The sequence below is a fragment of the Platalea leucorodia genome (assembly GCF_965183815.1).
Source record: "Platalea leucorodia genome assembly, chromosome: 2".
NCBI classification, from domain to species: Eukaryota; Metazoa; Chordata; class Aves; order Pelecaniformes; family Threskiornithidae; genus Platalea; species Platalea leucorodia.
Window position 1 is genome coordinate 94,510,547 of NC_138824.1, and position 72,089 is coordinate 94,582,635.

The window sequence follows — 72,089 nt, forward strand, 5'->3', positions numbered from 1 at the left end:
GATACTGAAGCTATGTGAGTCCCACAGGTTGGCTCTACCCTAAATCAGTCACAATAAAGAAAAACTTCCAGTCCTGTATCATTCTTGAAGCTCTCAGATTCTCCCACGTTCACCTACTTCCATTATATTGTCTCACACAACTGATTCAACAGCAGTTTCATCAGTGCCAAATATAAAATTTAATATAAAATCCCTACATTTATTCTGATTATACATCTAAGGACCACACTAATTCTATCAGGTTCTTTCCTCTTCCTTGTTTACTACTCCTTTAGTTTCCTGTCATCTGCACAGTTTGAAGATAAAGGTGTTCTTTCATTCCAGACTGAAAAAACAACTCAAAAGTCTAAGGACAGGGACCAGTCCCTGCAGAACCTCATTAGAAACACCTCCACTTGACCATAGTCTTCTGTTTACAGAATTGAAAAAAATATTTTGGAACTTGCATGCAAAACAAGGCCAAAAAAAGAATAGGTCTTGGAAACTCATGGGTGGATAATCACAGCAGAAAGACCTGTAGGAAAAAGCCTGCAGGCATAAGGAAAAGGAGTGATCAACAAAGAAAACTACATCTCAATGATCATGAAGTATCAGGACAGCCAAACAGCAGCTGGAATTATGAAAACCAATTAAGGGAAAAACAAATGGGGCCATTTTCCCAGGAAGATGTTACAGTCCTACACCTAAGCGAATACTTCATCTTTCAGAAAGAAAATGGTTTCCATTTGAGTAAGTCAGGGCACAAATGCTGGTTAGTGGAATGAGTGTAAGGAAATGCAACTTACAGTTCCCAAGGTGGAATTAAAACTCATGGAGGTCAATGCAGCTGGATCAGATGGCCTGGACAGTATTCATCCTATACACTGAATGAACTAGCATTGAAATTCCAAAATTTTTAAATGGAACTAGCAAATTGAGAGCTCGTGCCATATGAGTAGCAAATAGTAAATGTACTGTCTACACTACCAGAAGAGGAAAAAGTGACATAAGCAACAACAGGCCCCTTAGTTTGAATTCAGTGGCATACAAGATTAGGGAACAAATTTTAAAAGAAAGAATACTGAAATACATGAAGATAAACTGATAAAATGCAACTTGGTTTCACCAAAAATAATTTGGGTCTGACTTACCTCGTGTTTTTCTTTGATGAAATAACTGATTCTTTAGACAAGAAAAAAGTAGATCTTACCTATCTGGATTTTTTTTTATATGGTACCACACAAGAAGTTATTAGTTATGCTGAAGGAGATGTACAATGCTTGTAAGGGGATAAGGCACTGATTGGAAGATAAACAACAGTCTTGTAATGAAAGAGGAATCATACAGATTGAATGGGATTATTAGTGCATTCTTCAAAGGCTGCTCTTGTGACTGATAGTAAATTTTTTCACTAATGATAGCCAGAATAATTAATCCCATATCCCTTGCATTTTGATGCAGTATTATAGTCCCAGTGGGAATTTGTCTTAGGTGATTAAATAAATTCTTGCAAAATTTTGGGCTGGGGGGAGGTCAGTCCTCAAGGACTGTTTTGGAAAGCAATGTTCAATGTCTTTTATAGATTACCTTGGCACAAAAAAAATGAATGTTTGTTAAGGAAATCAGGAGGTTTTGTCAATGCAGAGATAGATAAGGATATTTTATAGAAGAATAAGGCAACCTTGAAGACTAGAATGATGGAAACACAGTAAAATGTAATAATACACAATGAAAAGCCATGACTTTAGGGATTCATATACAGTCTGCTTTCTGTACATAGGAGTCTCATCAGTAGGAAACAGATGATGAGGAGAAAAACCCAGGTGACAACCTCAAAATAAAGCTTATTGACTATGTATGACCCAGACTGATTTGAGAAAAAAAAAAAATCTAAGTGTTTAACCCGAGTTGGCTGTTTTATCAGATTATCATCTTAGGTCAACTCCTTTGAATTACAGCCTACCCTTTCACAGAGACATTAATCTCTTACCTTACTGAGATCCTTCCACTCTGACCTGAGGTTCTGTCATGACAAGGTCAGCAAACCAGCTGCTCTGAGTTGGAGGGAAGATCCCACACCTGACAACCCTGTAGCAGAAGATTGCAGTATATGCCACTGTGGATTACTCAAAGGAGTGATAAACTGCCATCAAATTATAAAACACAGGAGACTGCCAAAACAGCATCTCTGAGGAGTTTACTCAGACAGCAGGAAACTGTGCTGGAGGCAAAAAGAAAAATATGAGTATCCAGGAAATATTAGTAAAAATCCCAGGTGCACAGCATGCCTCCGAATGTTCAGAGTATTGGCAAATATTGACTCCGGGTCTAGCTGCTTATTATGACTGCTTTGCCAAGTCATAATGATGGAAGGTGATTATTTGCTTTTCCTTTTTTTTTTTTTTCTTTTTTTTTAACATCTATCCTTGCTACAGATGGTTAATTTTACTGTGGAAAAAATAGCTCTAGAAATACGGCTCAACTATTCAGTGGGCTACAGAGAGCAAAGAATAATCTGAGGGTACATTCTTTCTAGCAAGACTCCAACAAAGGACCCATCGGTTAGAAATGAGCAATATATCATACTTTTCAGACTATTCACAGGATTAAACCAGCTGTGCATACAGTAAGCTCTCTTTACAGATCTGAGAGCAGCACAGGCACCAAGACCCATTTGTTTTGGATGGTTTTCAAGACACAGCTATTGTTTATGTTGTGCAGTGGCCCAGGGCTGCGGAAGAGGAAACTGTAAGTAGTAACAAGCGAGCCGGAGTGTGCACAGCGCTGTGCTCTAGGAAACATCAGCTCTCCAGCTGGAGATGGAGGTGCTGGGAATAACTGCAACAACAGGGATGTTGATGTTGGAAGCAGGCTTTTATGTTATAAGGAAAAGACCCAAAAAAGAAAGAAAACACTTCAAGGTGATATGGTCAGCTAAGCCTGGTGCTGACTCTACTTCCAGGTCTGTTGACAATAGCGGTGAAAACCTTGTGAAAACAAGATAATCAGAAGCAGATTTTGGCAGTACAGTATCTAAGTATCTTTTTTTTTCTTTTTAAGGGCTGAATTTTTATTCAGAAAATTACACTCTGGGGGCTTGGTAAAATTCAGTGTGTTGCAGGATCAATATGTAAGTATTAGGCAGGCCTGTTCAGAGACTGTCTGCTGGCTATGGGCAGGTTGTTGGGGACAGAACCATGAGATTACAAAAGCTGTGACAAACACTTGCTCTTGTACCCTGCCAGCTAAATGCAGGACGAGCGTATTGGTTGCTTCCCACTTGAGTATCTTAACTCTCTCTTGCATCGAGGTAGCCTAATTATCAAGTGGGGAGCAGGATAGAGGAGAGGGTTGAGGGAAATAGTACTTCTCCTCTGCAACACTTGAGAAAGGTCAGTAGTGAGAAGGAGTGACTGTTGGAGACGGTCTGACGTGTGGCTGGTGTTAGCAGAAGGCAGCTGTTCAGCCTCAGCTTAAAAAAAACCATGATAAATCTGAAAGTGGAGTTACAAAGTGGAGAAACACGATATATGGCCAGAGAAGTAAAATCCTTAGATGTGTAGTACACTAAGCAAAAGAAGGCAGTGAATAAAACACATGTCCCGCATCAGCTGTGGCCTGGCACGATGGCAAAGTCGGAGGCAGAGGCGAAGGCTGGCAGGGCAGGCTGAGCCCCTGCCGCAGCCGCAGCCCCAGCCCCTTCCCCAAGGCGAGCACAGAGGGTGGGTGCCGGCTGGCTCAGTCCCTAGCCCTCTGCCCTGGCCTCCCAAAACCCCAGCTCTCCCCTCTGCAGGTGCTACCACTCTGTCAAAATGTGCCAAGCAGTGGGATGGTTTCCTACTAGGAACCATTTTAAACAGAAGCTGGTTGTAGGACACTACAATGAGATAGTTGAGTTCTATTTTAATCATATTTGTGTCCTTGCTTGCAGGCAGAGTTGTGCTAAATCTCCGCTCCTCCCAGTCCCTGTTGAACAGGACTCATATCTGAACATTGCTGTGCAATACTTCCAACAGGAAAAAGTACAAAGAAACCTAAAGAAGGAAACCAGTAGGGAAGTGAGTGTCACAAGCAGTCGCTTAGCTGAGGTGCCTGGGAATAGAGAAGGTTTAGAGACTGTCACCTGACATTGCTAACTCTACCAAAACCCAGAAGGTTCAGTCATTTTGGTTTAGAGGATTCAGAAAGTGGAAACAGAAAAATTAAAATAAAGCAATACGAAGGAGGAATGACGCAACTGGACCCGGACAGGCAGCTGGAGGGATGCCCAGTCTCTCTGCAGCAGAATTTAAGTGGAGAGATTTCAGGTCTGCCTGAATACTGCTCCTTTCCACATGCCAAACATCACTGGTTTTAGTGAGCTTAGAAGATGGGCTTAGCAGAATCGTGTTTCATCTGGCTGTTTGGAAAGACATTTAACAGCACTTCTGACCAAGCTCAAATGAAAGGTAACGGGGCTGTCCTTACTGTGGGGAATAAGACTACGTATTCCCCTGCAAGAAATTAGTGTTCAGGAAATCAAGTGGTGTGAATCAGCGCATCTTTGTGGGCTGTAATGGAAAAACCTCCGTTCACACGACTGATGTATCTGGCCTCTTACCCTCTGAGACTTGGAAGGCAGGGATGTTTATACCTAAGTACTGACCTTCACCTCTGCTTATGTTCTCAGTCACCTCTAAAGAAAATGAATGTACGTACTCGAGTGATTGGTTATTGCACAGGTCTAGCAGGTTTTGAGCATGGGAGCTGCTCTTTTGTGCTCCTATTTCATGCTCTGCTGCCGTTTCCATGCTCTGAGATCCCACGTCCCCCCCAGGCCCTTTCTCTGGGTCTTCTCCTATATGGAGATGCCGCCCCTTTGTGCCCTCAACCCACGTGGACCATCACCTCCGCCACGCAGCTTGGTGCGGGAACTGCATGTGCTGGGAGTTGGAGCAGCCTGAATGGCTCTCATATGCATTTTCCTAATAGCAAACATGGAGCGTATTATTACCGAATTCACAAATAAACTGCTAGTAAACACCCACACTCATCTCCTTGAAGAAAAGACATTGTAAATTGTTTCATCGTTTTCACTGTTGTCAGGGAGTGTTATCTATTTATGGGGAGCAACTCAGGTTGGCACAGTGAAGGCACCAGTCTGAAGGCTGATTACAATAAGCACACTGAAATTATTGTCATATCAAAACAGGACTGCTTGAACATCTTCATTTTATAAAATTTTCTGACTGTAAATAGTTGGGGTTTTTTTTTTGACAAAACTAGTCTTCTTGCTAAGAGCATTCCTTTGTGGAGAATTAAGAGAAAAATATGCTTGGAAACTCATATTTCAAAATGGTAATTTTTACCTGAAAGCAGAAACCAAATTGCTGTAATGACTTTGGGAATTATAGGGTGCTCATTGTACCCTCGAAGCTGTGCCGCCATGGCCAGTTTGTCTCTCATCATGTCGTTCTACAATTAGTAATTCTCAATTCACTCTGTCTCATCTCCAAAAAGCTGGGATCTGGTACATTCAGGGAAACCCAGCCCAGCCCAAGACCCTGACCCACAGAGGTGAATGAGGGCAAAGTCCTGGCTGTACAGCTCCTATGAGACATTGTGGCAACACTTCTCATCTCAGGTTTGGACTGCTTAAAAAGAAATATTTGGATTTTTATTTGATGATTTTTGAAACGCCTCTAAAATTTCCATTAAAAATCAATAGGATTTTGTAATCTTCAATTACTTCTGAGTTACTTACGAAAATCCATGGTTTTTGTTAGAGCAGAAATCGTCTTGGTTTTGAGCTAGCTCCATAGTACATTTATAGGTCAAATCTGCAGCTCTTTTTAAGAAAAGGCAACTTCAAGTCTGTAGCTTTTGCTGTTTCCTGTACAGCAGAGATTCTGCAGTTTCACTTTTCAGCACTCAGCTGTGCCAGAAGTAATGTATGCCTATGAAAACAGAGGTTTTTTCCTAAACAATAACTTTGAGTTAGAAACACTGTAGAGAATAAGATTAAGGGTTAGGGGCTAAAATTCTTGAATGCTGCTGGGAGAGCCTCCTGTGTGGCTCTGTGCTGGCAGTCACTGAGACTTTTCATTAGATTGATTGGGAATTTTCCATTAAATGTTTGTCCTTTTGCTGTCAGAAAAAAGGTTTCCCAGAAACGTGAAAGTATCCAAAGGGAATTTTCTACTTAGACCAAAACATTTCCTTTTTCCTTAAGCCATCAAAGTGAGATATTGCATCTCTGTTCAAACCAAAACACAGTGTTTCACTTTTTTAAATAAAAAGGGAGCCATTTTGTTTTGTGCTCAGCACTGAAGTGCAGGTGCCTCAAAGGACGTGTAATTCATGTTCCTAGCATTCCTTATGGGTGTAATACAACTTCCCTGAGACCCCTGGCTCTCTCCTAATATTACACTGCCTAATATTTCCCAGAAACTGAATGATTCAGCTGAGCTTTCTGAAATTGTGTTAGAATTTAGAAGCATTTTTGTCCCACAGAAAGTTCTGTTAATTAACCCCTCCTTTGATCTGAGATTAAAATAAAAAAAAGGAATTTCCCAAAGGACAGAAATTATGATTTTTTGCTCAGCTCAGTGGCCTCTCTGGCTAGTGCTCAGTCAGTGAAAAGGGAAGAGAAATTGGTCCAAAAAGAAGTGCTTTATTGTGGTCACTGCTTCAATTTGAATTCCATTGCACTTAGAATAAGCCTGAGAGAGAGTTTGGCAGATACATAATGCGTTAAATGACAAAAATGTAATTATTAAGATATGGCATGCATTAACTGAGAATTTCTGATGTAGGTAAAAAGAGCAGCAGTCCTTAGAAATGGATATTCCCAAAGAATAAATGGTAGGCAAGTGCCAGGAAAGTGAGACATATCTTTTAAATTTCTTTTAATGGTTAACTTTGGCTCTAAAAATAAAAATGCTGATTAATTACCTTTTTAAAGCACTTTAATAATGCCTCTATTTAACCTTTAGAGCAACCTGGTGGAGCAGCTGAGTTTTAGTACTGCCAATTTAGAGATAATTAAGGAGCAGATCTGTTAAAACATCTTCATTTATTTTTGATGTCTTCTATGTTTTTAATGCCCACCTCGAGACACCCAGCGGCTGAAGAGCCTCTGCACCTTCTGTTGGGCTCGGGTCAATTTGTGGCACCTCAAAACATTTTGCCCCCCAGGCCCACTGTGAGAATCTGCGTCCGTGGGCATCCACAGTGATAAAATGCTCCTGAAAACGCACTCTTGTGATTGTGTTGGTCCACACAGAGTCAGGCGGACAGTTGTCAGATCATTGAACAGATGCAGAGTACAGGCATTTATCCTAGCTTTCCATCCCAAGTGTTGTTCAAGTGTTTCCAGAGGCATGTTAAAATTAGTCCCATAGAAAGACAGCTTGAGAGTTAAGGTTTGATTTTTGGAGCAAGAATCATTTTGATATGCACCTGCGGAAGAGCAGAGAAGGTCAAAGATTTGCACCCAGCCCCAGCTGCCTTTGGCAAGTGTCACAGAGGGGTTTGCATGCCCTCGAGCATTGCATAACACTTGGCCTCAGGTAGCACCCCTGTGGTCCTAAATTGTAATTGTTAGGATGCATTTTATCAGCTTGAGATGTCTGAAATAACATCAGGGCTGTCTTATAACCCACTGAATTGGGGAGAGGGTTTTTGCAGGCACCTAGAGGCACGTGTTGCATGTACTGGAGTGTGGCACAAGGGTTTCTGAGATTGAAAACCTTCTGGGATACTGCTGGACAACTGTATAGGGTGGAGATGGTCAGCTGCATCTGCGTTGCGTTCCAGGAGCTGCTCCTGCAGTGACCACAGCCAGGTCGCTCCCTGCCAGGCACTGAGAAATCAGCAGTGAGAGTTGGAGGTCCAGTGCTCATGGTCACTCCCTGACTACCTCCTATTCAGTGGGGTGGGTGCATCCAGCAAAGCCGGCCCATTTGGTTGCCCCAGGCACAATCACAACCATACCTCTTAGGACAGATGAGAAAAGTTTCATTACCTGTGGTGGTTGACACTCCTAGAAATACTATAGTGTATGCTTTACTCCTGCAGCCTTCTGACTGCTTTTCCATAGCCTAAGGGTTTGTTTGCCAGAAGGGAGGTCTGAGGTCTTGCTTAGACTTGTCCTGGTGTTTTCACAGCACAGATAGACTTTTCTGAGGACAATGAAGACTGAGGTCTTGTGTTAGGACATATTCCTCAGCTTGCTTTCAAGGGGTGCAAACATTACGGCTATCATCAGTAGGAACCTGTGTTCTTCCCTCCTGCAGGTTTTGGGCAGTTGCTGGTTCCAAAGTAGCAAAAAAGAGAGGGAGGGGAGCAAAAAGGGCCAAAGAGGATACTAGTGTTTAAAAATGCTTTATCAGGGCTTCTGTTCTTACAGAAAAGCCAGCAGGGATGGAGTAAGCGTGAAAGCATACGGACAAAGGAGCAAGCATGGGAAAATATGTGCACTTCCCTGCCACAGATTAATAAGAGAAGGAACATATTTTAAGTCAATGGATAAAGCACTTGCTTGTCTGAATGGCAGAAGTTTAGCTCTGGAAGGAAACCAACCATTTGTCAAATCTGCATATTTCTTTGGTTAATTAATAAATAAAGTGAACTATTGGAACAGGAACACAGAAACTTTCCTGTTTAAGGTCTATGTAATCTGGTTGCCTGCCTCTGACAATGACCAGCACCAACTGCCTCAAAGAAAACTGCAAGAAGCAGCTTAGTACTGGGTTATGAAATAAATTGCAAGGCCAGTTTCTTCCTAAACGTCACCAGGCAGAAGTTGGCTTATGTTTTGATGTAAAAGGTTTGTTCCCTACTTCTAGTGTTTCCATCCGTCATGGTATATGTCATCCCTGAAGCCCTGATCGTGCACTTCTGTTATTAAACCTCAACTTTCTTTAAAACAATTGAACAAATAAACAAAACAAAAAGAAGAAAAAAGAAGAAAAAGAAGGAAACTGACAGCATCCCCATTTGTGGGGGATAACTTGACAAGAGATTTCAAAGGCTGACATGGGTTCAAGGCAAAACAGGACAAATACATAAGAAATAAATGCGCTGTGTGTTACTAATTACACAGAAAACACTTCTAGCACAGCAACTGTCTCTACCTGAAAACAGTTGGAGACTGAAAGATTATGGGAGGAGAGTATCACATGTTCTTGTCCTGCTCTTACTCTTCCCTTGGGAAGAGCAGCTATTGGAGATAGGACTAACTGGACTTGTGGTTGGATGCAGAATGGCCTTTCATACAGTAGATTTCATTTACATTTTGAAAAATCCTACCCAAATTCATAAGGCTAAAGCAAGAATCTCAAATTATTTATGTTTCATCCACAAGCTAGTTTTGGTATATTATTTGGAAAAGCTGTGATTTTTCCACCAATGTTTAGGATTGAGCACATCTTACATTTTACAGTTTCCAGGTATTATAATAGTCAGTGTTGAAATGCTAGATATTGTAGTTTTAGAATGGTAGCATATTATATTATTTATTTTATTTAATAATAGTAAGAATGTGCTGCACTTTCATAGAAAGTACCAGTGAGAATTCTTTTTAAAAATAAGAACTTATGAGGACAGTTTTATTTTAGCAGCAATTCAAAATAACCATTTTTTTTTTTCTAAATAGGGGAAAAAAACCCCAGCTATTGTCAGGCAGTGATTGCTTTTACTGCAAGACCGACACCACAGCACAAAGTTACATTCTCCCCCAGGAAACTACTTTCCACATGGCTTCGCTGGAACAAGGACTTGCTGGAGTTGAGTGGGTGCTCAGTGCCCTGCCGCAACAAGGTCCTGGCTAAGGAGAACCACGGTGTGGTAAGTAGGCAGCACCGAGCAAGAGCCCCTGGGCTCCTGCAGCGATGTAAATTTGGAGGGAGGTGAAAACTGTGAGAGAGGAAATGAGCCCGTTGGCTACTCAGGATACAAAAAGACATGCAGAATTTCTGCACGCCAGCATAAATAGTGTTTTTAAGGGCATAGATAACATCTTCGGGGATGTTTTATTTTTAGCTTGAAAACTTCAATACGGCTAATTAACTTCAATTGGGATGTACAGCATAAACAGGCAGAAGCCTGCTGGTGAAATTAATTATTCACCCTAGGAAGGGACAAGGTGTATATGAGGATGCTCAAAATGGGAAGGGGAATTTTCTGTCTGGAAATGGCTAAAAGCAAGGCATAACCTGAGTTCTGCGTGGAGTGCGAGAGATTTATATTTGTGAGATGATTACGTGGCACTAAAGTTAAGGCAACAAACTACAACTTGTGAGGGTTTCCTTGCACGGCTTTTCTGTGTGAGGGTACAGAAGCTACAGCACCTGAGAAGGTATCAGTTCACTGAGTCTGCACTGGATGAAGAAGTCTGTGTGTGGTGTTATGTAGTGTAGCACGTTACAGCAGGGACAGAGCCCTGGCTGCGTCACAGTAGAAACAATGGTAAAAAACATTAACTACAAAGGAGAAGGCGAACTCTTTAAAAACCTCTGTAGGATCATTTCATCAGTCTGAACTCTGTTACCCACTGACATGAGGGAGGCATAAGAACAAACTGAGTCTGGCTGACACAGAGGTAATTTGCCTTGGCTGGAAGTTAAACAAAAAAACCCCAGCCTCTTCAGTGAGGAAGACTACAGTTTCTTCCCAGCCATGTTTTGATTAAGTACGTTGCAGGTGAAGCAACAGGAAATTATAAAGGCAAAGATGCTAAATTTTACAGCTTGGTGCACTCCCATTGTCACAAGTCTGTCTAATGCAGTCCTGTGGAAAACAGCCCTTGCTGTCAGTCCTGCTGCTACGGTCCTGCTGCTACGCAGCTCTGGGAAGCCTACAGACATTGCAGCAGGCAGACAGCTGGAGGTGGCCCACATGTACGTTCTCCCTCTCTAAAGCTAGCATATTCTTCAGGTCAGGAGGAATGCTGCATCATTCTTTTTTGGGTTTTCTGTGTGTGTGTGTGTACGTGTGCATACGAAAGAGAGCGAGGGAGGGGGAGAATGCTCATTTTTGTGTCCCTTAATTAGGAGCATTGTTACCACGGCTGTGGGAAGAATTCAGCCATCATGGAGATGGCTGTCATCGCTCCCCCGTGATACAGCTTGCAGGAGGCCAATATAGTCAGCTTTCTGACTGAGTTAGAGCTCAGAGTGGGAGGCAGAGGACCTACATGTTGGCTCTGCCCGTTAGAGAAGACAAAACAAAGTGCTCGTGAGTCACTGCTCAACATGTGCCTGCATACGCTTTTCTGCGGTCCCCACCCTGGAACCCCCCAGCCAGGATTCAAGGCCACTGCTGCTGGCTGTGCTGGAATCGCAGGGCTGCATCCTTCTCCTGGGCAATCAGGCACACAACCCTTCACTTCATGGCTGGGCTGTTTCTGGACTGAGAAAAAAGAGAGGGAGATGGTCTTCTCCCAGCTACACCCATCTTCTGCATCAGCATGGTGTGGTGGTCACACCGGCTCAGCAGGGCAGGCATTATTGGTGATGAGCCACTTCCACAGCTTTCTGACATGAACAGGCCAGCTCAGGCTTCACAGATCTGTTTGTGTCTGTGCTGCCTATACGGGTACCCATCCCCGCACCCCACGACCCGCTGATACACTCTACCAGGTTTTCTTTGCTTACATCTCAGGATTCAAACTGTAAGAGATGCAGAGAGATGGGCAGAAGGCAAGCTAAGTTGCCATGAAGGCACGGTCTCTGTGAAACTTATTCAGGTGTTATCCTTGAAGACACAAAGGGAGGGAGGGAGGAAGGGACAGCAGGAATTTACTGACTCTTCTACTAGCCAGCATCCTTCCCCAGTGAAAGAGTGTGTGTGAGCACCTGTGACGGCAATTTATAAACACCAATAATTAATCCTGAGCCGGACCAGCCAGCGGCCTTCCCTTCCCTGTAGGTGACTCAATTCAGCAGCGGCTGCTTGTACATTCTGGCTGGGTACCTCATCTTAGCACAAACACAGCCTGTTCGTGTGCTGCCGCTTTGCTTGCCATCTGTGAGGATGCTGTTGTCCACAGGCTGATCCCATCTCTTCCTCATCGTAGACTGGATATGACCAAAAGACCCCATTGCCACTGATGTTAGGGAAGAAAAAGGCACATAATTGGCTTTGTTTTGCATCATTTTGTTAATAAGCCAGCTGTTTAGAGAAATGTCATTTAGGCCTTTCTTTTGAGACAAAAGATTTTTTCCTGTCTAATTTAAAGCATTAAAATCTGCCAAATCTAGCCATTAAAACTCTACATGTAAATTCAAGCCATAAAATTACCCAAACACTTAAAGCTTAAGTAAATTTGCAGTAAGATGTGCATAGATTTATTCTACATATGGCTCCCCTATGGGAGTTTCACAGCTAAATCTCTGTGCATCTTATATCTTATTGTAAATATGTACGCTAATGATGCATAGAAATGGCTTTCACAACCGTGACTTGCCAGTAATTTTTGTTTGCATTACTTTTTATATTGTATTATAAAAAATCACCAATGATTTAATATTGAGGAATTCCTACCACTTTGTTGTGGCCCTCCACCGAGGAGAAACTAGCACAGAGATCTGCAAACAATGGTTTAATTTTCCCAGCCACTGTATCTCACCTACTTGCATATCAGTAATAGTCCATCTGCTGCTGACAGTCTGTTCCAAACATAGTAATATAACAAGTAATAGTATTATAGTAATGTAACACATCACAGCAAACCATCCCATAAAGAACACAAAGTGTTTGCCAGGGTAGGTTTGAAAATACTTGGTTTGTGTGTTATCTTTTTTTGCCAGTGTCATAATGTTAGGAATGAGGCTTATGTGAATAATTGCTTGATGCTTGAGCAGAAAAGTTAATATTTATTCAGGGGAATGGTCTGTATGGAGAAAGATTGATGCAACTGGACACAAGTCTGTCATCAAAAGAGGTTTTTAATATTTTGATGGTGGTAAATTTTTCCTGAGTGTTATGACTGATTTTGCTCCCTTTTTTCTTCTGAAACCAAGGGTAAAAATCAGTATTATACAGCTGGACTTAGCAGCGGGATACATATTGGTTTGATGAGGAGGCGCATGACTGTATCTTCCTAATCCACGCTACTGAACTTTTCATTCCAAGATGCACTGAGAGACTTTTGTTCTCCATTGCATTTGACACACTCCTTTCCTCTAATGGGGAGTGAGCCAGAAAGAGCAGTGGCAGCTGGCAGAGAGAAAAGTACCAGTGCCACCTGAGAGGGAAGGACTGCAGGACCCCTAAAGAAGATGACGAGATCTGCTGAACCCTGTTCAGACCTGTATCCTCTCTGCAGTTAAATAATTAATAGTTAATAATCAGGAACATGCAGCCTTCAGGCCCAGAGTTATGTGTCCATATTAGTGCTCAAGCTTTTTTTTTATTGTACAAAGGTTTGCATCTGAAGAAGTATGCATATCTTATGATTCTAGGGTTTAGGGTTTGGGGGTTTGGGGTTTTTTTTGGATTTGTGCTAGTGGGTTTATTCCTCCAAGAAATTATGCTAATGACATTCTGGATATAAGACAGTTTTGTTGCTAAAATGAAAGCACTGAACTATGTGCTTGATAGATACTCTTGTTTATGTGTAGCAGTCAAAACTTCTGTGTAAGTGATAAATCTTTCAATATTTGTATATGCCCTCCAGTTACTATACCATTGCAGTGTTCAGTATTACACTATCCCTCGGGAAGGGAAGGGAAGAAAACTAACACTGTAGATGTATGTCCCTTCTGATCAGGGTCTGGAGACAGAGGAGGAATGAGGCTGAGCCCCCGTGACCTGTAATGCTGGATGAGACACTGCTGAATCATGCAGTAGTATGAATTTGATGTGGGTTAGGCATGGGCGCACGACTGCATTTCTGTGCAGATAGTCCATGCACGTGATACAGAGTCTATGCTGGCTTCCTGCCAGCTCTGGCAGGACTGACAATACCTGTTCAGGAGCACAGCATGGTGTGAATACATGATACGGTATGAAGCCTGCCTGTACGAGCATAACCTCTTGATATTGTTTCAGCAGATTTGAGCCGGCAGAGTGAATTTATATTGGATCAATGCTTTGCATTATGTGGCCACAGCATTTCTACTCCTATGTTAGCAGTCCTGAAGTCGGATTTGCTGTATAGTCAAACCATGGCTTGAACTGGCATAGAAAGAAAAGCTATTTAAGGTCATGGTTGTGGCAGACTGCTGGATCTGTCTTGAGCAGCTTGTGTAACTGCTCCACAAGCTCTACTGGCTCTGAGCATTGTGGTGTCTGAGTCTGTCACAGTATTTATTTCTGAAAAGGGGAAAATAGCTAGAGAAGTACAAAGGGAACGTGTTTCCACAGGTTGCCCTTGTTATACCGAAACTTCATCCAGCTATAGCATGTGGTGAGGTTGCAGTTCAGGCGGGTTCTGCTCTCCAACACCACATTTTATAAAGCCCAAACCTCTATTGCAGACACACTTCTGCCTTTAAAGAGAAAGCATTATTCATTAAAATCAAACTTTCTGCTGTTGAGATGGAGCTTTCCTGGGACTTAATTATATGGGGTTTAAAGGGACAACAGCCAAGGATGTTAGGCTTTCCCTCCCATGAGAAGAAGTTCCATTTCCATAATTTTAAACTCCTTTTAAAAATAAGGGCTAGGAGAAAGACTTTGGAATAATTCTTTCTCTGGTTGGGAATTAGAAATGAATAGATCTGAATCCTTGCATGAATACTGGTGAAAAATGGGTCGCAAAGTTTATAATCTGCTCTACTCTCTAGTAAGGGCAGAGGACACCAGCTCCCTAGATTTCATCTAAATGCTTCAGGGCAGAGGTCTTTCAGTCTAGACAGACACTAGCCCTTCTTTGCAGAAACCTTTAGGGTGGCTAGGGAGAATAATTACTGAAATATTTGAAGTTAGACCAATATATTGGACATGCCATCATAGGTATGTTTTTGATAACATCTTTTTCACACAGAGATTTTTTTCCAATATCAGTGGCTTCATTTTGCCACCTCTGTCTGGACATAACATCTGCCAAAGATCCAAGGCTCAGATAGACTTGCCTGACATCCTTTCTCCCCCAGACACAGCATGAAACCAAGCCCCTATTTTGAAAAGTTGCTTGCATGCATACAATTGTAGAATAGTTGCATATTTAGTGTAAAAAAAAATCCTGAAGTATCTAAAAAGTACATATTCTTTATTATTATGGCAAAAAAACAGTAAAATGATTTTTCAGAAGTCTAGTGGGACCAGTCTAGCAGACGTCTTCGAGTCATGCACCAGTGTTTAAGTTCAGACACTTGTAGCACGTGGAAGGAGCTGGTGGGAGGTGCTGGTGACAGAAAGCAAAGGCTGGGACAGGACAATGATACAGAACTTCTCCAGGTTTGTGCTGGAGCTGTAATTCAGGCTGGAGATCCGCTGATCAGACTGGATATGTATTACCTGCAGGACAGTCAAACACCAAGTCCTGCAAGGAGCCATTCTTTTTGGTGAAAAGACCATATGTATTGGGAATCCTTCCAGGATGGCATAAATCTACTCATCTTATAGCTAACAATCAATCAGTCCTATGCCATTTTAAAATGCAGCAAGGTCTTAGGATTAAGGAATTCTAGTATAAGACTCATGAATTAAACCATCTTCCTTTAATGTAGGCAGGGACACTTTTAGTATCTTTCTCTGAAAGTCCATTTTGAAATGAACTGACTTATGAAAAAATCTCTATAGAAAAATGTACAGCCCTCCTTTGTCACTTTGTGGAATAAAATGACAGCAAAGGCTGAGACTGTTGATTTAAAATGCAAATAAGAAATGTGCTCTGCAGGATTTATGACCTCCTCTGTGCAGACACAGGTGGAACTTAGGGAGAGATTTTTTCCTCTTTTAAAGTTGACACTTAAAGAAAAGTACCTTAATTGGTCACTTAATAAAGTGCTTTGTGTTGATGATTGGTTTTTTCCTCAAAGAGGCAGGGAAATGAAAAAAAACCACAAAACCATCACAAAATGCCATCTTAAATGGTTGCAGTTCCATAACACCTGGAAATACACATGTATTTTACTCCAGCATTTAGCATAGTAATAGCATTCTGAAGTGAGAAAAAACACAATTATTCTTATGTAGTGTGATGTTATGACTTGACATGAACACATTTACAAAAACTATTTCACTTTGGCTGTGGACAGACACTGTCTTCCGTGTTGAACTTTGGGGGTGAAAAAGAATGCTCACCCCAGCCTGTCCTCAGTTTCTTTACACTACCTTGCAGCTAGAGGCTATTGCTCTGTATCTGACAGCACAGGCACTCGTGTGAACACTCCCTAGCTTGCTTCAGTCCAAAAAGGACTGGCTAGCTTAAAGAAATCAAGTGGCAGGTATTTGTTCATAGAGGTCATTTTAACTAAATTGCTTAGGGAGCAATTAGACAAGAAGCTCTGCTAACAGGTAGCAAAAAAACCCAGATACGAGCGGGGGTGATAACCTTACCACCAGCACAGCTGCTTGAAAACAAATGTTTGTCTGTCCTGTGTGGGGCAGATGGCAAGTTACCTTACCTGACTACAATATAAATTGGATGTGAAACTGTGTGAATGGGAAGAGGAGAAAAGCTTGTTGTTATGGACTAAGTAACATAAATCATCTACAAGTATTCACTCACGTATTTGTATTGAGAGCCTTTGCAGGTTTGTCTTTTTTTTAGAGAATACTTTTGATTAACTAATCGATTATGATAAAACATGTTTCAGTGGTTTCAGGTAGGTACTGTTAAGCACATCTTCCCACATTTTAATGGCAAATGCCTTCCTGATAAAGAGTATTCATGACTAGATGTAGTGGGGAAACTTCCCATTGACTAAAATCCCCTTCAATGAAACTTAGTTGAAGTCAGAAGAGATAAGGCGACAAAGAATATGACATTTGCTGTGTTTTACAGCAAATGTTAGCAATCCCAAAGATGAAACCAGAATATCAGTAGGTACATTTGACTAGTTCAGAGAATGCTGCAGTAGAAACACAAATGTACGTGGAGAATTTAAACGCTTGCTTCAACTTTTGGATCTCAGATTGCCTGTATGGCTGTATCTCGGTCTAGGAAGTTGAATGTGCCTGAAGCTGTTGGTGCTGAGACCAACCAGTACAGCGCGGCCCACGTCCATCACATTATATGCTTTCTTATCATCTAAAACTGCTTGTTTGGAGTGGTCCCTGGCTCTTGCCTGGGGACTGCTTGGGAGAGTGCTGGCTGGTCCAAGCTTGAGCTGTACCAGGGACTGCTCTGCCCCAGCCTGGTAGAGATGCTTGAGTCTCAGTGTCCAGGGACAGTCTTGCACTGTTTAATAAACTAGCACAGATTCAGCCTGGGTGTTTCACTGGGCTGGCCAGTGTTTATGGCAGTGGTTCATTGCAGGTTATTCTGTATCCCATAACACATGATGCTTGAGATCTTGTCAGTTTGTGATACAATTACATAAGTGAAACCCAGAATTTATGGACGGTCATAAGTGAGGCAGGGCTGGTTTTCAGAGCTATAACTACAAATGATATTTATGTGTACCTTGTTATTTTCTGTATGGAATCTCAGCAATCCACAAACTCCTTAAGGGAAAGATTTTGCATCCTTGCTCCTTTTCTCTAGAGGAAGGGTCAGAAAGCCCCTAGGACTGTTACTGTGATACTGACAGTACTTTGTATTGACCTTTTTTTGTTGGTACTTTGAAGGAATTAGGAACTATAGCCCAGCATCAACCTCCTTCTGAAGTAAATAGTAATGAGGCATTTTATTTATTACTACCCCTAAGAATTCCTGCCAAAGCTTGCTCTGTGCCACCTCCTGTGCCACTGCACTTCACAATGATTTTGATTTACCAGAACAGATAGGCAACTAGTAAATGGCAGGGATGAAGAAGCCGCAGAGAGTAAAAACTGCTGGCAGAGAAGCCACCCAGGGTGGTCTATAAATTGCTGTCAGGGTTTCCCCTCCGGATAATCCAGGAACACTTAAGGAACTAGCATGGATCAGTTCTGCCATCATTTGTCTTATTTTTTGAAGCTGTGATTTCTGTTATCTCAAACATGCTGAAGGAGATTGCAAATGCTCAGTTCCATTTTATCCCTCAGCTTGGAAAATCAAAAGATAAAGAAGATGTAGATCTGATGCTTAAATAGGATCAGGTACTTCAAAGACAAAACTATTTTTTCCTCAGGTGTTCAAGAAATTTCTCCTCCAAAAAAACCCCTTCTTTGTTCCTGTGTTTTAGAATATAGAAAACATGCAGCACTAACGCTTGCCCCCCTTATTCACACAATTGCCATCTTGCTAGAAATCAAAGTACCACAGAGGAGGTGGAAGTTTAAAACTATCTATTCTCCTACCATTAAAAGATGTCTTTTGTATTCAGTTTCAATAGCTTTGAATGTGTAAAACAAAAGAATCTATTTCTAAAAAATTATTCCCTATCAAATATAATTATAAACCAATTAAACTCTCCAGAAGCTTGCTTTTTACCTGTAAGAAGCAACAACCCACAAAAGACCTTCCACAAAGAAAAACTTTAAAAGCTTGTATATATATTTATTTATATACATGCAAGTATACTTCAAACTTTAAATGATATTGCCCAGTTAACTAATCTGCTAGATGCATTAAGTGTAATTTCGATTGCAGTCACAACTTTAGTGAGACAATAAAAGTGAACCAGTTCACTGAACTGAACAACAAAAATCCTAAAATGTGCCTGGGGCAAAGGTAATTTACTTTATAACAATTTTTAAGTGTTTGTGTTAGTGCCAAAATTACCAACCTGTATTTTTCTATCACTGTCTTCCTTTTCTTGAGTCCATTTTGAAAACTATTCCTAAGCTAAATACGAATATTGTTGTTTTTTGTTTTTTGTTTTGTTTTTTTTTTTATGAAAACAAATGAAACATCAGTTCTGGTTATTTAGAAAAAAGTATTTTGGTCAGTAATACCAAAGTATTTTGTCAGTAATACTGAAGGAAGTTAACACAAAGCATAGCAAACACATCCTGGGTATAATCTTGATCAAGTCTCAGGTAGTTTTTCTGAACAGCTCCATGGATCAATAGGATCTAAACTAAGAAGATGAAGCCCAGGAAGATCTCAGGAATCATGAGCATACACAACACTTTGTGGACATGTCCCCTTTTGATTCAGAAAACTTCCCCAACTATTTATCTTCTACAGTTAAAGAAATCTGTTTTTCTAGGAGGGGTGTTGTCACTCAGCGTACTTATTTACTTGTTCATTTGTCTCTAGCCTCTGCAAAAAAGTTTGAGGGCAATTCCCAAGTTCTCTGGGTGTTTCCACAGTGCCGATACCAAGTAACTGCTACCACCAGCTGTTCCCAGCGTTCAAACTACTGCTCAGAAAATGGAGCAGTAAAGCCTTTCTCATGGTCACACACAGAGTTTTCCAGCTGATTTTGATGGGACTTGCATGGGCACATACCAATGGCATTTGGATGGCACCTCAGAGATCCAGATCTTCAGTTTCTGCCTGAACTTGTAGAGGGGTAAGCACCTTCCTAGCTATCGCTCTGCGGAAGAGTGTCAGGTTATAAATGAGACACCAAAAATGAGTAAAGGATTTCCATGCAGTGGTTAATGTAAATACCTCCCTCTATTTGCATAACACATCAGATGACAGGCAATCAAATTAAAGAAGGGCTGTATTAAAGGTGCCAGACACCCCCAGGTACCATGTGTATTACACAGTTGTGCTACAAATGCACATAAAAGGCAGTTTCGCTGTGCTTGCTGCACATGCACCATAAACCTGACTCAGCTGACACTGAATTTATGGGACTTCTGCCTTAAAACAGTGCTGAATTAAAGCAAGGTACAAAGCTGTCAGATGAATGGATTCTCATTAAGGACATAAAGCACCTGTATCATGGCATCAAAGACACTGACCCGAGGAAAGGATCATGCTGCAAGTCTGGACCTGACTCTAGATCTGTGCTGTTGCCTGTACGTCAGGTATCCCACAAGGCTTGTGGAGGAGAGGGAGGGGAAGCTCAAAAATCTGGCACACCAAGAATTCTTTGTGTTATTCTGATCCTGACCTTAAAAAAGTGGAGAATATTCATGTTTGAGGCTAAGTATGGTCAGCAGGGTGCCCCCCAAACTGCTCTGTAGATCTACAGTGGGAAATTTACATGTAGGTGAAACATTTGAACAGGTTTTATCTCATCTTGAAGTAATACTACGAGCAATCACACGGTTAATTGTACATTAGAGTGTCTGCCAGTCACCCCTTCACACTGATATGCTGTCTGCACTTTCCATCCAAGGAGGAGATCTGTGGAGAGAACTATCAGTGGGACACCTTGCATCTCCTCTCTTTTCCTTCTCCTTCTTTGCTACTCTACAATGCCAGCAGTCTGCTGCATTGCTCTAGGTTATTTTCTATGGGGTTAGCTACAGCAGATGTTACAAGCATTTTGTTTTCACTGAAGTTTTTCTCTAGAGGCCAAGCTGCACTGATGAGGGCTGTCTGTTTGTCTAGGGGAGGAAAACCCCTCACACCAAAAACATCACCCGGTCGCCCCAGATATGGTGTTTTATGCAATGAGAGAGCTGGTGGATTTAGACTGTGCCCATTTTTACCCTTGCACTCCTATGTAGCAATGGCCAATAGTTACTGCCTCTGTGTTTTGTTATTTTTGTTGTTTGCAAATGTTGTCTTCCCCTGTACGGCTGCATGCAAACCTTATCTCCACCACAATCAACATCAAATCCAGCTGATGATTCATTTTGCCAAATAGGTTTGAGGTTTTCACCAACTGCTGGCTTTCTCCAGGAGATAATATGGTAAAAAGACCTGGAGGATTTTTTAACTAGAATTTATCTTTTGGGAATTATTATTGTTCATGTTTGTCCCTTTTCTGCCTCTGTGGATTATCTGCATTACTGAAATATAGTCGGAGGGCCAGTTGAAGACATAGTAAAGTTTGTAGGACCATAACTGCTTATTGTCCCCGGTTCTTCTTGAGTAATGGAAGACTGTATGGAAAGTTGTTTGTTACTAACAGATTTCTTCCTCCTTCTGTGAGTTACTGCTTTTTCTTTCTCTTGGCTTGTTTTTTTTTTTTTAATTCCTCTGTGGAATATTTTTTGCTTTTCACAGTAGCCTGGATGCATTTTCAGCAACAGTTTTCCTTTTGTAAGAACCCCAACCGATCCTGCTCCTCCACACCCTCCTCTCCCCTCGGAGAGACACTGGGTGAGATCACACTTCCACAGATTCATATTAGGTGCAAGCATTTTCCCAAAGATTATGCACCAGATAAATCTCCCCATTTCAGCACATGGTTTATTACCGAATATATTGTCTGCCTACACATGCAGGAACAGATAACCAGTGATTTATATTTTCCTAATGACTACTGCAGTGATTCATTTACTCTGTGGTATATTGGTGTCAGGGCAAATCATTTGTATAAAAGGGGAGAGAGGTCAAAGAATGGCTGGCAATATAAACTGACACGAAAAGGAAAAGAGGTTAAAAAAAAGCCTGGGCAGACATGAATACTTTCAATCACCTGAGGAAAGTTGCAGCAAAAGAGTTTTGCTGTTCCTGCTGCTTTTTGTCACCTTCTCCCTGTTTTGCTTTCTGGATTTTCTGCTCTATAGAAGTACATAGCTTATGCCCAGAAAAGCCAAACCTTCCTCCCTTGGGAGGGAGTGCCAACATGGCATGGAGTTTGGAGTCGTGTAATGTGCTTGCTAATGTTCCTGCTTCAAACCTCACACTGCTCAGGGCAACTCCTGACCCCTGAGCAGAAAGCTAGAGGGACTTAGGGGAGCAGCTAACTGCAGGCATGTGGCTTGTCAAATTGGCTTAGCTCAGAGCTGTGCTACAGGTCACTTCAGAGTAAGTTGTTGGTAATGTTTCCACGCATGTGCACAACATGCTTTATATTTTAACTGTCTGTAAGAATTCTTCCTTGGTGTTGAAAATTTGCTATATATTTTAAAAGTGCATTTTGCGTGGCATCAGGTGCTTCTTACTCTTGTGCTAGATCAAGTGGTTGCTTTTCAGGTTGGACATGCATTTACTGTTATTTGGGATTTCTTTCCATTCCTGAAGAAACCATGATAAGTTTAGTCTTTTCACATGCCTTACTTGGGGGGTAATCCTGTAGCTAGTTATTTTGAAAGACCTTTAAAAAATCTGCCCCAGAAAGGCGCTATTAATGTGCTTAGGACATTACACGAAAGAGGCAGTTCACAGTTACCTCTACCATGAAAATATTAACTGAAGTTGGTAAGAACTGCTATAGCCAAATCTTTCATAAGCGCTGTTTACAAGAGTGCCTAATTTGGTGCTGATCAGCTGTTGGCTGATAATTACACATACGTGAATCTTTGTTCACAAGTTTATTCACGCAAAGAAACGATGTTGTGAATTCTTGTGCAAGGGTGTGCACAAGTGTGTGCATCAGGAATGGGGAGTCCTGCATGGGTTAGGGAGTCAGAAGACAGTGACTTACCCAAATAAAGAAAAACACATAGCAAATACTCAAAATTAAAATCCTACGAATACTTGCTGTGCATACTGAGTGATTAATTGAAAAACTTGGCAATAACCACATTTGTGAACACTAAATGTATTCATCAGTACTTTGCAAATAGAAAAGGAGGCTAAGGTTATGAATAAATTGTTCAGTGTTTCTACTTTTAACTCTGGAATATTTGCTGACAGCATTGTTGAAATCAGAGAGGGAATTTATGTGATAATACTGAATAGGTTAAAGACGAGGTAACATCAAGACACAGCATATTCTGAAAGAACCTCCTATCATTAGGAGAAATAGTGATTTTCTCCCCATAACTTCTTTCATAACTGCCTTTCAGCAGTGTCAAGCAAATCAGCTTTTTTTGTTGGTTACATGTGAGCTGAGACCTGCTATATCTACTGATTCAGAAATATTTAGTGGCAGAAAGTATGTCACAGCCAGACTGCAGCAATTTTTATTTCAAAGAAAAATGCAACTTGTAGTAAATATAAAGCCATTAATGAATTAATAGAAAAACTTGGCAAGTGATTTCTGGTCAAAGTGAAATATTTCACTTAAACATTTTCATTTTCTTGGGTTTTCTCATTTAATATGGCTATTTGAAATGGATTTTACCTACATCTTATTAAGCTTTTTTAACAGTAAAATTAAAGAAATAAACCATGGGGTGTGTGTGGAAGAAAAATTATAAAGCATAATTCCCCTTCAGTTGCTTAGTCTCCCATTTTGTTGACCAAAGGCAGTTAAACTGTTTTTTGGCTAGCAAACCATCTTATCTGTTATTCACCTATCTTTAGTTAATTCAGTCATACAGCGAGGAGGCTGCTGTTTGCCTTTCAGATTACCGGGCTTGTTTTACACCCACTGCCAAACTGGTGGGGGACAGGTTTTACATTTTGCAACTTGTCGTGTTGCACAACGGCAGAGGCATTCTGGATGGTAGGCTGGGGAAGGCTTTTCACGGGAAGTCAGGCAGGTTTTGCACCACTATCTCGTCCTGGAGGAATTTCTGGAGGAAGAGATGTGTTTCACTCTGTCATCAAAGCTTCCCCTAATGAAGTCAGCATAATCCCCTGGCTTGCATCAGAAATGCCTTGGGGCAGGGCTGCTCCAGAGTTTGCTCTTGCCTGCATCCAGCTCTTTTCAGACTTTCCACTGAGGGGCTCTGAATCTTGTTGCCTACCCAGAGGACAAACTAGACATATTACATGAGTCCAGGCAATTATGTATTAAAGCAAATGTAGGCAATGACAAGAGACAGCAACTGTGAGCTTTTTCTGCTGCACCTGGCCAAACACTGTTATTTCCTGCACTAAAAATGGAAAGCTTTCCTTGTCTTTATCCCATCAGATGAGCTACAGGATACAGGCAAGAGGTAGGAGGGGTTCCAGCAAAACAGTACGGTATGTATCATTTGTCAGTGAGCTGTCAGAACTGGAACGTACATAAAAGAAGATAGCACTGGGAAGAGCTGAGCAGTGACTTTCAGCCTTCCAGAAAACAAAGCAACAATTGCTCAGCCCAAACTAAAACACTGGAAATAGTACGGCTATTTTTTAAAACTGCAGATTGTTTTCACAGATCCCAAGTACACTTTCACTTGAGCAGTAGGAATTATGCATGGTATTGTTTCTGTCAGAAAGTGGGTTAAATGTGGTTTAAACGGCTTACAGACAAGTGCAAATAAAGTAAAGGGCCTCCTAAGGAACCACTGATGCATGGAACTGGAATCCCTTAAATCAGCCTTTGCTCACACTTCTCACTGCATCGCCTCCTTCGGTAATGGGAGTACAGGGAGATGAAGGCACGTATGAATCTGATTCAGTACTGAATCTACATGTGCAAGGAGAAATGAATTCATGGAACTGGATAATACTGCAAGCAAATCCAAATCCCAGAGCACGAAATGGGACCCCTCTAATATGCTTGTTTCCTGAACATTAGCTCCTTCCCCCTCCAATCAGCAGCTGACGAGGACCAATAAATGCCAGCATAACAGCTCTTCAGAGAGATGTATTGGCATCATTTTGCCTGTGGGAACTAGATGGAATTGCAGCATATCTGGACTGTTTATTTTCCCTACTTTTAAATATTCATATGAATACTTCTGAAGTTTTCTTTTGCCCATTGCCTTGAATGAAGGATAGCAAAAGTCATTTGGGGTTAATATTTCTGCCACGAAAAAAAAAGTTTCATTTTAGCCAGGGTTCTGTTGTTTATAAACTGGCTGATGGAGAAGCACAGCCACCTGTGAAATGTAGACAATGGCCATCTCCATTCTGAAGGGAATTTTCCCCTCTCTGAAATAAGTGTTGTACCACATACAGGAAAATGGCAGCTGCAGGCAAAACAAGAGAGACCTAAGTCAAAACAGCACTATCCCCTTCACCTTCCCTGAAACAAAGAGAAGATGCTGTTCGTAGGCACTGGGGATTTTTGATTTTGGTTATTTGTAATATTTTCCAACCCCAGCTTTTACTCCTCCCTGCTTTGTTTCACTGAATCCTTCTCCCTCCTGCTTCTTCTCCCTTTTCTCTCTCCAGTGCCTGCATGTGCTTCACCTTCATGTCCTTACAATTCATGAACCTGGAGAGTTTCTCATGAGATTTCTCTGTTCCTTCATCCTCCCAATCTCTTCCATTCTCCCACCAGACAAGCCATGATCTACATTCACACTCTTTTTAGTGTGTGCCTGGTTTTGCCTTTGACAACATTTCTCCCACCTTTGTCCTCCCTCCAACTCATCCTCTCCATGTCTCCTCTCCATGTCCTCCTACTACTGCATGCCACTGCATCCCCCCTTTGACTGCCATTCCCTACTTCATGTTGTTTCTTCTCCTTACCTCTCCTTTGTCGTCCATGCCATGTCTGAAAAGAGTACAGCCAACAAAGAGATCTGAGTGGTTTGTTTGACTTTTGACGCTTGCAGACGTGGATCCCTTTGCCTAACATTTTCTCTGCAAAAGGCCTCTACTTCATTCAGAGTCCCCATCTTGGTGCTAAGTGTGGTGGCCTGATGCCCTCTCCTGGGAGGGAGTCCACTGACTCCTCTTCTTCTCTCCTGCCCTATTGATGTTATTTATCACTGTCCTTTTACCTGTCTCCTCCAACTTAGCCTTATTGCCAAAATGTAACTCCTGGCTCTGTCCCTTCCTCTTATTATCTACTTTCATGCTCATCTTACGTAACTTCAGTTGAGAGCTTGCAGGCTCTTCTGACCCTTTACCTGTGCTCAGTTGACTTCTACTTGGGGTTTAAATCTCTTTTCAAAGAAAGGATAAATCTCTTTTTCGAAGAAAGGACTTCACCCTCTGCTATTTTTTTCTGGTCACAGTGACTGTAACGTCTCCTTTTCTCTAACGATGTAAAATTCATGTTAGATTCATTTTGTTGCCTTAAGCTTACTGCAGTTGTCATGAATTTTATAGTCATGCCTCCAACCAGCCAGCTCTCATTTGGAATCATACAGTCAAGTTTGCATGCCAGCCACCCTGTTGTGCCAGGTTTTGTTGTCCTCCTGACAGCTTGCTTCTGTCTTGTCCATTTTACCTAGGAGGAGTTCCCAGAAATTTCAGAGAGCTTGTTGAAATTCTCCTTATCTGTGGGTGTCCATAAGGCAGAACACCATTTAGGCTGCATTGTTTATTAGTGTTTTATTACTACTTGATATTCACCCATCTGTTTGCATCTAACCAATAGGAGTGTCACTCCTGTTGAGGCAGGCTCTCTTCTTTTGTTCAAAGTCTGTACCATACCTAGGTCCATAAGGTCTTGGTCCATGACAGGTGATGCTTGTTGTACTGCCACTACAAACACTGAGGAGTACGACTAAAAACACTGATAGCAATTGTATGAATCTTTTCTCCTATATCACTCAGTTTTATGTATCTCGAAATGAGTTTAAGACATTTGGGAACATATCAGGAAAAGGATCATGGTCATTATTATTACTCAACCTCCTTACTGTCCAACTCCAAATGTTCACAAGCAGAAGTCATAAATCCTAAAGCAACAGTTATTTTAAACATGTTTGAAACATCAGGAATTATCAACAGGCATTTCTGCTATCAATACTGCCAAAATCAGATTAAATTCAAGTAGGACCAGTCAGAAAAAAATGCTCATTTTAATTGATTGCTTGAATTAAAAATAATCTAAAGAATTAAGTATTAATCAACACTGTGGAGAAATTTGGTAAGTTTTCTCTTCAGTGACGTGTCTGATAAAATGCATAGTGGCTCTGTTAGTTATTTGAAAGCAAACACCACCACCCCTGTCCTAAAAATGAAACTCTTCATATTTTTTCTGAAAAGTTTATCTACCTCAGATTTTTATTTTCTATCAGAAGAGTTTTCAGTCATTTCTAGATTGATTTTAAAATAGCTGAAAATTAAGAAGAAATTCTGATTTTGACAGAAAAATCTTAAAATCTAATTACTATCACACCTCTCCTATCAGTCACTTCCTATGCAGAGAGATCATGGCTTTAAATGTGGTATCAGCAGAAGGAATGGAAGGACACTTAAAGGAAACAACTTGTCTAAATGGCTCCACAGTAAAGAACGTAATACAGAACAACAGAAAAGATGGAAATGCGTCATTGTGCCTCTCTAATGCTTCCTTTTAGCTATAAGGAACCCAGCAGGTTTGGTAGCCTTTGGAAACCTTTTAACTGAGCCCCATCTGCCTGCCAATTGCGAATGCTACACGCCTCGCATGGAAAGCTGCTCTCAGAAGACGGTTCTTGATGCATGTGGAACAAGCACCCCTCAGATTTCACTTCCGTGCAAGAGCCTCAAATGGCGAAAAAACTGCCATGGTGACAAGTATTTCCTAACGTATAATCAGTGAGCAGCACCAGGACTGGTTTTTCTGTTGCCTTCTTCACCTTGCAAGGACTTAATCCCTACGTTGTCTAAAGTTTAAGGGAGATTATGTAGCATAGTGATTATTTAGCCAGTGTTAAGGTATTTACAGAAGGAATCTAAAGGAAGGCAGCAATATACACCCTTTCTTTGTTAATCCATATGGTTAACTATGCGTAGTTTCCAAATCTGTGTTACTCTCCAAGGAAATGTCTAGATAATCCATTCAAAATTGAATATTGATGGCTGTTTCTTCTGTTTGCCAAGCACGCTCCCATACAGTGGATAATGCCTCCCTTCCCCTGTTCAGTGGTGTCTTTCCCTACAGCTAAGAGTGAGCTCAGAAGCCTGCCTGCTCACTTTCATGTACAGCTACCATGTTGGGTTAGACAATCAGAGCTGGATGGAGTGGAAGTTTAAAGGATACTCAGGGCTCAGACACAGGCCTCAGACAGTCAGGGCTCCCTAGCCAGATCTCCACCTCTACAGGGGAGGACGAGCTCATCTCTCCTGACCATCACTGGGTATGACAGCTGAAGGGAGGAGCTCAAGCAGCTCAGTGGGCTTACAAAATGAGGTAGATGAGGGGACTTGGTGATCCCCAGCGAGGCTGTGGGTCACATCATCAGTATCTGTAAGTAAAAGACAGAAGAAAGGCTTGGGGAGATCCCATAAAGGCTTCCAGCTGCCTCAGCTCAGTGCTCCTTTGTGCATTAGTGCTGGTTTTGAATTGAAGTTTTGGGCACCAATAGCTTAGTTGGCCGTTCTCTTGAAAGAGGGATGCTGTGATTTGCCAGACACCCTATAGTCATCCATGATGCTAGCTAGACCTTACGGTAAACACAGAATAATTTGGTATATATACTTAAGAGAGCAAGTAAGGTATATTAGGGACAGCTATAGAGAAAAAAGTAAAAAGAGAAAAAACATTTTTTTTATAGCTGTCTATATTTTTTCTAGCTTGAGATAGTCTATATCAATACCATTCAACTGAAAAGCTATCCAGCAGTTTCCACATCTGTCAGATAGATAGGAACTGATTCTCTGACAAGGTCTGTCTGCAGAATTGCTTTTCCCGAAAAGGGTACTGAGCTGGAGACAAGTCTTCTCGCATACTCTTTTTGTCCCTCGGCTTCCGTTCAGACTCAGATGTCCCCTTGAGGGTTTATTACAATTCATACACTTGATACTTAATGAAGATCTCAGGTTTTAATACTTCCCACAAGGGATCATTGATTTCTAAAGATGTTCTGGAAATGCTTGTGTCCCTTGGGCATAGTGATATGGAGTTACTACTTGGGTAGACAGAAAAAAAAACATTTAGCAAGGTGAAAGCAACACCTAGTGAAAGACCTGATACCTGGCTGCAGTATAAATATATTCCTTATCCATTACGAATGAAATTCTCCCTGCAGCTAAATAAGGAACATTTTAGACTTCCATAGTAATTTATTCACGTTCATAACATATACAATGAAAAACACACTTTATACAGACATACAGAGAGAACTAGAAATGTGGGTCCTTGCTAAGTTGTGGTGGAGACTAGACATGACATTAAAGAAGTAAAAACTTCTGCAAAAGCCTGCCTGAGTCAAGTGACTTCTAAAATGGCTTTCCTGATGGAAGACAACCAAGCTGAAGTGCATTAATGTACCCTGAAGCTTTCCACACAAAGGCAACAATCTCAAATTATTAAAATTGATTTGAAATGGCAGAATTAGGAGGCTTTTAAAAACAGTAGTTTTGTTTCAGTTGTTTAGTAGATCTTCAGAACATGCATACTTTTTTTTTTTAATGGCCACCAATAGTAACTGTATTGCTTAGAAGTTGCTGAGAACGTGAGATCAATCAATAAAACCAGACTGCAACCTTAGTGCTTATTGATTCAGCTGCTTTTCCCCAGCAAAAACAATTAGTGCTGTGTTACAAAAGCCAACTATTCACTGTTTAGCATGCGCACCTTTTTTTACCATTCACAAAATAATTGACTCAATCTAGAATTTAAATCTCATTTCATCACTTTGGGTATCACTTTTTAAGTTAATACGTGTAGCTGTACTTTCTCATCAGTTTTGCACAAATGGTTAGGGATGATGTTCCTGGGATTAAGTTATGAATGCAAAGATCGCCTTGAAAGAAAGGAATGGGGAAGATTAAATGAATGTTTTATTATATGTCTGTGGAAAAACCTGGAAAATTTAGAGTACAGTGATGGTGTAATGTACTGTCAAATGGTCAGGAAGCTGTCTTTGTTAACGACTGAGATGAAATAAGAAATTACAATACTTTCTTATATTGGTATGGCTGTTTTTTAACTCCTGAGAAATAGGAAAGAAGTGGTAAGGAGATGAGCAGGACAACATATTCTGCATAAACAGAAAACAAGAAACAGCATCAGCCCATAGACAGCAGCGCCTAGGTTTCACAATCTGACACAAATCACTTAAATTTAGTCAGTTTGCTACATTGCTAGAAAAGAACTCCAAGGACAAATGGCTTAAACAGTGCAACTTTCTGTTGTGCATCGGTTTCTGCTCCTTGGGTGAGTGTCCCTGACTTCTGCTATGCCATTCAGCTCCATTCAACTTTAAGAAAATCCCTATAGGGTTATTATTCCCAGAAATTATTAATGGACATAGCATAGTACACAAGCAGACCTCCCAGAGCTAGAGTATATAAGCCTTTTTCACATAGAGAGCAGCTGGCCACAGCAAAATGAGACCTACCATCAGAGGTCACAGTGCCCACTCCTTCTGGTGGACCACACAGTTCACTGAAGTTGCAGCACTTTGAAATTGTTCACCTACGTGGCAGTGTGCATACCAGCCTGGGAAACCCCAGCGTAAACACCTAGAAATGACTCCTTAAAGAGGCTTCTTCCATCCTACCTGACCTGCAGAGGATATTTCTTGCAGTGTATACTCTTGTTTATGTTAGGTTTCAGGTACCGCACATTCAGGGCCTAAAACCCTTGGCCTGTCTCTTGGATGACAAATGAAAGGCAGCCATACTCCAAAGCCCAGAGAAAAATGGCACAATACATTTTTTACATAAAAATATTTTTTTCAAAATTAAACATTTGTAAATAGATATTAAAATAAAATTACTACAATATTCCCCTGTGACAGAGAAGAGAACCCAACCCTGTCTGGATGCAACTTGCCAGAACTATAAAATAAATCAATCAGTGTTTTGACCTAGAAGAATTAAAGTTTTAAAAAAATAAAAATCTGGCTAAGTCAGCCCTTTGGGATACTAGATGAGGAAAGATTTTCATGGGCTCACTACCATGTTTTGTATCTCTTGATATCACTTGTACACATCTCTGCTGTTTTGTGCCAGAATAAACAAAATAAAAGTTAAAACAATGTTGCAAGCATGCCAATAGATTTCTTTCCAGCTCATCTGCTAAATACAGACATAATTTTTTTACTTCTTTCCAGCCAGTTTGCATATAGAAGTAATATGAGAATACTAAGCCTTTATTTGGAACATGTGGACAACAGAAATCCATCTACATTCTTGCAGAACTGCATCATTCACTCATCAAAATCAGTGATAAAGTATGATAGTAAGCAGGTGTTTACAGTGTAGAAATTACAGAACAAATATGTCTGTTGAGCTTTTGAGGCCTGATTAATATATTATGTCACAAATAAATCTGTGCAAATATCTGTTTATTCAAGAACTGAAAAAATGTGGAGGGAAATAGAGTTTAAATTTACCCAATAGTTTTCAGGTTTTGTGCTTCAGAAAAAAAGGGTTTTTTTTATTCTGAATCCAACAAGGTATTTGCTTTGAATCAGACAAATTGGTTTTGTTTCTTTGCCCTACATTCTTTCACCCTTTTGAATGTTATTTGAGGGTAAATTTCAAAACGAAATGTCATTGCAAAATGCTGGATCGATGTGTGACCAAGTATTTCAACATTTTCTGTAAAAATAAAAAAATCACAGTAGTTTTAGCCAAAGCAGCTGGAGGAATTTAACAACTTACATATGGATATTTTGGGTGAAGAAAGTTGCATCACCCTGTTGTTGTCTTAAGAGGTCAATGGAAGTGTGTGGTAATAAAACTTGTACCCTTCCCTTGTTTTGTATTCTTTAAGCTTTGTATTTTTTTTTACTGCTATTGTGTTTCAAAATTAGAGCTAATTGTGAATCAATGACCTTCCTTACTGAAGTCTTCATGGTTTGCTCTTTGCCACTTTTCTTCATCTGTCTTCATCCAAACAATTGCTGCTTAAACATTTCAAGGGAGAAATAAGTGATCACTAGGACTATGAATAGGACTACCTCTGCTAAACAAGCAGTATGATCGCTGGAGAAAAAACAATGCAGGCTCAGCTGATGACATTGTAGTTGATACAAATAAGTGTGACCCTGCAGCAGCCTTCCAGCTTTTTTGATATCATATCTATAAATCAGTCTGAGAATCATTTGAACTTGACTGCATAGATAGACATGAAGATGGAGAGGCTTGGTTGTTCTTCAGCTATTAATACCAAAGGACACAATTTCTGTAATAGCCAACCCTGTATTTTTCTTTGATGTACAGCTTTTTAATATATTATATTTCCAAAAGGCTGTCTGGCAAGTAGTAAATGTGATCATCCTGCACATGAGACAATAAAAAGAGATTTTCAGGCCTCTTAGTTTATTTCTATGACTCCTAAGAAAAATCTTTTCATAAGGTGGTAAGTACATCAGCAGCCAGTCCTTTTCTAAGAGTGCTAATTATATTCTCACTGTATGAATTAATTATAATTCCTTTTGACTATGGTGATATTGTTTAGAGAAATTATCTCTCAGGTCAGATGAAAAGGTTTGACTTTGTGTGACACACCGGAGTGATTTGTTCTCCACTGTGACATTAGTATTCCTTAGTGGGAACTTCATGAAGAATTAAAACCAAATTAAACTGAGAAAGGGGTCCCTCTCCACTGACTTCTTCATTTAAAACACTATATAGGGAAGCTCTTCCATGGTCTGTCATGTACAACCGAACAATGAAACAGACATTTTCTTCTTCACAGAGCACCTTCCAAGCAGCATCATGGCATGTGTTCCCTGAGCTTACTTTGCCGTGATGCAGTTACACTGGCAACAAATTGAGGTTCGGGTGCAGGTGGGAGTTACCAGTAGAGTTGCACCTGCTTAACCTGGTTCTGAAATTCCCTCTGATGCGTTAGAGTCTGAAATGCAGCCTTCATATGCAAGAGTATTTGTGGAGACTGTACAATCCCCAGCAAAAAGCGCAGGGCGCAAACCTCTGCCGAGTTCTTCATTGCTGCCTTGGGGGAAAGATTTTTGGGAGCTAAGGTACAAGGTTTCAGATGGTCTCCAGTTTCTCAGAGAGCAGCAGGATCTCCTGGGTTACACCTGCCTTGCTCTTGAGCTTCCCAGGACATGGTGCACTTTGAAGCTGAAGGAGTATCTTTAATCTGGCTCCTAAGGATTTTGGCTGCTTGTAAATGCTCTGTGGCTTTATAACAGGTGACTTCAGAGCCTTGTAGGAAAGACCTGAGCCACCTTGTATATGTGATGTTGATAATGTGGCATCATGAAAAAGCAGATGGGCTACATGGAGGAGACTGGGCCAGACAAAGAGCCCTAGCACCCATCCACAGTACATCCATTCGCAAGAGCTTTCTAAGACTTTGGGGGAGCCAGAGCTACATACTTTGGTCACCAGGGATGCCCAAAGGGATGATCTGGCAGGACATTAGTATGACAGGTTGGTGAATTTGGCCTTGAAACTGCTTTTGCTTACATGTCTTATTGCTGCTTACCTTGCAACTCACATGAAAGGGCAATAAGCAGTCCAGTCTTATTTTTATTCTCCCACTCCTACTTTAGAAACTACTAAAATGCCAAGCAAACATAAGATCTGTTAGTGGGACTCTGGCTTAACCCAACAGAGTCTATGAATTGGACCCTTTTAGGACACAGCACCACATTGGTCCTCATGGCACTGGCTCTGGCCATCAAGTCCCCTGTCCCTTCCCACCCCCTCCCACCCCCCCAGCTGTTTTCAACACCTCCGTCACGGATAAGCTGGCAAGGAGTGCAAGACTCATGATGGAGCTGGGGGGATGTAAAGGAAGTAATTTTTCTGCACATATCCCAAATTTAGGAGTCCTGGGAAGGCCTCAGGATGATAATGAACTCAGCAACTTCAGAACAAAATGCAAAGCTCATTTTCTTTGATTCAACTTCCCTGTGAAAGAGTATTCAAAGCAAAATTAGATGGAAGATAGAAGGAAAATTGAGACCAAAAACGCCAGTGGAAAATAATTGCTTTTCAAGCTGGAAGTTATTAAGTGTGAAGTGGGAAATCTGGGTGTGTGCATCCCTGCCAGGAGACAAGTAGGCAGAAACAGAGCCCTAAAGCTGTAAGCAAAGTGACCACAGCTGGGAGATACTGTACATAAAATGCAGCCGTGCATGATTGCAGTACTCGGAGGAATCAGCATATTTTTCTCATCCTTCAGCTATGACATTGTTTAAAACAAAAGATAAAAGAAAGAAAAAAATCCACTGTTGTGGTATCCTTTCACTGTCAGATGTAGGAAGCAATGTGCCTGGGGCAGGGATAAACGGCTCCAGTGCCCTCTTTCAGGTGCAACAACCCAGCAAATGGCAGCACAACCCTTCCTCAATGACACCCAGGGATATTTGGTATGTATATTCCCCTCCTTCAGTGGGAGGTGGAGGACAGTGGTCCACGATACAGCAGTTATTGTGCTCTTCCTCTTCTCTGCCAAGCAGCGAGCTGAGCATTGATCAGAACTGAAGGAAGAAGGGGTAAGAGCACTTACTGTGCCATTGCAACCATCCTCACAGTCGCACACTGTAGAGCTGCCAGTCTCTTGAAAGGAAAGCAAACAAACATGAGCTCATTAAAGTCATGTTCTGGCCCTCTCTTTTTTATTTCTTGCCATGTTAAAAGAAGTCTATGTTCTTCTCAGCCCGAAACCCAGGGTCTTTTGTTCTGAAGATTTCCAGTTTCTATAGTTCAATTTTAGTTCCACCTTCTAATTCGTATTCGTGGTATCAGCTGCTCAGAAGCAAGTTAAATTATTTGAATTCACGCTGATTTAACATTACTAATTGCACTGCCAATTGCTTTCCAACCTTGTATTTTTTTAAAAGACACCAAAACCTGTGATAGATTTAAGATCCCCAGTACTTTAAAGAAGGGAAAGAAGGAAAGAGGAAATAAGCCAATAAACCCGAGTGGAACAAATTATCTATTACAATCAGTTAACTGTGTTATCTAACACCGTGACTGCCAAAAAGAAGAAAATCAGCCTTTTCATTCTCTGTAGGTGGCTATACATGTATTGCAATAAAAGTATATGATGCTGTCTCAGCCAACTCAAAGAATGACATGGAGCAGCATCGCACTGAGCACAGTAAAAGGCAAAACCTGGGGGAGAGGGGAAAGCCCTTGTTCCCATAGTAACCAACGAGCCATTAAGAAGATGCACACCTCCAAAAGCTGAATTAAAAAAGTGCTTTTAACTCAATACATTTTATTTAATTTCAGCAATTTTTTCCTAGCTATTATAACTCTGGGTGGGTTGCATTGACTGCTGCTAGAGCTCTGTAGTACTCACCTTCAACAGCTGCCACAAAGAAGCCAGGAACATGCTTTTGAGTTAAACCAGTAATAAACAGCTTATCACTGAAACATAATCTCTCTCCAGTGGGTGGGATGACCACCCCCCAACCTTGTCATAATTTAAAAGAGCTCAGAAGAGAAAGAACCTTAAAATAAGTGTGGGGAAAGAAAGGATAGCATTGCTCTACATCCAGTTTTTGTACCAGTGTGACTACATGTATGAGGGGTGCAAATGTTTAAGCCAATATAATAATAAGAGTATCATGGATATAAGGTGCCTGCAGGCTTAGTACTATCACAGGTTTTTCCTCTTTCTGTAATAAAATAAGCTATGCTCATATAAGCATTGATGTAATTGTATTTACTCTGTGCGTTGGTATGTGTGTGTGGGATTTGTACTTCTATAATTATATTAGTGTGTGTAGCAATCTGTGTAAAGATAAGTTCTTAAAATTATTTTCAGGAGTCACATTTTCCCCTTGAAACCTCCTGCCTTTGTTTGCTGTTATATAACCACATTTTGCTTTGCTCTGAAATATTTTCTCTTCTCTGTTGCTCTTGGAAATACCCACGCAAACCAAGAGGGGAAATGGGCTATAAAGGGAACAAATGAAACTGAGTATTGACTTAAATTGGTTTTGGTCTGGTTCCAAATGTTGCCAAACACACAAGATAGATAAATACACAGAGAGTGGAGAAAAACTGTGCCCCTCTCTCACTTGTTTATGATGCTAGTAAGTATAGATGCCAGTTACAAATACTGTAAGTAGAAAAAAAAGGTTAGCACTGCTCCCCATAATACTAACACATGCAGACTGTTTATGGTTATGACGTGGCTTCTCAAAAATATTTAATATAAATATCTTTCAGGATCGGGCGAGAGTCAAAAGTACATGTAGGTAAAAAGAAGACAATACTCTGTCCTCATTTTTTTCTCAAAGTTATCCTCTATTTTTCTGTTTTTGTCATCTATTTTTTTTCATTTTTTACTGTTGACAATCTTATAATTTTCATGTCATTCAGGCCTACAATTTTACAATCATGCTTCAGTGATAAACTGAAGCTTGTTTTACAGTATTTTCTAGAGGCTCAGCTGAAAACTGGACGCTGTTATACAAAGCTGCATCCACACATGTATATACACATGTATAAAGGCTATCCCTTCCCCAGCAAATTTACTGGCGGGTACTTAAGAACAAGACAAGCATTAGAAATGAAATATAATTAGCACTTCATAAATGGGGAACTCAGAGAGAGATGTAATGGCACATCCAAAACCACATGGGAGACCTGTGACGGAGCTTGAAAACAAACTGTTTGACTGAGGCCTTGTCCTGTGCCTAAATAACAAGATCCTCCATCCTTACCTTGGGCCATGCCCTCTCTTTGGCACCACAGCTACATGACAGCTTTCCAATTTTCTTTTAGGGTGTTTTCTTTCAGGGTAATTTCTTCTATGGTATTTTAGGCATCTCACCCTTGAATTCTACCCCAAACTCTCATCTAAGCCTTTCTCGCCTCAGTCCTTGAGTAAAGACAAATCTCCTTGGCTGTGCCTCTCCTCACACCAAGGACCTGCTCCTCCTTTTCACAGTGGCGTTCCCTGCCCACAGGAGCCCCAAACTCCTGTTTGTAGCTTAAAGTCACCACCTTCATCATTAACACTCTTAAAACTAAACCATCTTATTATGCCCTGTGTCACCTCATTATGTCCTCTCCTGCCTTGCTCCCAACACTATATTTGACTGCATGTGTGCTTCCTTTATCCAACACTGTCTGTAGCGTATATGTAGGCAAAAGGCTTGAGGCACATAAATTAGGTGTTGCTGCTGTGAAGACATTTAAGAGAGAAAGGAGAAAATCGTGGTCCCAACATTGCTGCTAGACTTTATAATCACTGGAGAGAAGGGGCTACAATGAGTAAATTACACATTTATAGCAGACAATCTGAATACAGCCCTTTATACTTTCTTCATCCTTGACTTTATGGATGGCTTGGCTGATAAAAACTGAACCACAAGGTCACTTTCTCCTTCATGATCCTTCTCAAGAACCATTTTTACTGAGGTACCTGGAGGAAATTAGCCATTATATGATGGAAAGGGCAGAAGGGTCACTGGGGCAAGCTTAGTCTGAAGGGAGAATTTTCATGTACACTCCCTATATTGTCTCTATAAACTGTGAGCTCTCAAGGCAGGATATGACCATCACTCTGTTGGAGAACACTGCCCATGAATGCTACTGGAGTACTATCATTATCAAAAAATAACAGTGGTAATATTTAGGACTACATTTAAAAAGATCCATATGAGTGACATTTGCTAAATAAGCTATTGATGCAATCCTATGCCATGAGGGTCAGACTCATAAAGCACTTAGGAGCCTAAGAATGTCTGAGAATACCTAAATGCATTGGTGAATTTGGACGCCAATCTACATTTTTGCACTTAACGTGCATTGTAGAAATATTTCCCTACTATGTTTAATGGATCTGGGAGCAAATGAATTTAGAAAAATAAATTCAAATAGACTTTTCTGAATCAATATTGCAATATTTCAGGTTATTGTAACTTGAATCGTAGTGCTGGAGCAATATTCAGCTGCTGTAAATTACCATAGCTCCACTGAAGCCAATAACGTTACAGTAATTTATTTCATCTGAGGATGTGATTTTTTACAGAATTGCCTTGACCTTATTTAAATGTGGGTTTTATTTGTTTGTTTTAATAAATGGGGGAAAAAAGGCAGACTCCTGTATTTGTAGACAGAACGAAGGGATTACTTCTGCAAATAAACTGGGGGTACCAGTAACAAAACTAGGAATGTCAACAACCAGTATTTTGTGAGGAAAAGAGCTCAGTCACAGAAAGGAAACTGGGAAGCTTTGCATCTTCTTTTCTCTTTCCCTCTCTAAGAGACAACACTGAGTTATTGAAACACATTGGAGACATTTCAAAAATTTGCATGATGTAACCTCATTCAAGTATACTAAAACTGTAAATACATACACGTCCCTGTGAGGTTTTCTTGTGGCATCTAAAACTTGGCTTTAATGCCGGTTAGAAAGAGAAATTCAGAGAAGGGACAAATACGTGGCGGGGGTGGGGGGGTAGGTGGTTTCCAGCACAAACTGGTGACTTTGGGAACTGCTCACTGAGGAATTTTCCGACCTGGGTTGGATGTTTCTAGGCCAGAGATGCCAGTAGCCCTGCATTCAGCAACTCTCACTGACACTTGGGAGCAAATTTATGCCGTGGCTTCCAGAGCATCCTGTGAGAATTAATTCCCTGGCCTTGTGTGAAAAGATTTTTTTTTCCTCTGCTTTCAAACTGCTGGTTGATAATTTCATTATCAGTCTACCTACTGTTGTATTGTGAGAAACAGTGAATAAATCATTTCCTATTCATTGAATCTACCTCAGCAATATTCCATCTTTGTCATCTATTATCTAGTCTATTATTATCTATTATCTATCATCTAGTCTATCCACTCTCCTTGTAACAAAACTGTTCCATAAGTTTGGTCTTCCCGTCCCTGTCTTAGTTCCAGTACATCCTTTTGAGATGGGATGAAGTGAATAATGTACAGTAATAATATACAGTGGCTTAATGTTATTTGATTTTTTCTCTTTGTCTTTCCTAGTAATTGTTCATATCCTTTGTTTCTTAGATAGTTCCTGAGCAGTGAACTCATGTATTCAAAGTATTCAAAGAATCTTGAAGGACTCCAACTATTCTTCTTAAATTACATTAGGTAATTTACCATCTAACTGCCTATATTTAATAGCCTGTACATACATATATACATATACATACACATGTATATCTGCATTGCCTGTCTATATATATGAAGAATGTTACCCTTCTGCATCACTTTGCAGTTACTAACATGGAATTAAATACAAAAACTTATGATCTTTTGATGTACTTCATGGTCAACTTGAGATTAGTCTTTTCTGAATAATTTTGCATCAGCTAATGTCATCAGTGCCCTTCTTATCTGCTTCCTGCAACATTTATGAATATGTGGAGGAGCACTGGGCCCAGCTCCAATCCGTTAGTAGCACCACGAGTGGCAGCATTATACTGTGAATACTCAAATTATTCTCATCTTTTGTTTCTTTTTTTTTTTTAAAGCAGCTACTAATTGATCATTGCCATTTATACTGTGAATATTTCGTTTTTGTAAGGTCCTCTGATAGATGTTCTTATTGCCATTTTTTTGGCAATCCAAATCCAAGCAGACTGTATCATCAGCAGGAATATTTCTTGCTCCTCGCCTCTTCTGAGTACTGTATGATATGTGAGGCATGACTATCCTTTGCAAAAGCCATGCTGGCTTTTCCCTGGTATTTCTTACACGTTCTTTTTTTTTTTTCATTATTATAGTTTCTAATAATTTTTATGGTCCAGAAACCAAGCTTATTGGTCGCTAGAAGTCAAGATAACTCTTCAAGCCTTAAGTGTAATTTTTGCTACCAGGTATCAAAATTAATTTAGCAGGTACCAAAACTAACTTAGCCCTTAGCAGTTCAGTAATTTTATACAGAATTTATTTTAGGACTGTCTGATGCATAGAATTTGATCTTCTGGTTTTTTACATATGCCCAGATCTATTTTTACTTAATTTTAATTGCATAAAAAGTGTGTGCCTCACCTAACACCATAGTCAAGAGCAACTGATAGGCACTTCCAGTGAAAAATTCTCCTTACCTAGTTTAGATTATCATTCTCTCCATATGGTCTTTCTCTCTCTCTTTTAGATACTTAGATGATAAGCACAGTCCAGTTTCCTAACTTTTAGATGGCAACAGCCAAATGAAACCCATCTTAACAATTCAGTTCATCGGGTTGTTCTAAAACCCCACTTATGGACTCTAATTTGAAGCAGTGCCTCCTTTGTTCCTACAATGCCTCCATGCAGAAGGTAGTAAGCCATGCTAGTGATAAGCTTAGTGTACATAAAAGATCCTTGCTTTTCTGAGACCCCAAGTTTTTCACCATATTTTTCTTCTTTTAAAGATCTTACCCGCCTTGCAATGCAGTTCTCTGGAAAAAGAACCTTTTCCAAAATGTTTATTTATTTCTTACCTTCTCAGTCATCATTCCCTCTCTTGCTTTGTGTATAGGCTACTAATGTCCTTTGGTAATGATAACACTGCCATGTACTGCTGCAGTTAGCCTATATTGAAGTCACATTAGTTTTCTACCTTGCCCTGACTGCAGCTGCACAGTTACCTTTAGATTTTTCTATTGTGCTTCTTACCGTGAATGTTTGTCCATTAGTTCCAAATGATTTTCAGTGTGAAAACAAATATTCCAGATTCTGCCTCATTTCCCCCTCTCTCTCACACACAAGCATGCACATAGCCATGACTCCTTAATGGTGGATAAAATCACTGTTTTCCCTATAAGAGCAAAGAAATAGTGAGACATCTTGGACTGGAGGAAATGGATTTCTCCAAGGACTGATCTTGCAAGAGGTGTGGTTTATTTGACACAAAAAGTGGGAGTGTACTAATCTGATTTGCTGTTGACACATCCTAGGTACAGATAAGTCATTCAGAATATTTTGCAGATAGATAGAATTTGAGGATAGAGGATTAGAAACTGGGTTAGTTTCACAGTATGAAGTGCAAAAGCATATATGGACATCTGAGTTATAAGAACACCTGCTGGCATTAGATGCCTACTACTAAAGGCCTTTCTGCTGGGATGGTAGAGGAAAAGACAAGATAAAGATGCATAACTTCATATAGAGGCTGTCCACATGACAGAAAAGGTGAAGAGCCTGGAAGCCCAGGATGGATTAGAGGAGTTATTTCCTGCAGAGAGAAGGGTGTACACATACACTGCTGGCAGGTGGAGTATAATTTGGTCACCTAAGATTAAAAAAGATTCAAGTAGAGTGCATAATTGCAAAGGGCTATTAACATGGTTAGGAAAAAGGAGAGCATAATACATGAAGTGATACTAGAAGAGCCTGGTTTGATTCATTTACCAGAATGGGGGTGACAGGAAGCATGGTTTCCTGTTCATAGACACCTCAGTGGGGTGAATGCTGAACAGGGATAAAGCTATCATGGCTAGGGGGCAATGCCGACAGCAGAGCAAATGGGCCACCTGTCACGTGGGAAAAAATGGAGCCTGAATCTCTGAAGGAAGCCCCCTAGCTGATGGGCAGGTAAGTTTCAGGGGGCTTCCACCTGGAGTACCCTGGCAAAGAAACGAACCCTTTCTGAGAGGATGGACAGTATTGTCCGTTACGCTGTGCTTGCAGTAACACCACCCACAGATGGAAACTTTGGGTTCCTCCTGCTTCTCCTGCGGCTCACTGGCTGTGCTTAGACACAACTTGCAGTTTGCTGGCCTCTGGTCTCCACATTGGTAAAGTGGAGGTAATGGTGCTGATGGCTCCTGTAAAGCAGCTTGAGTCCTGCCAGCAAACAGAGCTAAGTAGCAGCAAGGAGTTGTTATTCTCATTTCCAGCTACTTCAAAGGAAAGCAGAATCTGCCTTTCCAGCCATCAGGTGAAATGAAGGTCTGTGAGTGGGTGAGAACGAGGGCTGAAAGAATAATGGCTGCGTCACCTGCACAGCTGCAGGCAAAAACCCAAGTATTATTCAGTTTTTTTATAGAGAGAGTATGAGTTAAAGAGAATCTTTATTTGCTTTTTAATAATTCACCTTTCCATGTACCACTGATGATGCTTTGAAATTAATAAATTTCCTGACAGCTGGGACTGTAACTCTCTGCATTTTTTGCTGACATTTTCATTTGATCATTGCCTTTTCCACAATAAACATCTGTCCTGAAAGTAGCTGCTCTTGCTGGTAAACGAATAGCTCCCTTCATGGTCTGTGCCACATTTATTTTAACTTGGTCAGATTGGCTAAAATTAGATGAGTACTACTGAAATCTAAAACACATTCAAAGGAGGTCAAAGTTATCCAGATCAGTGTGTTGTCAGCTGTGTTTTAGAATCTTAAAAGAGAAAAGAAAGTCCAAAAATATTGGTGTATTCCCCACCAATGAGGGGACATTAATTATAAATAAGAGGGGAAAAAAATGCAACTGAACCCACAAATATTTCCAAAATGGAATTTATGGAACATTGGACACCCACAAACGCATTTCTTCATCTATGTTGTCAACGGTACCTTTTTGACAGGGATCCTTCAGGTATCTGTCCTCTTTGGCCATACCTCCATCCCCCACAGGCTTTCCAAAGCAGGGAAACACCAACAGAGTGTCACTGAAATTGTTAGCTGGGATTTCCCCTGGGGCACAAGGCTGTCAGGCTGGGGTCAATGTGGTTTATTCAAAGCAGCTTCAGCCCCAGTTTGACTGATGTGGGAAATTCTTGACTATGTACTGGTACTTCTATAGCACTGGTAGTGCTGGGAGATCTCTTCTTTTTTCGGTGAAAAATGTTTTGTCTTCACTCTGTCAGAGGATGTTTAAATAAACAAATAATACTAATGTAATTTTGTAGCAATGTGTCTTCTGGATAGACTCACAGACATATACAGCAAGTATAGTGTTTAGTTAGTTGGTCTTTTCAGTGCAAAGGAGGGTTGTGTCAGTTTTCTGATAGAAAGGCAGAAATTTTTGCACATTTAAGGGCAGATGCTCCCAGATGCAACAGGACATGGTTCTCCATTACCCGCACCGTTAAATTTCTCAGGTTATTCAGATGCACACTTGACTACACTGACAAATCCTAATAAAAACAGAATGCCAAATAAAAAAAGAAAAGAAGTTATACAAGATAAAAGGGCTATGAACTAAAAAGCTCATTGAGATAGAGCATGGAGATAGAGCATGGTCAGGTTTACAGTTTAAAGTAGTAAAAGTCTGGTAAGTGTTTGACAGTGCTAACTGTGGTCTTTAGCTCTTTTTGCTAGAGGAAGCCCCTCTTAGTAAGTACAAGCATCTGTCTCTATCAGGAGGCTCACTGAACCAAAGCAACAAAACTTCTGCCTTCAACATGACTTTCATGGTTTCCTTCTCAGCTTGCTTCATCTTAAGGTACTTTCTCCCTGGTGTCTTCAGACAAATGAAGTGTGAAGCATGCCATGGACTCTGATAATACTACCACCTCAGCTGAACAGAGGCAAGCTTTGCTTTGGGGTAGCGTCAGTTTAGAAGAGTTCCACTTAACAACATACATTAATATATAACACAAATAACACAGTAGTCTCAAAATACGCCAGTGGTACTTCACTACTGCTTGTTTTCTCAGAACAGCTGTGAAAATAATAAAACACTAGTATTTTGAGCTTAAAATTGAAGGCAACACTGTGTATCCGTTGATGAGTCCAAGACACTGATGTCCCCTCCGTAGCCAAAGGAGAGGGAAAGACACTTCTATAGGACAAGTCCTTCCAGTTTACATTGTCTGTGTCCACAGCAAGCTGAGATAAAAAGCTTGTATTAGTGACTGAGCCTTTAGACAATCCCACCTTCACTGCCAGTTGTATTTTAACTGAGCAATAGGCATCCCTGCTTTGTAAGCTTTCACCTTGAGGAAGGTATTTGTTTTATGGTTCCCCCAAAAAATGTCTGTTTGAAATCAACCAAATTTTTGTTTGGCCAAGCCTTGTCACGTATGCTGTCTCTTTCCTAAACCACATATGTTACTTACTAGTTACTCCTGGTTTCATGCAATAAGATAGAACTTTCTAACACATTGAAGAGCACAGCAAAGGAATAAATTACCCATGGAAGGTAGCATTCCCATCACTAGAGGATGTTAGACACAAGCCAGCCATTAAGGAACATTTCAGTGTAGCTGAACTTGGAGTACTGACAGTATGGGTGACTTACTGAGGTTCCTTCCAGCCCATTTTCCTATATGTCTCTGGAATCACTAAAACACCAAAAGTATAATTAGTCCAAACTGACTGAGAGATGGGAAAAAGGGTTACTGGATGTAAGCAGTGTAAACAGTGAGTGCTTAGTGAAAAAAAAAAGAAAACCATACATTTTTTATGTCCTAACCATGTGCTGCTAATTCTCCAGTCCTTCTGAAAAACTTATTTCAAGATGTTAGTACTGTATTACTCGACAGCCTGCTGCTTCCAAAACTCAGAACTCCTGGTGAGCTGCAGTCTGCAGTTAAGATGTGAGCATTCAGAAAGGACTGTAACTGAATTTAGATGCACGTAACTCTTAAATTACACAGTGCTGTCAAGTATTGATGTTTATACTTGATAGCTTTAATATTCCTATTTATGTCTCAATAAATTATACTTGCAGAAGTAAAAATGGAAAAACCAGACTGCATTAATATCTATACTAAACATAAATCTCAAAACATAATTGATATGGATATTAGCAGTGTAATTTCAATAATATTAAACATGCCTATGGCTTGTGATAGGGTCTTCTAAATGCAGCATACAAGTGATACAGTGAATCAGGCAAGAAATACTTTTTGCAGAAGACCTGGTTTGAATGAATGATTGAAACCCAGGTATTGGATACCAGACACTGATTTGAAGTGAGAAACTTAAGACCTTTGATAAACCAAAGCAAGCTAAAACACATTGTTTTTAATATCACACTAAAATGTGCCTTGAATTTGAGGTTTGCAAATTATTCATATAATCGTTGTGGGTTTTGCAGTGGAGCATGCTTGTGTTATTTTCTCTGGAGAGAAGATGATAACTTCTTACTTGCCAGTCATGCTCCACAACAATTGGAGATGGGAAACATCTCCCCAGAGTAAAAGTGCATCTCTTAAATATTTAAAAATTAGCACACTATAGCAGAAGATATCTGACAAGTCAACTGCAAGCTTGCTGATGCTTCAGATTATGTTTCTGAAATGGCAGGACACCGCATATCACCCTGAAGAGGGTGGTGTTTTTACAACAATAAATCTGTCTTCAGCTCCTCTTGACGATCTAACTTACAAGACTCTGTTGTTCACATTATATATTTGTGCTTAATATGGGCTAGAGGAAGCTGAGAAGCTCATAAAACGAGCTTATCTTTTGTGTTGGGGTGAGAAGTGCTTTAAATTGTTTCAACCATGAACTCCATAGATAGTGTAACTACCCATATGTGAAATTACATTCCATAAAACGGCAATTTCACTCAAATCCATTAATGAATTTTCTAGCCTCCATGGGTTCCAGCATGGTTTTAATTTGGTTAGAGCATCTGCAGAGGAGGGGATGATTGTTATTTGAAAAACATCAATGTATAGGGACAGACCATCCTGCTCTGTGGAGATGCCAGAGGTAAAGCTCTGGAAAAGTTGGCAGGGCTGACCCTTCTGAATCCTTGGTGAAATTTCACGTATGAGGGAATGGGATGGTGGAGGGTGAGGGACTGAGCAGCCATGGTGCTCTTGCTTCACTGGGTGCAGGAAAAATAAGGTCAGGGAGTGCATGTAAATTAGTTTCTTTCTGATATTCAGCCTACAGATTCCTTTAAAAATTTCATTGCTTTACCCCAGTAATCTTTTAGTGTCAATACAATTAATTGCCCTTTCTCCAGGTTGTTTAAAGATGCTTCAAGGTTTGAATGGTCTTTGTGGCCTTCTGTGAATGCCATGCAGCACAACTCTATGGCTTTGGAAAAAAAAATATTAAAGCTCTGAAATAAATGATTGTAGAAATAAAGATAATAAAGCTTCTCTTTTAACTCCTTTTGCTCAGCACTTGGCATGATTACAGCAGCTGGTAAATGGAAGTTGTCTCCAGTATCACAGCATCTTCAGCTTGTAGAAAATATTCAAGTATCTTCTGAAATGAATGGCATATCCCACTGGCATAGCATCATGGTAAACTTTCGCTAGTCAAGACAGGCTTTCAGTTTACATGAGGACTACGTGGCTTAACAAAAAATTTATGTATACATCCATAAATCATATTGGGAGACTGAAGAAAGTGGTATTAGTGGGGCTTGATGCTAGCTAGCGTCTAGACAAAATTTATATTTTGGTTCATGAAATAGAAGTCCTGGACCTGTCCATAAATGGAAACCAATATTCGGGGCTTGGTAAGGTAAGTACACATTTTTGCTTGGATGGTATGCTTATCCATCACTTGTAGATTAGACCACTCATATTTTCCGTGTGTGTTTATACCCCAGGAAACTTGTTCAGGATGATTCAGCCCATTTACTAGTGGAGTTTTATGCCGGCATCACATAATATCAGAGTGCTACAGACTGCACAGGCTAGCAGCTGACTTCTGAGCAGAGTTTAATATTGATTTTGCATGCATGGAGCCGCTCTAGAGCCAGCCAAAATAAACAGGAAGCCACTCGTTGTCTTAGAATTAGATTTAAATCCCTAACTGATTTGGGTCTACATTGCCTGAAGGCAGTTGGTTTTCTCCTATCAAATACAATTGAGGTTATCAGCATGACAAAGCTTCTTTGAGGTAAAAGACAGACAGACCTCAAGAAGGGATTTTCTGAGAAATATTTCTTATTCTGGACTGTTTTTCTTTCTGCCATGAATGTCAGAGCTCAGGTTAGCTAATCTCTCCATAAATGCTGCAAACACTTTTTTCAGAATTCAGATGTTTGAGGAGAGTCTGGAGCAAGGTTGAGATGGGTTGTTTTTTGCAAGCTATAATGAAGTCACAGGGTCAGACCAAGTTGTGACTCACAATGACCTCACAAGAGATTCATCTCCCTTAACTACAGGTGTATTGAAGTATAACATTTCACCCAGACTGAGTGAATGTGTGTCTAAGGTAGTTGGGAAGAAATTCCTTGTGGAGCTGCCTCGTTTCAACTGAGTGTGAAGAATGAGAACACCTAGCTCACACTTTACACCTAGCTCACACTTGACATCTTGGGTAAATTTTGCCTATCTTTAAATTTATATATTATTGGAAATGTTCACCATCTAGTGAATTCCTGCTCTTCTATTTGATATTTGAAATATAATAATTAACAATCTGCCATGTATAAGGGGAAAAAAAGAAGTCCCTCATAAAAATACCATTTGGGCTTTACTTCCAGCTCCCCTTTTCATCTTGTTTTTGGGTATCTTAATGGGTATCTTAAAGGGGAGAAGTAAAACATGACAGACAGAACTACTCTGGATCTCAAACCACCATCTGCATCCTCAACTCACTGGTGTTTTTTTTTCCTTTTCCCCTTTCTCGCCTTCTGTTACCATTACTTGCCAGATCTGAGATCTTATTATCCCCTTCCTCTCCCAGTCAGACTCCAAGAGAGAACACAGTGCATGGATTAGTGTCTGATATTTCCTTACAGATCACAGCCTTGTTGGCTCCCATGCATGGAGAAGTTTGAATTTCCCAGTGGTTTAGTCCTGTGATTTTTCACATTTGTCTTTCAGACAGTTCTTCATCTCAGGCCTAATGGGCCCAATCAGGCTTGCAGCTAAGGACAAACACACCAGAAGATGAGTAGTATGCCTGTTGACTTTGAGAGAAAGCCTTCAAGGCTTTGTTCTCCAGGGCTCTGTGTGTTGGTGAGATAATCTAAAAATCCACTGCAAACCAGTTTGAGGGTGCTGCCACATCCCTAAATCCAGCTACCCGGCGCAGAAGTTGGAGGGCAGCAGTGTGACTTTTGAATACAGGGAAACAAAACAACACAGTAATTGCTTTACAACAAGCAGAAACTCACAGGCATTAACTGAGAAATAAAAAGGTCAAGACAGCAGATTTTTGTCACGTGCATCTAGTTTGCTTCCTAATTCCTGTCAGTCTTTTTTTTTCTTCCACAAAGTCATAAATTCTGGCAGACTCCACAGTCTGATGGTGTTACAATGACTTTTTTTTTTTAAGGACATCTCCCTTTGGAACATTTTTGTGTGTGGTTTCTTTGTTCGGTGAGCAGAATATGCCTGCCAGCGAAACAGAATCTCATTTAGTTACAAAATACACTGATTCTCTTAATGAAGTAGTGGATCTGTTCTGCAGAGAAAGCACAGATGAGGGTCTCCTCAGCTTCTCTCTGTAGGACGATTATGGTTCGTTTTAAAAGTACAAAAATTCTCCGAGGCACCAAATCCTTCAGTTTTTTAGCAGGTTTTGTTGAATTACATGTAACAAAGGTTTCACAGATTGGCACTGTATTCTGTCCTGAGAGAAGGGCTTTAGTTTTTTGAGGGTATTTTTTAGCCTTCATTTATCACATTACTACTCTGCAGGGGTTTGCTTGAGCAACAAGAATTGAGTTGTGTCACTTGAGCATGTGTTTTAAATTAAGATGGGGTCACTCTCTTCTGTGTTTGATAATTATCAGTTGCTTGAAGCGTACAAGAAGATGTCAGATGAGTAGGCTTGAGCTTTCTGGCAATGGAAACTGGACAAATCTTAAAACTTGTTAGGTCACACAATTAAATACTTGTTCTCTTTTTTTATGGCCTGTAGGTGTATTCTTTATGCAGTATGGCTCTTCCTATAACGACGAATCTGGCAATCATTCACAGAGGCATTTATCCTTGCTTTCTCGTATTAATTCAGTTCCTCTCCCTGATAGTTTCAGTTTAAAAAATATTTAAACTACTTAACTGCTTCTGCTGTTCATTCTAGCCATACTGGTGGCTTCTTATCATTGTACTCCATCAGGCATTTGGACAGCTAGACGTGCTCTGGAGTGGCAGAACTTCCCATCTTGTGGCCTTCATGTTATATATTTATCCTGTCTGTTTGAAAATCTACCCCTTTTTTGGCCCTTTCAAGGTATTCTGTTTCTTATTAGAAATACAGCTGCCATTGTTTTTATTCTGCTGCAGGAGTGCCTATAGGACCCAGATGAGACCAGCAGAGCACTGAGCTAAGCACAGAGTTTACACAATATGTCAGTCTCTGCCTTCAAAAGCTTGTGAGCCAAATAAACAGGACCAAGAGCAGGAAGAAAGAGGAGAGGTGAAGTGACGGGCCAAGGTCATGCAGCAGACGTTGGTGACAGCAGTGGGACCTGAATGGAGGCTTCCTGAGTCCTAGGATAGCACCCTGTTGCACCAGGCATGGGGCATTTTACAGAGAGAATCCTTAGGCTCTCAGGATTCAATTATTTTTTTGTTGCCTTGCCTCTGCTCCCCTTACATGTGACTGGCGGCAGCTGTGGTGCTGCCTATTGCCAAAGTAGTAAATAGAGTCTTCTATCCCCACTGAAAGGAGGGTGAATGATGTAATTTGGCTCCTTTTCACTCCTGCTGGCTGCCAAGACATTATTTCTGTATCAGTGCACATGGCCATTTGGCATCAAATGAGACCCCTCTCTTTGTGTAAGTGGAGGCAGGATGTTAATTCTTTTTGATGTACCAGTAACTTATCTGGAGCGGTGCAGCAGCATTTCTTTCAGGAGGCAACTGATTCTCAGCGTTCCCTAACAAAAAAGGAGTGTGAGCTCCTTTCGTTGCATGTGGAGCAGCCGAGGAGGTAACCACATACCTCCTTCAGTGCAGCCCTGCTAACCACAACTCAATTTTGCTGTGTACTTTTAATTTCAATGGGATAGCAAGGCTGTTTGTTTTGCTTATTGTGGTAGTTCTGCTTCAGAGCACCTCTGCACTGACTCATTAAACTTCTTTGTTCTACAACCTTTAAATTTGAGCAGTATCCCTTTTAAAGGCTGGAAGAAGGATTCAGATTCTGTATAACATATAAAATGATATGGTACCCACAAGGCCATATTTCTGCCTACTCTGCCTCCAACTTCTGACCATATGAAAACATTCTTACTCCAGTGGCTTTACATCAGATCATTAACTTTGGTTTATTGCCTGTGAAGACAGTTCTATGAATTTTCCTTCTGGATTTTTGTGAACAGGAACAATCTGGAGGAAAGGGAGGGGAAGGAAAGTGATCACCTTCTAATGTCAGTCCAGATTTATGTGTTTGCCTGGCCTGTCTAAGACCAGGAATTACTCTTTCTTCCTTGAGACCTCCTGTACTTCACATTGAATGGGGTGATGGTATCAGAAAATCTTTTTTTTCCCCCTCTCTTAGGAAAATAAATGAGTGTCCTGGACAAACGATGGATGACAGTGGAGGTGCTAGAACTAGCAGGCAGGTGATTGCGAGTGCCTTTTGCACCCTGTGTCTGCCTCTATAAGGAAAGAAAGAGGCTGCTTTCGTTCAGGTAGGACAGACATACCAAAGTAACTGGGTCTGCAGTCTCAGGTTAATAAAAACATATGCACTATTCTGTCTCAATTTGAACAGGCTAGAGAGTGCTTGCACAGTGTCTACCACAACAGACATGGAAATCCAGAGAGTGAGAGTATAAGCTGGTTCAGAACCTCTCCCCAGGGCTGTTCCTCTAACCAGGACACCATCAACAAGGCATAATTTTTGAACTGCACATTAATCATCATCTTGATGGTTCTCTTTCTTTTTGCTGTATTTTCAAGTTGGCTTACCTAAGTTACCAGAGGCAGGGTCACATACCTGTTCACAGGAGTGTTGCTAATGAATGGTTGAAGGTTTTCATTGTCTTTGTGAGTTGACACAGAGGCTCGATCTTTCCTTTGCTCATTGGCAGTCAAAGCAAAGGAAGCAGACTGGGCATGCCTCCATCTGTAGCATCCAAACTCTCCAGTAGTTATGTTTATTGCTCCACACTCAAGGGTAAATCCAGTGAATACTTGAGCATCCATAAGTGGCGCTGGCACCGGGGAGCAGGGATAACCAAAGAGGGTCATGGTTTCAGGCTTTGCATGTGGATGAAACTGGTCAAAAAGCTCTAGGGCTGGTGTCCAGAGGCAGCCCAGTCACCAAAACAGGCTCTATGGGGCACGACCGCCCTGTATCCCATCCTGCCAGGGTATGGGATTGCTCTTCGTCCCACTGTTCTGTCCCCACCACACAGGTGATGTGGGACTGATCTGCAGAGGTGCAGCTAAGCAGCACAGAGAGCAACACAGCAGCGCCTCAACCTCTTCTTATGCTGCAGGAACAAACCTATTCAGGCAGAAGGCTGGATTTGTCCCTTTATGCACATGGAGAAACAGAGTTTCCTACTTCTCTCCCCAACTAGCACCCACCTCCCCCAACCACTTGGTTGCACTATCTACATCCATTTCTCACACTAGCCTTTTATTCCCTGAGGGGCTTCTCTTGCCTTCTCCTCTTTCCACTGGGAAAATGCTTCATTAAAGACTTTTTCCCAAGAGAAGAGGTGTGTGGCTAAGGGACAAGCATGTGTGTGTAGCTTTCCCGTAACAAGATCACTGCAGACAGTCAGGGCTGACCTGATACAAGAGGGCTCCTACTCAGACCCCCAGATTTCACCTTGTAAAAAGCACTTGGCCCAGAGTGAGTGCAGAGTTTTGCCACTTAGAGGTGAAGCTGCTCCCTCTGTGGAAAAGGAGCAGAGTTCAGGGGATCGCCACAGAGGATCAGACTTTTGCTTTTGCTGCTGGCGGGGTAAGGAGAAGGCATGCTGCTGATGTGAGGGGTTATCCCATCATGTTTTGTTGCCACCCTGGACATTAATATCTTCTTTGGAAGCAGTGTGGCCACAGGTGGGGGAAACCGGTGGTGGAGTCACTGATGCCTTCAGCCGCTGCCTACTTTGCGGGTGCCTAGACCTTAGCATGTGCAGGCAAGCAAAACTGCTGCAGAAAGTGTGTCCCCAAAGCTTGCTCGCTGCTTCCATCAGAAATGCTCTTGGCAAGTATGATACTACCAGCTTTTCAAGTGCCCATCTCTGGCTGTGTGTGCACAGAGCCCAGCATTTGAGCTTGTCACTGGCCTCTCATTCCTGACTGTCTGCCACTTCAGCTTTGTGTCTTTGGCTGTACCCCTTTCTCACAGGGTTGCCTGTGGTAATCATTCAGCCAAGCTTTCTGCTGACAAGTCCAAATAAGTTTTCATCCTGTCAAAAATATATGGATACTCTGTTCATTTAATAATTCGCTCAGGCAGTATCTTATGCGATAACATTCATAACAGCCGTTTTCCTTAGCTTCCTTTGCTGCACAGTGAGACCTGGGAATGACAGCTGTGGATCTAAATGCTGTCTTCCTTAGAAATGAAGGTGAAACTCAATCAACATGGTGTTAGATTCAGCAATGGCATGAATGGCAAGAGCCAGAGGCTGTGGAAAAGGTCCTTACAACCAACCCAAATTTTCATTGAGGAGAAAACTGATTTTGGATTGGAAGCAAACACAAGTTTTGGAAGAGAAAGGATCACCTGGTCCAAACATCACGTCTATGGAACTGTCCTCAGCTTCTGAACTTCATTTGGCACTGCTTAAAATGAAAGCTAAGCCAGTGATGGGTCTGGAAACTCCTGAGCTATGGACCTGTGGAGGGAGGTTCACATCTACAAGCCAGAACTGGAGGCAGATGTAACTTGTGGAGCGGAGCCTTTTTCTGTAGAGGAAGGTTTAGATGCACTTCTCTCTGAGCTACCTCCGGTGCTGAGACAGTGAGTAATAGGTGACATTTCTTTTCAGGAGTTAACTAGCTCTCCCCCCTAATGCTTGTGTGGGAGAGACAGGCAGGGACCTGTTCTCAGCCCTGCCTATTTCTGTATTCAGGGCAGAACACAAGATGCAGTGTCTGCTCTGTCCCCTGTGCCAAAGACATGATGTCCTCAGTCACCTGGTAATGGGGAAGACTTTTCTCTCTGGTCTGTGTGTGTGTGTGTGCGTGTTTGCATGTATGTGTGTGCATGTGGCCAATATCTTAGCTCTAAAACTCTCCACAGTTTATAGGAAGGATTCAAAACCCCTCTCTTCAGGGCTGGTGACTTGGGTGTATCTTCACTAACAACCTATAAACAAAGACCCACAGCCCCATGGATGCTCTAGCTGGAGCTTTGCTTTCCACATCTCTGCCATAGTCAGAGATGGTCCTAAGTACATCAGTACAGCACTGTAACAAATGATACAATTATTCTTGCATAAGGCACTGTTTCAAAAACACTTATTTCATCAGCCAGTGCATTTCAATGGGATTTATTTCCCCTCTCCTGCTATTCATTTACTTCTCTTCTTTTCATTGCAATAAAACTGAACAGAGGGTAAAAATCTGGATGTCAGTTCAAAATATTCTAGTAAATAATTCACAATAATATAAGGAGAAATTGCTTTTTGTTGACTGGAGCTCATGCAGAGCACTGTATGCAGCTCAGCCCTGATAAACATGGTCAGCTCTGGATACACAAATTTAAAGTCTGTCTGTCTTCTTGTTTCATCCCTGCGCTAATGTTATATAGGGTATATTAAGACTAGTGCCAGGTATCAACACAGAGTGGGGTAATGTATGGTACAGCTAGCCGAGGAAAGCACAGAACAGTTATTTCTTTCACCTCAGCCCCTTTCCTCCTGCACTGCTTTTGTCACTGAGAAAAAGAAAACAGAGAGGTGAAATGTGAAGCCTTCCAGTTGCCTACATCTGTTAACCAATTTATTTTTTTTTAAGGCAGAGAAAATGGGAGGGTAAAGAAGGTGAAGGTAGGAGTATGTCTTAATCTACAGAAGATCTAGGTCAGCAAATAAATGTAATCACTCCTAGAGTTAGCGCGATCTATGTCAGTCACGTTAACCTGTTGAACCAATGACCCGTGGCTCCCACCTTGAGTGTGGCTGGAAATATTAGTTTTAGCAATGCCCAGGACTGCAGATGCAGCATAGCCTTCCTGATGCTGCAAATAGTGATTGAAAACTATCATCTGGATTATGGAAACTAAACCCAACCAAACAAATGGAAAGCAGCAACCCCTGCCTCTCCAGCTGGTTGACAGAACATCATTAATTCAGATATCATTCAAAACATTAACCTTTGCTTGGTTCCAAATCTGAGCTGAAGCAAACAGACTAGTTACTGGACTTTTAGTATCATAACGTGCTTTTTAAAGTTGCTTTTAATCTTTTTGATCCATGAGAGGTAAAATACCGGGGTCTGACAGAGCTGGCAACTCTGCAATGCATAATCTGCCTTGTAAATGCATTGTCTTGGATTACCAAGTGGGTCAAGGAGAAAAAGGTATTGGTAAAGAGGGGTTCAGGCCATTAGTTACATTTAACATAACAGTCTGCTGAATACAGTGGTTGCACAACAGTGAGAGGAGGAGGACAAGTGGGGAGGAATCTTTCTGCTCCTAGTCCATACTTCTTAAATGATAGGGCAAAAATTTTCATACAGCACCACACGTGCTCTGTGTTTATTATTGTTTTGATAGCTAGCCTTGCAAAGTAGGGCTCATGAGTGTAGATGATTTGAAAATAATGACTCTGACATTATATGACCTTTAGGTATGTTGACAGCCACTCCAGACTACATGGTATTTTATGAATAAAATAATATTTTTTTGGCTGGGGAAGTCTGTTGATGGAAGAGGTTAAAACGTAATAAAGCGAGAGTTATAGTCAAACGAAGTGACAGTCCTTGTTGTGGAACTCGCTGTAGGGGACATGAGATGATTTCTGTGCATGATAATGCATTTGCTTTCAAATGCCATCACTAGATTGATAATTATAGAATTCTTCATATTGTGCCTGGCAGGGAGTCAAGGCTGAATCTTACCAGTCTGTAAGAGTGTGAGATAGAAAAGTATGCTGTAAACCAGAAGAGTTTAGTCAGAGTTTGTGCACGCAGCTGCTAAATGTATTTAAGATGTTACAGGAGAGAGAGTTTAGTCTTTTCTCTTCAGAGTCAGCACAAAGCCTGATGATGCTTTATTAGCACTCAGCATATTGGCAGGAAGGCTCTTAAGATCTCTTTGTTGCAAACGATCCATAAGTGACCACCACCCAAAGCCTGTCTTTTCCCAGTTTGGTCAGGTACGTGGTAATTGGTTTAATTCCTTGTATCCAGCTTTTACTGCTGCCATTTTTAGATGCAGAGGAATGTTTGAAAATCCTTTCATTTCATATTCAAAACATAGAGAAATACAGTGAGGAGGACAGAGTGTCTGGAGCAGCATGAAGATATTTAATATCTGCAGCAGGCAGAGGATGGAAAACAGGAGGGCCTCTGCTGGTCATGTTCTACCACCAACTTCCTCAATCAACTTATTCTGAATAAAATAATAGCTGCAAATGTTAAGAACACCATGACCTAGGGACTGAAAAATGAAACAAACAAACAAAAGGCTTGTTTTATGTATTGGGTACACTGAAAATCATTGTTGCAATAGCCCAGATACAATCAAGGTCATCAGCACAGCTCCCTTCGCTGATTGCAAATACTCAGTGTGTTTGCTGCCGTGTGCCACACTCCCCATGCAATGTTGCTGCAGCCTTGTGAATTCTGCTGGTGAAGAGTGGGATTTTTTCAGTGCCTTAGTGATTTAAATATGCCAGTGTTGACTCACCGTAGGACATCTGCTTTTAAGCAGGTAAAAAGTAAATTAATAAAAAATGAAAACCCTTTTTGGGTGGACAAGCTGTCTGTGAATCCTTAGATAAATATAATAAATGGTTTCAGTAAGAAAAAAAGAGGGGGATTGTCTTAAGGATATAAATATGTTTTATCTGGCCTTGTTAAACAAAATATTTTGATATTCTTTCATTTCAAGACGGCAAATTTTCTGTTTAAAAATTGTCTTGATTATTTAAGGGGCTCTAAACACTAATCACACCACAGCATTTCCTTTTGTATCAAATAAACCATTTCCAAATTAATACAAAATTTTCTTTCTCATTCCCCACCCACAATGTCTCAGTTTGGGAATGAAACCAAAAATGCATTATTCATGCAGCCCTTTTCAAAATCCCACCTATGGTCATCCAAAGACCCTTAAAAGGGCAGAGTACACTGAGGGTACACTGAGGAGCTTCCTTCCCATTTTGGTGAGGAGATTATCTTCATAATGTGGAAGCCCTATGCCTATGTCTGAGCCATTCACTGCAGGGACAACGCAGGCCAGAAAGGGAAGATGGCAACTTCCCTGATCCTTCTCTAGAGTTGTTGAGAACCAGCAATGAAAAGAAAATGTGCACCCCTCATTTCTCAGCAGCAAAAGCAACATCTCAAGAGAAATCAAGGCAGAAGAACCAAAAACTCAGCAGAAAAAGAATGAGAGGAATGAGAAATGGACAGAGCAGAAAAAAACCTCCTCACACAGAAAGCAGAAGGGGAAGAGGCACACTAAAAGCAAGACAACAGCAAAAGAGTCTGTTGACACGGAGTACCAGTGCAGAAAGCTTAAAACATGAATGGCAGGCAGCTTGGCAGTCATGTCTGCAGCATGGGATGGCACATGTGGGCAAAGCTGGACAGCCATGATGGAAAATCTGCCTGACTAATAAACATCAAATCCTTGAAAGAATAGTTTTTTGCAGGACAAGAGATCTTTTACGCTGCCTGAACAGGGTTGCAGTCTTACTCAGAGCCACGTTGCAGAAAGTGTTTTGGGACATTATGAAGACAGAATACGACATACATGCAAGAACACTGTAGTTGTATTTGTGCGCTCAGAAGCACATTAATTTCTTTACACCACTATGTTAATGGGCTGTTCGCTGATAAAGAAAATGTGCTTACTGTGTACTGTGTCCATTTCTAGTTGTGATTTAAAAATTCTTCTCTTAGGAAGATCCATCTGTGTTGCGCAGGTGTGTGGGGAATTCTGAGCATTTTAATGACTCTACATCTTCTTATTTTAGTTAGAGAGGTCTGAAGCAAAATTTCTAAATTCAAATGAAGAACTTCAAAAATGACATGATTTTCAAGAGCTCTGAATTCTAGAGGTATGCAAATAACTTTTTTTCAATTCCTTGGCAAGTGTAAAACATACCATCTCATGATATTTTTAGCAAATATATATTTTTTAATTTTTTTTTTTCTGGGCTAAAAGTTAAACCAGCAATTTTGAGGTCAAAACCTGTAAAAAAGCTCCAATAAAAATGTGTCTTTCTTTCCAAATGAGAAGCTATTTATAATATGAAACTTAAAATGTTTTGCTTCAAAATATTAAAATGGAATATTTGGACCTTGTTATGGAGTGAAATATTTTATTGAAACTGAGGTGAATGAGTAAACATTTCAGTGTCACATCTGCATCTTTTTCACTGAAATAAGATGTCATTAAGAAGTATTAGCTTGGCAAAGCTCCTTTCAGCTTTCAGTGGACATGACTGATAGATGTTTTTTGAAGCAAGCTAATTATTTGTGTATATAAAACTGGAATTTGCATTATAACATCAGTTTCTGTTTTTTTTCTGGTGATTTTTTAAAATGAAAGATAAAAGGCCAGTGGTGCACTGTAGTTTCTTATATAAGCAGCAAGAGTGAAGTCAATAGGTACACCAGATAAGGGAACACAGCAGAGTGAAGACACTGTAAGGTTTTAGTTACTGTAAGTTTGCTTACGGTCATCATCCCAATTACATCAGTAACTTGTTGAACTAGTTTAGCCTACATGGCTCAGTTTTCCTCAAGTAAAACAGCTGTTGATCTGACCAGGCACTGAACTGTTCAGTTTCTCTTGATTCTCTTACTCTTATTAATTATCTACATTCCTATAATACTTACTTGGCTTTGCAGGCAGTTTTATTTTCATACATCAGTTTCTTTCACAAAGTGAAATGTAAAAAAGCTGATACATTTTCCCTGGCACTTCTCCCACTTTAACTTTTCTTTTTTTTTTTTTTTTAATTTATAGACGTCTTCTAAATTGCTAAATCAGGAGCATAGACTGCCAGCTGTCTCTGCTGTAGGATATGTGGAGCTGAGCTGTTTACACCAAGGACTTTGAACAATTATCACCATCAGACAAGATAGTTTGTGACTGACCAATGCCTTGTTTCAAAGTCTTTTGTGACTGATGGCTGGATTCTCTGGTGTCTAATTTGTCATAAGATCTGACTGAAAATTTTCTCTACAGCTGAAGCTTTCATACCATCTGCTCCTTCTATCCTTCTTCCTCTGTTTCTCTCTATCTCTAATGTCTAACATGGTGATCTAACATGTGCTTGTGTTAAACTTATACTTCCATAGCAGCACTATGAGATCTTGACCCTTCACCAGCCCTCCTTTCTTCCTAGTTCTGGAAGGACTGTTTTTTTCCAAACCTTTATACCTCTGCCAAATTTGGTTGAAATCAGCCAAGATTTTAAAAAATTTTTTTGGCATAGGAAACAATCTGAGTGCCAGACACACATTCCTATAGACACTTGCATCCAAACATATGCAGCATGAAACAAGGCTAACACATCTCAGAGGCACCACACTCAGTATAAGTCAACACTTCTGGAGCTATTGAACATCTGTGTGAACACTGACAAATTTTAGGTTTCTTGTGTCTTAGGAGTTCCATTATTATAACCTCTTTCTGATGCAGGCAAGCATTAAAATCAATGAAAGTCAATGACTCTGTGATGAACCTGTTGATAAAGCACACTTGAAAGTTCCCTCCCCAAAAATATGTGAAGAAATTTAGCAGCGAGGTAGAAGGATCAAATTCTTCTCATGGACTGATACGTGATTAAAAGACAGGAAATAAATCTGAGTATAAATGCTCAGTTATCACAGTGCAGAGAATGCTGCAAGGGGTTACCACTGGGATCTGTGCTGGAACTTGTGCTCTCCAATGTATTAATGGATAATCTGGAAAGGAGAACAAAGAGGAAAAGTAACACTTCTGCTGAGGAGTAATAAAACCTAAAATTGACTGTGAAGGCTTGCAGGAGGATGGCTTGACGCTGAGTGATGGGCAATAAAACAGCAGGTGAAATTATATTTCGATCAGCTGAAAACCTGATGCACATGTAGAAAAATAATCCTACCTATACATAAAAGTGACAAGTCCCACATCAGATGCTACCATTCAAGGGATTAGAAGTTCAGATCAGTGTCGGTTGCTCTGTGAAAATAGCTCACTGCTCAGGGGCAGTCATACAGAGTGCTAGAAGTTGTGGGCAAAGAAAGAGAAAAGAAGGAAAGAAGAACAAACAAACAGAAAAAAAACATGAAAGGAAAGAAAAGCATGTCTTTAAAAGTCAGCAAATAAAGCAGTGATGCACCTAAATTTTACAGTTCCAGCCTTGTCTTCTCTAGAACCAGAAAATAACCAGCAAAAGTACGAAGAAGGGCAACACAGATGACTGTTGTTATGGAATAGTTTCTGTACAATGAGAAACTAAATAGAACAGTTATCTATCTTCCATGAAGAAAAAGGATGAGATACAAGTGATTTCTGAAATCATAGGTGATGCTGAAAAGAGAGAAATTATTTCTTATACCACCAAAGGAGTGGCTTTCAAATGAAACTGTCAAACTAAGGTTTTAAAAGAAACAACAGACAGAGTTTTCCACACAGTGCATAATTAAACAGCAGAGCTTATTGCCACAGGGTGTTGCGGAAGCCAAGAGTATAAATTTGTTAACAAAGCAATTAGAGAAGCTCACAGATGAAAACTCTATCCCTGGTTACTAAACATCAAGATGCCAATCCACTTCAGGCCTAAAAAGTCCCTGTTTCGTATTTGCCCTGTTCTGATATTTTGTCCTCAAGCTACTATTACAGTTTGACACCAGACATGGGGTACAGGGATAGACGGAATTCTGGTTTGGCCTAATATAACCTCCCTTATGGTCTTAATTGTGATACAGAGAAACAGGAGGTGAGATGATCAAGGTTACTTATGGGATGGCCATCAGGAGTGGAATTAGAACTCAGAACCTTTTTCTTTTCTTTAAAATCTTCTTTCTTTCCACTGACATGCCGCTGGGGGAAACCTGTTCCTTGTCTATATTTTACTATTCTGCAAGACCCACTTTCATTCTTTATAGATTGCAGATTGTGGTTAAGTACCTCCAGGAGAGTCTGAGAGTATTTGGAAGGGAGCCTGGCCTTTGGGAAATATATATGAATATAAACAGATCAAACAGAATTTACCACAACCTTGTGCATCACTTCTGAATTTTGGTTGAAATCTCAGGAGGCAATCAGCTGGTGCAATAGGGAAGGAAGTGCTAGTAGTGCTCCCACACCGCTGGAAAATGTAAATTCCTCCTCATCCTCTAGGGCATTAAGTGAAAAATATGCAGTTATGGAAATATTTTTGGAACTCTGGAAACAATTTTCTCTATACCAGCTTGCCTAAGAACTACAACAAAGTTGAATGTTTCAAGAGTTTCAGAAACAGAGATAACTGACATTTTTCCAGAAAATGATCATATCATTAGTGCTGCGAGGGGCTTCAAACGAGAAGGTATCTGCCAAAGTTGTAGCAAAGAAACTTACTGAAAATAAGCTGCTTCCTAATAAAGAAAACAAAAAGCACTGGAGGCTCATACCAAAGCTGAAAATCAATGAATCTGTGATCCAGCTGCAGATTTTAGTCAATGGGAGTGGACTTATGTAGATGAAGAGTGAATGTGGCCTCTGGAGTCCACTGCAGGCACTTTTAAATTTAATTATAGCCTTAACACCTTTCTTCATTGGGAAATAAAAAAATCAAGCCTCCTTGATGGTGCTCTTACTAGTGCAGGGGATATTGTGACAGAGAAGAGAAGATAGTTACTGTATGTTAATTATTTCGTATTAAATTACAACCAAATTGGTGCATACAGTGTAAATCAGGAAAGAATTTTAAAGCAAAAAAATAAAAAAATTATAGTCAAACAAAAGATATGTGGAGAGGGGTTATTCCATTCAAGGGCCAAAGAACAGCTTAATGCAACACACTACTGAACTTCATCTGCTTTTCATTTTCTAGTGTGCTGTAATTGCCCTCCTCAGAAGGAGGAAAATCAGTCAGAGACAAAACAACTGTTTCAGCACAATGGAGGAGCTGAGAGGCAGAAGGGAAGGAAGCGGCAGGCAGGCTTTGTGGGAAAGACACTGGAGACTCCATGGCCACAGATTTCCTCTGTGTCAGTTAGGCATGATTGGGGATTGATTTTTCAATGCTATAGCAAGCAGCATAAATGGGTACTGAGTAATTTGAGAAATCAGGCATTGGAAATACCCTTGTGCCTTAACCCTTACATTAAGTGCATCAGTTAGGCTTTTCACTGTCAGAAATGTTGGCTGTGATGTACCCAAGATACTCAGGCAAAGGAGTCTGAGACAAAGCCACATACACGAGCAAAGGAGTCACAGGGCAGCCCTGGCTTTGTGGGACTGAATTAGACCATTCCCCACGGAGGAAATAATATGTGACCACATGAGTACAGGCCATACTTTAAAACATCTATACATAGAAGTGGGAGGATGAATCTAAGCATTTGTTACCTTTTGGGGGAAAATTTTGTGATGTTACCAGTGTTCTTGGATATGCAGAGCAAGACCTAGACAGTTGCTTCTAAGTTATACACAGATCGAGTCATGTGGAGCCTTCAGGATGAATCCCGCAAACATAGTTTTTTTAAGATCAGGCTGTCATCTTGTATGGGTTTGCTTTAGTATCACAACAAACATCAGGAAAAAAGATAGCAGAGACAGAAGAGCAGGAGTACCTCATGCACAGCTGGCAGAAATGCTCTGACATTGTATTCTGCAAGGGTCCTGTCTACGCAAGACATCACCTTGCGTCCATCTGCATTATTAAAAGACAGACAGGTCTGCACCTTCAGCTACGTAACACAAAAATGGTGAGTGAGTGTGGCCAGCAAAGGGGACATATCCCAGGAGCTCAAAGCTGATGTAGCACTTTCTCCAACTCCTTTTTTCCTGCTGACTACTTTTGTAGCATGACTGAATGGAGGAGTCATGGCTGGGGCATTCGTGTCCTCTGGAGACCTCACTCTCTGTCAGCAACTGCCACAGGTTGCTCTAACTTCTGCTGGACTGGACTAGCGCACAGAGAGCTGAGGTCAGCCTTTTGGGGCTTGACTCTGTGCTGCTTGCTGCTCAGCCACAGCTGGGAATCTAGGTCACGGTGTCTTGCTCAGGATGCAGCCCAGAACCGCGCTTACTGAAGAGAGGTTAATCTCTGTGTATGATTGTGTCTGCAAATCATGTCAAAAGTTCATGTCTAATAATAGCCTGGCTCCACCAGATGTTTCCAGGATTTAATCAGCCCCAAAAGTGTCCGGCTGTGACTTGATTACTTTAAGTATAAATGAAATGACATGCAAGGGTAGTTGGTTTAACCATGGAGCAATGGCCTATATCTACACCACACAAATCAGACATGGAAAACCACCGATCAAATTGTCTGTTCCCTTGTATCTACCATTGAAAGGTTGTCTGCTAAAAAACATTACCTAGAGTTTTGCTCAGTCTGTGCTTTAATTTGCATTTAATGTGACATATTTTTTTATCTACATTAATTCCAATCACCCACCTTGACCACCAGTATCTTTGACAATGGATTACAAACATCGTTAATCCTAAAAAAAAAGCAGTCAATGAGGTCATCTAAGAAAAAATAAATGAATTTAGGTTTCTTACTGTCCTAAAAGTTGCCCCTCAGCAACATCTCTATTCTCCAAAACTTCCCAGCAGTAATTGATTTTGCAATACACCTCAGAGCACAGCAATTTTGTGCTATTTTTTGTAAATGCCAAAGTCGATGCATTACCCACATTGGCAAACTCCCTCCTTTAAACTGGCCTCAGGAGTTTCCATTGAACTTGGCTCTGGCAACACACACTTGAGGAGCATTTCCCACTCCCACCAGGGAAAACATGCAGTGATCCACCAGTCTGCAGCTCCTTTGCCTCAGAAGACCTCGTTCAGACTCAGGATCCGCTGTTCAGTGGGGCCAACAGCACAGGCAGCCAGAGGCTCGAATAAGCTGAATGAACTTCATGGCAGCCCTGACTGCCCCACGTCAGCCCCTCGGCGCTCCCCCACCCACCCACGGCTCAGGACCCGATGTCAGCCCCTCCAGGGCCATCAGCCCCTGCCCCAGCGACACTGCAGCAGGGCTGGTCTCCAGCTCCCCGCAGCCCTGCCCTGCCCGGCCATGGGCCCCACTGAGCCACGTCCACCCACGGCCCGTCCTGGCCTCAGCACATCCCCAACCCCAGGGAGGTGCCCAATGGCCGGGTCTGGGTCTGCCCCAGTGCCCCCCATCTGCCCTGCTCCTGGCTAGGGGTAGGACAGGCCCCAAGGAGCCGCCAGCCTGGCTGCACCCTGAGGATGGTTGGAAACGGCAGACCTGTAAGGCAATGGCAGAGCCAAGAGGAGCCCTCAGACGAATGCCAATCCTGTGCTCTAGTGACTAGGCAGCTGTGCCAACCCCTGCAATAAGATTTAGGCTTCACCACATGCCAAGAACCAAAGGAGACGCACGTTGACCTCCAAATGTGTCTGTAATTCCCTTCCTGCCGTCATTATTTTCCCTTTAGTCCTTGGCAGGCTATCAAGAGCATTGCCCTGAGCCTCCTTTGCACGGCGGGGGCCTGGCATGTCCCTTGGCTGGGCAGGGCTGCCCGTCCCGGTGCTCCCCATGAGCCCTGTGGGGAAGGGACAGCGCTCAGGCGGGAGCGCGACACCGGAGAGATGCTGTGCTCCGGCAGGATGGATGGTGGGTCTGCTCCCTCTGAGTCCAACCTCAGATAAATCCTCATCAGGGATGCACAGCCAGGCTCCTCCTTTGCCCGGGTATAATACATTACATTCTTAACGGAGGAAAAAAAGTTAATTACTTTCCAGATGCATTAGGGGAGTAGCTGTGAGTGCTTTCCTGTTCATGCTTTATTTATTATATATTACCTAACTGTTTAAAAATTTATTGTTGTGATGCCTATAATTGTCTGGGTTACAACAGACCAGGCTTACTGTATGTTTTATTTTCAGAGCCTGTACCATATACCCTGCAAGACAGGAAACTGGGAGCCTGAATGTCATTTTGCTAGCAAGAAAAATGCCTCCCTCTGCCCAGCGAACATTTAGGGCCAGACTCATTCCTTGAGAACTTCATTTTTGTATTGCCGTGTTATGAATTTCTGGCCAGAGCACTTAAGGGCACTGATTTGCAAAGCCAAAGGAATCAATATTTTCCTGTTAACAGGCAAACTGTCACATAAACAAATCCACTAAATATCTGCATGTGGTGGTCCAGCCAGCTACTCACTCCACAAGCATACTGGTATTTTTCTCTACTGTTGATAAAAATGTACCTTCCATCCTATTCTAATATTATAATTATTTCTTATGATTCACTTAAAACCTGGAGTCAGGTTGTCTTTTCGTTATGTCCATCAGTACCCTCTATTCCGCAAGATAATTTATGTCCCAGTGTGACAAGGAGAGTCTTTACTTAGATTTTGAGTAGATCCTTAAAAAAAAAAGAACACAAACAAAAAAGTGACCCACTAACATAAATCTCATTTGTACTGTTTGTGAATTTTTTCAGACCTCAGTTTAAGTCCATTTATAACACTGATATACTTCTTTTTACTTTATTAATTTTCCCACTTCTTCATTTTCATGCCTTTTAGTAGCACAGTTCTTCCCTAAAGCCTCACAATATCCCCAAATAGAAAAAACGATTCCTTAAAATAAAATCTGCTTCATCACCATCTTGTCATCCAGCCTATGAGACAGTGTTTCCACTGACTTCTCTAAGCTGTGGATAAGGCCCCATATGTCTTAATTACAGAGCTTAGCATAAGCTTTTTGCACAGTGTGCAGCTTTGTCACTGCATTGTGCTGTACTGTGCACCATTATTTGTAGGAGGCTGGTGCCTGGAAAACAGTTTTGACAAGGGCATCAGTGGTCATGTAGCAACAGACAATCCTGGCCCAAAGAGCTTGCAAGCTATGGAGGGAAGATGGACAAAATGTGGTGGTGGGAGGAGACCCCTGGAGAAGGAAAGGACCTTGCTCAGTGCTGCATCAGAGATTTGGAATAGAGGTACTATGCTCCATAAAACCAGCTCACAAGCTGATATTATGAAATCACTCCATTTTGAAAGTAAGCTGAGTCTTTACTGAAATGCTGTGACCATGTAGACTCCTTTCCCAGGATATTCTCTGAACGCTTTCTTGTTGTAAACCACCTCCTGCCAAGTTTGACACAGGTTGCTGAATCTTGTCTTTAACCATTTCTATTGGTGTTACATCTTTTAGCAATCCTTTGCTGGCTGGCTAGGACCAAAGATTGCCATTGCATCACATTTCATATTTGGGATGATGTTGTGTTGGTCCTCTGTGTAGCTCATGTACATTGTCTCTTTCAAACTCAGTGCTGATGACAGCCGAGAGTCTTTTTTAACCTGGAGGTCCCAGCTGCTTGGGGTCAGCCAGCCAACATTCCCCAAATACCTTTGGTTATTTCAATACCAGTATGCACTTGCTGGGCGTTAATGGGAATATGAATTCTACCTGCCATTCCAGATAAGGCTGCATTAGCCTCATGTGCCACAGTGACTGTGGTGCAACCATTCTTTTTTAAAAGCTAACATTTTATGAGTGCAGGTTGCTGGTTTGTCACTAAACTCACAACCTCCTGAACTATTTTCTCTCTTACTCTCATTTTTTGACCAGTGTTCATGACTCTGCTAGGATTTAATGTTCTCAGAGTCACTAGACACGTCTATTCTCTCAAAGCTTCAAAAGGCAATAACTACAGCAGAGGAATCAACCACTGCTGACTTCTCTTGATCCTTTCCCCAGGAGTCCCTGGTATGCAGAAGCATTTCTCAGGGCTAAGTTTCCTTTTCTCAGCAATCTATCCAGAAAGCCTGAACCAGATGTTTCACAATAATAATGTTGATGCTTTCAGTAAGCAGGACTTTATTAGCTCATGTAACCTGAGGCTGCCTTAGGCATCATCTCATATCATAGTCCCGCATGGCCTACTGTCAGGGGCAGTTACAAAATCTAAACAGGGTCTATTCAGTTTCAGTCTCTGTGGGTATGGACTGACGGAGTCACCTAGCCTGACTTTACTTCTAATACAAACAAAAGAAGCAGGGCTGCTCAACCAAAAGAGGACCAACATCCATTCATCCATCCCTCTGCCCATTTCTCCCTTCCAGGCCACGCCAGGCCAGGACTCTATACAAGCCTTCCTACATATTCTCCAAAGCATCCTACACCTAAGTGAGGTGGCAGATTTTCTCTCCCTCCCTGACTCTTCTCCTGGAAACCATTTATGTCTTTCCGGCAGAATGCCTTTGTCTTGGGAGGGTTCATAGCGTTCATGTGTAGTTTCTTTCAAAGAAAGAAGCCAGATGCTCTGCCCAGGTCTTTAAAGGCATTCGTTACATGAGTGTGTCAGGAGTCATCAAATACCTTTAAAAGCTGATATGATGTTCCATCTATCCCTGACACCTATATCTCATTCATTTCCAGTTCCTCAATCCCTTGTGTTCACCCCCCATGAGACAGTAAGGACTCTCTGCCCTCAACCTAATGTCTCTAGCTTTCCTCTGCATGAAGATTTGGTTCTCCTTTCTCATGCTTCTGGGTTTGTGGGAATATTTTTGTTTACCAGGAAATCCAACATCTGTGGTTGTCCAAGACCCACCGTGTTACCTGTTCACTCTATTGTTAGGTACCACTTTGTTCACTTATTACTCACTTGCTCCTCTGGCTGTGGGTCTTAAGACAGCATGTTGCAAAAAACACATGCTGAGTAACAGTCTGAAATCACTCTCCGTTTATAAAACTAAAATGGCTCTTTTGCAAGTAAGCTATTTACAAAGTTGCTGCAACTGCAGATTGCCCAGTGAAAGCCTCTTCCACACCTCTCCTGTCTTCCACCTTTCAGCTACGTGGCTTGCAAAGACAGAAGTCCTAAGTATTTGTGCAGAGCTTTGAAATGTTATGCTCTCCAGCAGATCTCAGCTCAAGAGCAAAGCCCATCTACTGAGACTATTTCATTTCTTTATTATTCTTTTTCTCCTCCTAATTCTGAAATGATAGCTATTAAAAAATGTTTACAAGGGTTTATTGCTTGTGGTGTTTCTTTCCTGGAATGCAAAGCAGTTAAAAAAGTACTTTAGGATGCCTTCTGGAAATATCATATGTGTTTTCCAGGAAGTGTTAATGTTAGCTTGTGGTGCCATAGTGCTTGGTTTCCGTTAACTAATACTAATGGCTTGATGCTGTGATAACTCATGCTAAGAGAAAATGCAGTATTTAACTGATGCTACAGTAACATCTCACTGTAGTGTTATAAAGAATTCCTTACTGAACTAGATGCCAGCACAGTTTATGCAAATGTGCTGTGTTCTTGGTATGCACATCCCATGTCTCAGCTACCTCCTCCCTCAGAAAATCTGGTTCATCTCCCATGGGAACTGACCCTGGCACTATGACTTCTCGGTTGTGTAATTCTCCTGTTGTATTAAGGTCAGTAATGATAGCACCACATCATTCTCTAGCAAAATAGTAACTTTGGAAATCATAAGCTGATATATCTTCCTGGAACACTGTAGGGTCTCTCAGAGATATTTTATTAGCTTGAAGCAATGTGATGAAGGTAGTATAAAAATTTCCCTCCCACTTCCACAAATCCAGGGGAGACATGTGGCATCTACACTAAAAGGGGTTCCCATAAACTCAGTCTAAGTCACAGCATTGAAAACTGTGCTCAGCCATATCTATACCAGAGGGGTTTGCTGGCTGCGTAACACCACCACCGTAGTTACATCAGTGCAAACACTTACAGCCCTGACAAGCTCACTTTTCCTGAAGAAAGAAGCAGAAATCCTCTGCAGCAGCTATTGTTTCTTTTCCTAAGTGTGATAACATTTTCTGATTTTATGGATCACGCTACTCATCTTTACAATTCACACTTTTCAAGAAGCTAGCCAGTCATTACTAGGAGCCAACATACATTCTCCTTCCATTGAGAATAGAAAATAGCTGTGTCAACTGTTGACCGCTACAGAACATATTTCAGTTATTTGCTACTTTTGCATATGCAGAAAGATCAGTCTGGAAGAGTAAGAGTGAGATTTCTTGTTGTATAAGAAATATTTTAAAAGGAAAAGATTTTCTTTAATTACTCTTCATTGGGTTTGGGTAAAATAATTCTAAGCAATTTGAGAACTGTGACCCATAGAAACAATACTTAAAAATAAGCGTGATGCCTACCATTTGCCTCCCATAAGAGTACTCTTCTCCTTTCCTACACACACACACACACACACTCTCTCTTACACAAGTTTATTTAGTAAACCTGTGTCTCCATCAGTGACTTAAAAAGCAAAGAGCTATGTGTAACCACCATTCCATTAAGTGAAGCCATAATCATTTATGTAGTGTTTGCTGGTCTTTTAAGCTGCGTCCTCCAGCCTTAAGCTGCAGGTTTATAATGGAAGGTGGTGCATCCATTTGAAAAGGTGGTGATTGCAACAGGTTGTAATGGGTGTGTTGAGAACCCTTGGATTAGTTATCATCTGTGCGTTTTTTTCCACCTTTTGTACCATTCAAAAGATACTGCAAAATATACAAGTATTCATACGGGAGCAGCTCCCAGTTGCGTATAAAGGGTGCACCTCTGATGCTGAGGGGATTTTAAAAAAGCTCATGTCTTCCTATATCCAGTTGAGATTCCAGTCTGGAGGAGGAGGAAATGGAGCCAGCTCTGTATATTACTGCACTCTGAGACACAGCAACACTGGCTGACAGATTAACTTTAGTGTGAGGACACTTATTCCTGAGGGGGGTTTGGCTAAAAATGATAGAGAGAGAGATTGGGTAAGAGTTCAATTGAACTTCTGTGTGAGCTTGTGAATTAGGGAGGGCTTTCCAGGTGGTGATAAAGAAAAGCAAGGAGCTGTTTTTCTAAGGAGTTCCTCTAGAGGCAAGAGCTGCAGTCACTTGTTGCATTTAGAAAGCTTGAAGCAGTGGAAGGATAAGTCTGGGATGCGCTGGCAGGCTTCTGCTGGGCTTTGGGGTGAGTGTAATGGACCTGCCTAGCCCTGTGTGTCTGGGAGTGAGAGAAAGAACTATGCCAGGCTGAAAGGAGGAAATAAGGGGATTAAACAAATAGCTGTAATTCATGAATTAACACAGTGTACTGTGTCTGCCCTGAGATCTGAATACAATGGCTTTCAGTTAAATACATTTTTCTGCTAAGCTGGTTTTTGGGATAGCTCATTGTATTGACTTCCTAAAACACTGAACTTGAATAAATAGAAAGGCTCTGAGGGACTTGCTCCAACAGAGCTTTATTTCTTCCACTCTAACACACACCATGTTCTTTCCCTCCAGTAATAATTGCTATGGGAGCCAGTGGAGAGCAATCCCTACCATATAACAAGGTACAACATTTGCAACCCTAACCCTTGTCACATGGCTGCAGCAGGAAATAAAGCCATGCACTGCAGCAGTGTTTAGTTATCTTACATCTTAAATCATGTCAGAACTGAACCAATCTTGGATGAGAACAAAGCAAATTGAGCTAGCTGGGTAACTCACTCTTGAAAGGTTTTGAGGCCTAGATATTTGCGGGGCAGTACTGGCAAGCAGTGAAAGATCTGGATGTATATAATAAAAAATGAAATGCAATGAAGGAATATGAAAGTAAATAAACCCCCTGATCAGCTTAAGTTGTTGCAACACAAAAGTATTCAGACCAGATTTTGTGTTTATATATATATATGTATATATAAGGATATAATGTTTGTAGGAAAAGCAACCATTCTGTAAATCTGGATTGCTCCCAGGAAAATTTGCAAAGAAAGATGAAAGCAAAATGCATCCACAAGCGTAAAGGGCAGCACTCTGAGGTTAGTAAAGAAACAGCATTCTTTCTTGGATCCGCTAATACAGTTTCAAGCCTAGGTATTACAGCTGACCAGCTAAGAACACGTGATCCACTTTAATTGAACATTTTACTGCACGTTTCCTGGAGCTGTGGAACACTAAAGTCTTCACAGGAAAGATAATAGCTGTGGCTGTACTCTCAGGGGCAGCCCTCAGGCCAGCTCAACACCAGGCCTGGCTTCCTTGCATACTGGAAACCTATTATTCTCATTAGATATCAAAGGCAAAGTGCGACACAATAGGTTTAAGCTGCTCCTGGTAAATGCAGGTTAAGTAACAAAGAGAGAGCTGTAAAGGTAAGGAAATTCAGGCAGCTGAACACAGCACTGCTGGATGATTAAACAGGGTCTTCGTGGGAGATATTTGAAGTTTAATCCTACTCATATAAGTAATTTTTAGCAAGCAGCATCTGGGGGGGTGGTCGGTGTTTAATGCATTCTCTGGCACAGAATGAAAATTTGTTTCATTTACCAAATCTGAGGGAGGGGTGGGGAAGGAGAAGGTGTCCAATTTGCAAAATCAGCCCTGGATTCTGCAGGTTCAGGTCTTCCCAGCTTTCACCGGTAAAACAGGAAAGCTACCCAATGAAAACATTCAAAAAATCTTCCAGAAATACCTATCCTTTCTCCTTGTAAAGAGCACTTTAAGTCTGTTACCTGCATAAAATGTAGCTGTTCTTCTCCTTTTGAGCACTGCAGCCTGTTGAAATCTTATGCTCTTCACCTCAGCGAATTTAACATGAAAATAATTATTAGGAAAAAAAATTTTTTTTAATTGTTTGAATGGCTTATGTGTAGTATAATTTAGTGGTAGGAAAAAAATGGGCCCAGCTAGGTATTTATTTTGCGTTGAATCTGTTCCACTCACATTCTCTGCAAAGTTTTAGATGATTTTTTTTTTTTTTTTTAGCTTACTTGACAGGAAGATGGCCAAGGAGGAGAATGGCAGCAGGAAGTAAGGGTATTAAAGAGAAGGGACTGAAAATGACAGCAAATGTAAAGAATATTCTTTCTGTTTCCCTCTCCTTTACGGGAACTTTCTGCCATATCAAGAGTGATGTGGCTTCAGTGGCTTCAAGTTTGAAATCAACAGTATAAAAGCAATTAAAATACTCAGCCAACTGATATTACCTTTCACCAGGGGATCTTAGAGCACTCTATCTTTATCCTGCCCTATTCTACAGTGTAGCTATTTGAGGAACTGAAATCATCATTGCCCGCCTGTGCATTTTAGCAATCACAGCGCATCTTTTTTTTTTTTTCCTTAAACTCTGCCTTAAGGCAATACTGTATGACTGAAGTTTCTGCCTCTCATCTTAACCAAAATGGAATCTTGGATCCATTTCCAAAAAGTGTTGGCATGACTTCACATTTCTGCATATATTATGTAGTTTTATTATAGGTCTGTTTCCTATCCTTAGTGAGATCACACAGGGTAAGATATATACTATCAAACCTCCGAGTGAATTTAAGAAGTTATTTGGGCTGAGGTGGGACGATTCAATAACTCCAGCTCTAGGGCTTCTGATGCAAAATAATAAATGATACAGCCATATAGTACAAAGCACTGGTCCAGATAAAAGTCTCTCTCCTGGTTCAGATTTTCTCAGAAGGTTATTTTTATGGGTTAATATTGCAGTGGCAGTCTTTATAAGAAAGCAGATATCATCTGTATTCTCACAGCTAGCATAAAACAAGCATATATGCATCAGCTCTTTGCACTATAGTTAATGTGGCAAAGATTTGACTGCATACCCAAGCCTGATCTGGATCCAATTTGTAGTTCTGGAAAATCCAGAAATGCATAGATCTAGTATTAATGATAGTGGGAATATACCACTGTAGCTTCAGAAAATATATGAGTGTTGCTTTATAATTAGTGTAATATACGAGTGACAGACCTTAATATCAATTACAGTATTCTGGAATAAAGATGAGCAGTAATTGATTAGTGTCCCTTAAAGACAGACTCAGGAAAAGCAAAACTGACTGTTTTACATTGGATAAATCATGAATTAGATTCCCCTGCTTGCAATACAAACAGATTTCTCCACAAAACTCTGAAAGTAATGGAATAATTAAATATGTGAAATAAATGTGTTTCTCTCTCTAGTTTAGTAGTTAAGATGATCAGTCCATTCACAGAAATCTTCATTATAAGAGGTGAAAATTGTATTTAGATATGTTGAATGTTTCAACATATTTCAGTGGTGTATATTTCAAGATGTTTGAGATTTATGGAAAGTTGCCCGTGAGCAGGAATTCTCCTCCCTCACTCAAACAATCTGAACATTTATTTCCAGATGCCTTAAACAAAAGGAGAGCTAATTTTCAGTGGCATATTAATGCTTTCATTTACTTTAAAGCAGTGTCTAACAGAAAAATAAATTCCTTCCTTGGGTCTGAAAGTGTGTACAAAAGTAATGGACCTGGGGAACAACAGAAAAGCAGAGTCACTTAAACAGAAAGGGAAGTTACACACATGGTA